This window comes from Pinus tabuliformis, chromosome 3_2, assembly GCF_031772625.1.
Source record: "Pinus tabuliformis cultivar Carrire ecotype Pingquan chromosome 3_2, CPIR1, whole genome shotgun sequence".
In the NCBI taxonomy this organism is placed as follows: domain Eukaryota; kingdom Viridiplantae; phylum Streptophyta; class Pinopsida; order Pinales; family Pinaceae; genus Pinus; species Pinus tabuliformis.
In genome coordinates this window covers 1,232,030,516-1,232,102,604 of record NC_142302.1, presented here as the reverse complement: position 1 = coordinate 1,232,102,604, position 72,089 = coordinate 1,232,030,516, and the positions used below count along the sequence as shown (strand labels likewise).

Here is a 72,089-nt window from a genome sequence, read left to right as displayed (position 1 = left end):
GGAGGATTGGAGACTTTCTTCCTTGACTTCGCCATTTGCGTTCTAAAGATCAACCTTCAAGTTGTTAGGATTTGAATGAAGGTACTGGCTCTGATACCAATTGTTGAAAACAATTGGGTGGGGGGGTGTGAATCAATATTTATTTTTCGACTATTGTTTTGCCAGTTAAAACATTTATATTTAGAACACAAGATGAACAACAAGAATAAATGCTTTTATTAATAGAATATTTGTAGTAAAATAGATACATTATATAAGTGGTTGCAATCAGTTGCCAAGCACCAACTTGGACTTTTGTGAGGCTCCAACCTTTAGAGCTCCAACTCTGTTTCGCCAAGGCAACAATATTGGACTTAGGAGCACCAACCCCTAAGGACTTCAATCCTTTCCAGTTCCTGAGACACCAGTCCCAAAGACACCTATCCTTCCTACTTCTGAGGCATCAACCCCAAGGACTCTAGTCCTTCTTACTTATGAGGCACCAGCCCCATGGACTCCAATCCTTCTTGCTTCTGACGCACCAGCCCCAAGGGTTCTGACCCAATCTTGTCAAGGCACGTTTGATAGTAATGTTCTGCTCTCAGAACTCTTCATTAATGAGTTTTGTTTGTTTATAGCTTCAATGTAGTCTCCATCCTACAACATCAATGGTAGCCAGTCTTCTCATGAAGGAGTCTTTACAATTCTTCATACTTCCCACACAGAGTCTCCAATAGCCTTCATGACCTCTGATAATGTCTCCACACAGCTTTAATGAGTCCACTTTTAGCTGCACTAAGCTCTGCATAAGAACCATATTTCTGTTCAAGCATATGCTCTTATTGTCACAGTGAATGCTTCAGCATGACTGTTTCTCTGTTGGCTACTTCTGCCCTTTCACTATCTCCTGTACTATTGATCGTTTGGCCCTTTTTTTTTTCTATTCTGCTAGACCCTCTCGCTACCTCTATTTCCTCCAACTGTATCAACAACGTTCAACCACACTTTGTTCTCTGTTTTTCCTATTTTATGCATTCCTCATGCCTTTGTCTATTGGTTTCCTCTTTTCGCTGGCTCTTTGGCTTCCTCCTCGGTCTCTGTAGTTTCCTCTGCATCACTTGATCCTTTGGCTTCCCTCCTTGGTCATTGTGGCTTCCTCTGTCTCTTCATGCTCACCAACACTCCTGAGACACGTTGATTCAACGGCGAGGACCGAATAATACACAGAGAACACATATTCCATGTTAAAACTGTAACAACGCTCCTTTTTTCAATCATCATAGACATACACAGGACTTTGCAGTTTAACAGAGAGACTACCAATTAGGGCGGCCCCTGCCTACTGCATCATCAATGCAATTGCAATCAACTTTTGTTCAGGCCTCCTGAACTATCGGGAGCGTTTCTTAATGCATTTTTGCCTTCAAACCCCTTGCAAGGAAAATATTCAAATACACAGGAAATATGACAAAAAACCATTGAAAATGTTAAAGAGCAGACTTCAAATTTATTGCACCCTCATCTATACCTGCATCGAGTCCACAGTGTAATCGCAATCGGGAATCGCAGCATATCGCACCATCCCTTTATAACTTGCAAAGGTCACTTCCGACATGGCGGATGCGATACAGCATTAAGTCAATTGTAATGTTGAATCGGGTCTGCAACATTCATCACAATCGGCGCTTTCCCTTGGCGGAGGTCCGATGCGATATCACTAATCACTATCGGCGATTGCAATGGGCCGCTTAACACTTTGTAACTCCCACTCCCAAAGTTCCGATGTGATATATGTCAGCAATCGCAAATCACAAAGGTTCAGGTCTAGAACTTAACGTAGACCACTCACTTATAGCGATGCGATAATATGTGCTGGACCTGATAAGACTCAACACTTCTGTGCATAAAATTTCAAGTCCGCCTTCCTGAATCCACTAAGTGTTTAGCGTGATTTCTCTATGTAAATGGCATTCAACGATAAACAAGTAAATACACAGGAGTGATGCTATATGGGTTCTACGGACCCGATAGTGTTAAAAATTCTGCCTATAATAATTTCCAATACACCTATGATTTCTGCCTCCGATAGTGTATTTGCAATACAACCAAGTCTTCTGCCTCCGATAGTGTAAATGCATGAATATAACCCTTTTGTGGCATATATTGCTCCTGATAGTGTATTCTTTGGCATTCTTGCTCTGATAGCTCTGTTTGCTTCCTCCGATGGCTCCGATAGCTTTGATTGCTTCCTCCAATGGCTCTGTCTGCTCTTTGCTCCTCCGATAGCTCTGTTTGCTCCATTTGCTCCTCTGTTTGACCTGTTTTCTCCTATGATATGTTCTTCTTTGGCATATAGATATATATATATATATATATATATATATATATATATATATGGCTCCTCTTGCTCCAATGTGGCTCTTCTTGTTCTAATTACCTCCTCTTGATATCTTCAGACCTTGATGGCTTCTGCCTTTTCCGACATGCCTCTCTTGCTCTGATATTCTGCAATATACTTTGATATGCCTCCTTTGTTAACTCCTCTATTAACAAACTCTTGCTTATGGCTTGGCTATCCTGATGGCCTTGGTCCTATCTCTTTATGGATCTGCTCTGCTTCCCCTTGGCTTCATATCATCATCTAGAATATCTAGTATCTAGAATATTTCCATATTGACATCAATGACAACCTAGGTCAACAAAAAGATCTTTGCAATGGGGCTATGTCCAGGAACTTCCTTGGACTTTCATTTTCCTCTGTGAGGAACACTTAGACTTAGGAGTCTATCCAAAATCCATTTTGGATCATGCCTTCCCACTAAAAGAACTTTTGGTCTCCAAAAGACTGATATACTGATCTAAATAGTACCTAAGAGTAACAAAACCCTCTTCTTTCAGCCTCCACACACTTGCCTTGCATAGTGCCCCTGAACCAAATTCTCTGACCACTTTCCTTCTTGGATGGGTTGGTCTTCCTTGGAAGAACTTTCTTCCTCCTTACCTTCCTGCAGAACTTCTGCTGAGATGGTCATAGAAGGTGGTTTGAACTTCTTTGCCTTGATCATTGATACAAGGTGTCTCAAACAAATGTGAAGTTCATCTGCTCCACAAAAATTTTATTTGTACCTATTTGTCAAGCTGTCAACAACAACTGTTAACAACAACAGAAATACATACAACAACTGGATGACCTAAACTCCTACTTCAACAAAAGAAACAAATTTCACCTCTGGTGAACACCTCCATGTCTTACGTCTGCATACAAGTGATGGACTAGATAACAAGCCCACAAAACATGCCTTTAAACAAATGACTCTTTAAGTCAAGCATGTAGAAAAAGACCATTAGGACTCTTTTCAAAAGATGGAACACTTCATCATTATCTCCTTTTGGAGACCAAGTTAACTTCTCCCAAGTCAAAATGGCATCACATGCATGTCAAAGCAATCAACCCAATTCTTTTCAAAGGTACTACCTTTGTCTGCACATCAGAATCATCATGTGAATCATCCTGAGACACATCATTCATGGAATCTTCCTTTCCATGCCTGCCATCTTCTCTGTCCACTTTCTTCAGCTTTGGTGGAAGCATTGTTGAACTCAGTGTCCAACATTTTGCAGCAAAATTTCCTTGCTTATGGTAGTAAGTGCACTGCATGTGCATCCTCTTGACAACATGATTTGCCTTGTCTAATGGACCTTTGGCTTCTTGCTTCTTTTCCTTCAAAAGTTTCTTGTATGTGGCCATTCTCTTCCAACATCTAGAAACATTATGGTTATCCAAACCACAAAAGGAACAAGCAATATTTTTCCCATACATATGTGGAAATTTATCATGCCTTGCACAATCAAAAGGAAAATGTTTAGAACCAGATTTATACCTTTCTCTTTCACCTTTATTGCCTTCATGAGGAGGTGAAGCAAATGAAGAAGTGGCTCCCTTTGGAACACCATCAATCTCTTCAAGGCTGTTAGAGTCTCCCCAACTCTCTGGTTCAAGTGTGTGCTTCTAAACACCTGCATCCTGCAAATGATGTTTCAAGCTATTACATTCCTCCTGAATACAACCTTCACACTCTTGAAGACCTGCAATGCAACTCCTTCTTGGAGCTGTTTTAATGGTCTTCATGGCAGCTTTGGAACTTTCTCCATAAGCTTGTCCATAGCCAAGACCCAAATACTTAGGCCTTTCCTCAATTATTATTGGCTCAACAATACCTTGTGCATGTCTACCCAAGCCTTTTCCTTCATAGCCCATCTTGGACATTAGCTTGGAACCTATGCCTTTGATATGTTTTTCAAAAGAACCAATATAAGCATCCTTAGAGGAATTTGAAGACAAACTGGAATGGTTTACCTCTTCTTCATGCTGATACTTGACTAAGGCTTCTTGGGAAACAAAGAGCTGTGTCTCCAACTCATGCATCCTTCTGAGGTTCATATTTGCAATATGAAGTTGCCTCTCCATTTCCTGCAATTTGTCAGTAAGCAACTGCTTCTCTTCCTTCATGGAATTCAACTGCTCTCTAAGCATGTTGCTCTTTCTTCCATCCTCATACATTTCTCTCACCATATTCATCATGGTGGACAAGTCTTGCTTCATGCCTTCATCAAAGAGTCTTGTGATGAAGAAAGAAGAATTCAAGGACTCACTTGTAGAAGTTGTCATTATGCCAATGAACAAAATAACTTCTAACAAGATTAACAAAGAGCTTATTCAAGCAACATTTTGCAACAAACCTCTTGTGCTTTAAGGATTGCCTTGAGGTCCTTTGGGGTAGAAGAATGCCTTCAACCTTCTTCCTTCTTGTCCTTCCTGGACTGAGCCATCAATAGCTTTCCCTTCACCTCTGAAAACTTAAACAATAGTTAGTCTGTAAGTAAGCATACAATCAACCTCTGACTGTTTAAACACCTTTCAGACAAGCAATATTTGCTCTGTCAATCAAGCATTTCGATATAACCTTCTTTGAAGGTGAGGTTAATCAATCTCAAGCTCTGATACCACCTGATATGAAAATGAGGAACTTAGGCTTCTTGTCTAACTTACAAGAACCTCTCCCACTTCTAAAGCTTATTAATTCCCAAGTCTTTATGATTAACCAATGCGGAATTAAATATGTACTTGAAAATAAGGTGTATGCTTATGTCTATTTTAGAATTGTTTATGTGCTTTTAATATTCTGTTGTTATGCTGATAGAACATATGTATAACAGTAAACAATGCAGCAATAAAACAAAACACACAGAACAACAATTTAATTAGGAGTTCACCCAAAACTCTTGGGCTACGTCTTCGTGAGCTCTAGTTAACTCAACTAGGCTCTCTAGGATTATGGTCTAAGTTCTTTTTACAAGCTCAGGGCTCAGCTCCATTGTTTTACACAGAAACAATGGGTTTAGACACCATTTTATCCCTGGCTCTAAAGCTCTTGGCTTTCTAGCTCTAGCTCTCGCTTTGGCTCTCGACTCTGGCTCTTGGCTTTGGATCATAGCTCTAGCTCTTGTCTCTATCTTTAGCTCTGGCTCTGACTCTGGCTCTTTAGCTCTGGCTTCTTTGGCTCTAGCTTTGGCTTTCTGCAACCTTCAACTCTCTGGCTTTTCACTTGATCTCCAAGTGACCCCAAAGGCTCCCTCGGCTGCTTTGCGCAGTAGCTTTTAGCTCTATCTACTCTCTCGGCTTTGAAACTGCTTTCAACTTTCTTTCTATTGAGCTCTCTACCTCCTTTGAGGTACTTTTCCAGCTTTTTGGCTTCCCTGGCTGTTTCTCTGCATTTCATCATCTCTCTATGCCTCTTCGGCTTCCCTGCATCTTGTCTGTTTAATTGGCCATCTGGCTCTATGGCTATATGGCTTCTAAATGCATTATTGCTTGTAAAAATGCCTACTGCAGTGTGCCATGATGATTAGAAGTGGTTACAGAAGGAATCGGGGCCATTTCATAGGCGAAAACCCAAAAACAGAGAAAATTGCCTTACACAAAAATTTCCGGAAAATACACTATCGGACGTGTATTCTGGATGTGAAACTCCATTCAATTGCCCTTAAAATCCCTCTCGGGTCTGCCAGTCGGCATTATATCACATCGCATTAGTGTATTGGTCGAAATCCCAAATACATGGGAAAACGATGAAAAACCCGTTAAAATCCTTTTTATTGGACTTCAAATATTATCGCATCCACCCTATAAAAACATCGGGTCCACCGTGGGCCATTTTCACAGCTCCACCGTCGATCTACAGGATCTTCGATCCAATAGTCCTCATTCAATTTCAGGTGGCTTAAGGATACAGAGGTTACCCACTCGAAAAGACAGTTTCCCTATTCCTTCGCTAAGCCATGCATCGTTCATTGTGTGGGATCGGGTAGAGCCAGTCCAAAACCATTTTTCGCTTGAGGCCCGCCCGAAATTCAGCTTTATGGAACTCAAAATTTATGCAATCGGGCTTAGAATCCCCTTTGGGTCCATTTTTATCGCTTCAGTGTCTTTCCTTTGTGTTTTGGTTTTTACACCGAAAAGCATTAATACACAGAAAAGTCCTATTTACTAGAACTCAAATTTTATAAACCCGCGCCTATAGAATCCATCGGGTCCAGCTATTGCAAGTCATATGTATATCAGCCCTGCTTCGTTGTACTGCTCCAATGCAATATTGCGATGCGACTTGTTGCAATCGCATATCACAAAGTCCTGGGGTCTTTCCATATGGCATCGCCGATGCCGATTCGCCGATCCAATCATCGGCGATCGGCGTATCGCATGATCACAATCGTCGATTCCATGGTTCCGATATTGTATGTGTCTACCTTCATTCCTATCGATTGGATCGGCGAATCAGAATTTCCTCTGCCTCCGCTTAAATCCGACCTTTGCCTTTTTTCGATGCGATTTCCATTTATAAGGGTTTTTTGCCATTTTTAGGGGATTTTGCCTCTTTTTCTAAAGAGCATAGGGCATCCTCTTTTGGTGATAACTTCTGCATCCTAAGTCCATTTTTGCCCATTCAAGTTGCAGTAGATTCAGAATGAAAAGATCTCTGCAATGAAGCTATGTTTATGAACTTCCTTAGACTTTCATTTTCCTTTGTGAGGAACACTTAGACTTCGGAGTCTATCCAAAATCCATTTTGGATCAGTTTGATACAACTCTGATTATCACAATAGATAACAGTTGGATCCATCCTCTAATCAAACAAACCAACTTGAATTTTCCGCATCCAAATGGCCTCACATGCTACCTGACTTGCAGCCATGTATTCAGGCTCTGCTGAGCTGAGTGCAACTGACCTGTGTTTCCTGTTGTACCAAGAAATTGCAGCTCACCTAAGGTTGAAAACTCCTCCTGATGTGCTCTTTCGATCTAATGGAATCCCTGCCCAGTCTGCATTTGTGAAGCCCTATAGCTTCACTCCCTCTATCCATATGTACCATAATCCATACTGAGATATGCTTCCTTCCAAAACATCTTGGTAGGGTGAACCATAGCTTGACTCAGCTGGTTCACCGCATAGCACAAATCTGGTCATGTCTTCACTAAGTACATCAGTGAACCCACAAGCTGCCAATACACAGTAGCTTCTACTACTTCTCCTGAAGTAGCATCCTCCTTCCTCCAGTTACCTGCTAGAGGAGTTTGCATGGGATTTCACTTCTCCATGTGGAATCTCCTAAGTATATCATTGCCATACTTGCCTTGAGACACAAAAAACTCCCCATCCTTCTACCACACTTCCATGCCAAGGAAGTAGTGCATGAGACCCATGTCTTTCATCTCGAATTCTCTTGTAAGGTCCTCCTTGCAAGACATGATCAAATGATCATCACCTGTCAATATGAGATCATCAACATAAAGAACAATGATCAACTGTTTACCTTTTACCATGATGTGGTACAGGTTCACATCCGCTTCACTCTTTGTGAAGCCCAACCTGGTGATATAGTTGTCGGTCCTGGTGTACCAAGCACGAGATGCTTGCTTCAGCTCATACAACGCTCTCTTGAGTCGACACACATGTGATTCACGATCGAAGTTCTCAAAACCTTTGGTTGCTATATGTACACCTCTTCCTCAATCTTGCCATTGAGGAATGCAGTCTTCACATCCATCTGATGGATCTTCCAACCCATCTGTGTTGATAGTGCTAACATCGATTTGATAGATGAGTACCTTGCTAGAGGAGAAAAAGTCTCATCATAGTCGATCCCCTCGACCTGTGAGAAACCACGAGCAACAAATTTTGCCTTATGTTTCTCCACATTACTATTAGTAGCTTGCTTTGCCTTGTAAAGCCAATGGGAACTCACAACTGACTTGTTCTTCGGTCTTGGAACCACATCCCAAACACTCTTTCGAACAATGGAGTCGTACTCCTCCACCATAGCATCAACCCAAATCAGCTGTTGCATTGCTTCCTCAAAGGAAGATGGCTCGGTCTCAACATGCTCCCCAACAAGGGCCATGTATCCAGTGTACCTATCAGGTGGCCTCCTCTGTCTGTGCTAAGAAGATGGTTCTCCCACATTCTCTCTCACATCTGACAACAATCTGTCAGCTTCTCTTGTGCGCTTCCATCCCTCTCTGGAAGACTCTGTTTGAGTGGATGTCTCCACTCCTAGAACCTCTGCATGTGGCTGCTCCACATTAGTCTAAGGCTCCTCCTCCTTAGGAACCAAAATTTCCTCCACATCCTGTAGTTGGAGCTCCCTCTTAAGGGAAACTCGCATGGCCTTCTGCTCATCAAAATTGAGATCTCTACGAACCACTGTCCTCTGACTGGTAGGCAATTACACCCGCTAGTTGTGAGGTGTGTCTGTGTACCCCACGAGTATTCCCAACTCAGCAGCCGGCTCAAGTTTCTTCCAGGCATCCTTGGTCACATGGAAATATACCGATGAGCCAAAGATCCCGAAGTGACCCACATCCAGTCTCTTCCCAGAGAGAGCTTCCTCTGGTGTCTTCATCCCAAGAATGCGATGCGGGCTTATATTCTGCAAATAGAACACTGTGTTGCATGCCTTGACCCACAAATGAAGTGGTAGGCCTTGGTCATGCAGCATCACCCGTGCTACCCCCACAATCGTTCTGTTCTTCCTCTCGGCCACCCCATTTTGCTATGGGTTATGAGGTGCCATCAACTCCGTTTTAATTCCTTCCACTGCACAGAAGTCCTTAAACTCTTGAGACACATACTCTCCACCATTTTCACTTCTCAAGGGCTTGATCTTCTTTCCTGACTCTTTCTCAACCAAAGCTTTGAACTCACAAAACTTTGTGAAGGTTTGGTCCTTCTTCTGCATGAAATAAATCCAGCATTTACGAGAAAAATCATCAATGAAATTCACATAATACCTTTGTTTCGTGGTGGATGCTGTCAAGAATGGTCCACACACATCAGTATGAACTTGCTCCAAGATTGCTTCAGATTGACTGTCTCGATCATGAAAGGAAGACTTAGTGTACTTTCTCAAGGTACAACCTTTCCATGTGTCCACTTGCTCAAGTTTACCTTTGGGATGTCCAGTAGAGATCTATTGCATTATCTTCAAGGCCCCATGATGCAAGTGGCCCAACTGCCTATGCCATAACTCACCAATGTCTTGGCTTTGCACCAATTCTGCTTTCGAACTCAATGCAGCACAGTCATCTACCTCTAGCTTATAGAGATTCTTCACTCGAATCCCAATCCTCTTGGTCTGACCCATGGTTATGTGTCTTAGGAACGCCTTTCCTTTACTGAAGACAACATCATAGCCTTTGTCCTCCAACATCGCGACCAATACCAAGTTCTTCTTCAGTCCAGGCACATACTTTACATCAGTCAGGGTGAGAGGAGCTCCATGCTCCCTCTGAAAAGCAACCATGCCTTCTCCTGAAACACAATACTTTCCATCATCACCCATCTCTATGCGCATCTTGAGGTCTTTCTCCTCCAAGGTACTAAATAAACTTTTATAGCCGGTCATGTGGAATGAAGCTCCACTGTCCAGATACCAAACACAACCCACCATCGATGAAACCATGCATGCGATGAGGGTAAAATCCAATTTGAACTGAGAGGCTAATGCCTCACCTTCTGATCCTTTTGAGGATCCCTTCTTGGATTTCTTCAATGGGCAATTAGTTGCATAATGGCCCACCTCATGACAATTAAAGCATCTCACTTTAGATTTGTCAATTTTATTCCCTCCATGAGAAGAATTCGATTTGAAATGGGAAGCCTTCCCTTTCCCTTTCCTTGACTTACTTTCTAAGGCTAGATTTTCTTCATCATCATGCTTAGATGAAGAACCATCTCTTGTGCTCCTCCTGATCTCCTCCTGCATCAAATCTGACCACAGTTGTTCCCAATCCAACAGTTTCTCTCTTCCATTCATAGAGTCCTGGTAGCTATTCCAGCTCTTTGGAAGACCGAGGAGAGCAAGGCTCACCATATCATCATCGATAGTCATTATTCCCACACTACCAAGCTCATCTTTGCAGGTGGTGAGCTTGTTTAGATATGTAGAAATAGTGTCGCCCTTCTCCATATTGATTTTCCGAAGCTTATCCTTGAGCACCAGTTTCCTCTGGTCGCTACTGTTTTGATATAGGTCCTTCAATGTCTTCCACATTGAAAACAGAGTCTCCTTCCCATGGAGACTCGAGACAATATGGTCTCGAAATCCCTCCAGAAGAATCCTTCTCGCCTTCGCCACACACTTCTTCCATTCAGCCAATTCTTGTGCATTAGCTACAGGTGGCTTGGGGATTTCTTGATCAATGAAATCCTTCAAACCATTGTCTTCTAATATCTCTTCCATGCGATCCTTCCATGCTATGTAATTTGAGCTACCATCCAGAGCATACTCGAGTCTCAAACCATTGAACACCATTGGTGAACTTTGAGGTGTGATAAGAATTCGATTTTGTACCTGCAACCAAGAACTTCAAACTTCAAATTTCCCTCCTCAATATACTGTTCACAGCTCTGATCACCTTTTCTCTGATACCATGTAGAAATTCTCACTGTAGATTAACCTGATTATGTAATGTAACTAAAGCAAAATACTTAATCTACTTCTACAATCAAACTTGCGGAAGCTTAATTGATTTGAGCAAGATCAAATAGAACACATATAACAGAGAAGAAGAATCAATACACATGAAACACAGAAGAATACTCTGGGGAAAGCCTCAGCTAAAAACCTCGCTATTTGTATTATCATACAAGTGGAAATATCTCAGGATTACACACAGCTTTAGCTCTCACAACTATCCAGCTCTCAGTACAATCCCTCACTACTGCTCATAGACAGAATAGACAACTCATATGCCTTCTCCTCTGTCCTCCAAGCCTCCTATTTCCTTGTGCAGTTTTCCCTGGGTGCTCCAACTGTAACCTTGTGTGACATTGATCTCACACACTGCTCCAACACACTGTAAAACTGTGCAAATCTCAAGGAATGAATTCCTTCTGCATGCAAGAGATTTTCTTATAGGAAAATTCTTGCAACTGATAGTACACTGTCCCTGCCTTTAATCTCAATTGGGTCTTTGTCTGAACTGACATGCATGAGTTATTTATGAGAGAATATTCAGTTATCTGGAGTACACTAGTTTCATGCATGCATGCATTAACTGACTGAACTCACAATTAGTTCCTCAAACTGTTTGGAACTAATTTAACTAGACTTAACTCAGTTAACTGAGCTAACTAATTACAACTCAAATACAACTCATCCTTATCTCCTTAATTAAGGGATAACTTCCTTAATTCAAGGGATAATTGTTGCATGACTTCCCAAGACTTCTAGCTTGAATTTCTCCAACTAATTAACTCAAGATGAATTAATTAATTATTTTTCAAGCAGCTCGTGAGACTAAATTTCAATTTTAATTCAAGGACAAATAAAATTGGAATAATCTTGTTGCCACATTTCAACAACCTTTACCACTTGAAGTTACTCCAGGTGGAAAGCTTGTTCCTGGGGTTTCACCCTACAATTTCAAATTTATAATGATTGTAGAATTATGTTCGATGCCGTACTATTTCAATATGGTGGAATCTTGCGATAATTTACTCTCATAAATTAGGTTCTAAAAAATTTCTGATAACCCCAACTTTTCCTATACTTTCTTTTCTAGATATGAAACTAGCTCAATTGAAATAGCCCCCATGAGAATTGATTTCCCATTTAGAGTCTTCAAAAAAAATTGAAATTCTTCCACACAATCCAAATCTGAAACCTGAAGATCATGAACCCTGTCTGAAAAAATGATGGCCCGTGACTTAGATACGTGGCATATTTCTTTCTGCCTCCATCTATCTGAAGCATGAATTATCCCTAGACGTGAACGTAACAACATCTTAGCCTCAATAAGAAAAGAAAACTCACGAATTCAGACATATATCCTTGGATCCAGATTGCATATATTAATTAGTGATTGACACACGACCACTGATTTGGTGTAAATTTTTTGAAAAGGTGAATTGAAACATACCCCGTCAACAAATCCCACAGGTAAGAGCAAAGGCTCGACGATGATCTTAGAGGGAAAGAATGTTAAATGTGAAACCAAATGAATCCAACACCGCCCGACGTGGACTCTCCTGACATCCATCACCCATGTCGTCTTCCGCCAACAACTCCACCACCCACCAACTTCTAGACACTGACTTTTGCACATGCAGAAAAAATGTTCATATAGCCTTGGATCATCAATAAGTATGTAGTCTTCATTCAAGTTGAGTAATGCAAGTGAGGTAGGGTCTACAATGTAATAGAAGTCTATGATTTTGTTCTCCATTGTTTTTTATTTTATCTCTGTTTGAGATTAATTTTATTCTCTGTTGTGTTCTCTCATTACCATCAACTAGTATCAGAGCCAGTTCCTCACCAAGGTTGATTTCTCACTGACTGCTAGTTTTGGTTGATGTCTCTCATATACAGTGAGTTCTGGTTGATCTTGGAAAATGTCGATTCCTCTCATAGACTACAAGTTCCGGTTCATTTCTCATGCTGTCAGAAGTGGTTCATAGCATAGCAAGGACTCTCTCTAGTCCCTTGTATTCGACAACTTTTTTCCACACCCTATCACTTCTAGTCCCTGCGGCCTCTTTGGACACCCTGTGCATGCCACTATCTTGATTGCAAGGCGTTGAGGCTCAACGATGCACCAACGAGCTCTTCTCTAGAAAAGTTCCACTATCTAGGGGAGACCTTTGCAGGGATGAGGCGACAACCAGTGGAATTGTATGGCATCGTGTTTGTTAGTATGTCTTCTACTAAAAAATATTTATGAAGGTAGCCATTGCAATAAGTAAGTTGAGCTGACATCGATTATGAAAGGAAATTTTTATAATGACTTTATGAAAGTTGTCATTGATTTAAATAAGTTTAATGTTAGCAATGATTATATAAAGGCTTTCTCTCTTAAATTTGAGAATGATGTCCATTCAAATAAGTTGATTAAGTAGGAAACAATCACATAATGGTTTTATCTCTTAAATTTGAGAAGGGGTTTGAACTCATGTATTCTATTTAATTAATTAAGAAGAAGAGGTGGTCATTTGTTATATGATAAATTTTTTTTAAGGAGATGGATTTTTTATTTTAAAATGGTGTAATAATTAAAGTCTTATTTTGTAAGTGGAGTTTCTTTTTATTTTGGGGTGTGAATTTTATTGAGAATGGAGACAAAAAAACTAACTGGCATGGAGAAGTTGAGAGGGGCTAATTTTTCCCTATGGAAATCACAGATGGAGAATATAATGATTTTGAAGGATCAATATTTTCTGATTGAGGGTATTGTAAGGAAACCCTCATTGATGACATATGAAGAATGGAATAAGCTAGATATAAAGGTGATTGCTACAATCCACCAATATCTAGCAAAGAGTGTATTTCAATGTTTCCGGAGAAAAAACGACAAAAGGATTATGGAAGAAATTCCATGATATATATGAGAAGAACACGACATCAAACAAAGTGTTATTGATAAAGAAGCTTTATAATTTGAAGATGAAGGAGGGTGGTTCAGTTGCTGAGCACTTGAATGAATTCAATATTATTACTAATCAACGTGCCTCTGTTAAAATAATTCTAGATGATGAAATTAGAGCTATTTTGTTAATGTGTTCTATGTTAGACAATTGGGAAAAGTTAATTGTAGCTATGAGTACTTCAACACCTGAAAGAAACCTAAAGTTTGATGATTTCAGTAATAGTTTAAGGAATGAGGAGTTGCGACACAAGTCAATTGCAGAAAACCAGGGGGGAGAAGGTCTAGCTCTAGCTAATCATGGTAGGAGAATTGATCGAGGTTGACAAGGGTGCTTAAGATCGAGAGGCTGATCGAAATCAAGGAGGGGAAAGCTCATTTGCTTTTATTTTCATAAACCAAGGCACATGAAGAAAGAATGTCGAGTCTGGAAGAAATTAAAAAAGTACCATAAACTAGCTAGTACAAATCACAAGTCATTCAACAGAAATGAAGGTGAGACTACTGTTGTAGTCATAGATGGTAATGTGTTATTTAATTTTTTAGTAGAGGATGCATTTTTATATACATCTAGCAGTAGATTTGATTGGATCGTTGACTCTAGGGCATCCCACCATGTAACCCCATGTAAACATAGTTTTATTGCATATAATTCTAGTGATTATGGTAGAGTGCATTTGGGGAACAATCATTTTTGTAGTATTGTTGGAGTGGGAGATGTCCAGATCAAGATGAAGGATGGACAAGATATATTATTGAAACAGGTCAGTCATGTACCAGAAATGTGTATGACCTTCATCTCTATGGGATGGCTACATGATGAAGGCTCTTACACGAGATTGAGAAAAGGAGGTTGGAAAATTAGCAAAGGAGCATTGCTCATGGCCAGAGGACCAAAGACAAGGAACATTATATACATTGAAGACAATGATAGGAAGATTAGATTTGGTTGTTGTCACAAAAGAATGAAATTCAACAAATCTGTGGCATAAGTGCTTGGGTGACATGAGCGAGAAGGGCTTAAAAATCCTTCTTGGTAAAAATTTACTGCTAGGTTTGAAATCCTATAATCTTGGCCTTTGTGAGCATTTTATATATGATAGACAAAGAAGGGTTTCATTCCTTAGAGGTGGTCATGACAAAAAGAAAAACAATGTTAGAATTGATACACTCAGATGTGCTTGGGCATGTTAACATTAAGTCATTAGGAGGAGCATCATATTTTGTAACATTTATAGATGATGAATCGAGGAAGGTTTGGGCCTACCCTATGAAATGTAAAAGTGAAGTTGATCCAGGTGGATCTTGGTGGCCACCTACCAAGTCCACCTGGACCCCCACCATTGTTTCTCTCAGCATTTTTAGTCTCCTTAATTGTAGCACAACTTACTATTTTTAGCAGTTTTTTGGGTCCTGAACTTCCGGAGCCGTTTTGAGGCCCTAAATGATGTTTTTTGGGAAATTTGGGGCAACATGGGTCCATGTTTCCTCCCAAAGTGGTAGTGCTCGGATAGATCTTTCTAACGAGCTATTGTATGCGTCAAACGGAGATCGTATGCCAAAGTTATGACCCCGGTAAGTTGATGTACCAATTTACCCAAACGGGGCCCACAGTTTGGCGTTTCATCTTCTAGGGTTAGGTTTTGGAATGTTAAGGGTTTTACATTGTTTCTCAACAATAAATAGGCCTTCGAGCCTCATTGTAAGACAGTTCAGAGGCATGCAGCCGCCACATCTCTTCTCAGAGATAAGCTACCATCGCCATAGCTGGTTTATTTCCATTTCTGTTTGTAAGCATATTTCAGTATTTTTACAGTAATGAAATGAAGTATTATTTTTGCTACATATCTGTCTTTATGGTTATATCTGTAATTTGTTGCATTCCTGTTTAAGTCCGGATCAGTGGTATCAGAGCGGTCTACTTTTTTCTCTGTTTTTCTTTGCATGTCCCCAACGAGGTCAGGATATAAGGAGTTAGGGCTTGAACTGGTTGAACTTTTGCGAGACCAGCCTCGCAAATCCTGACGGCCTCCTATGGCGGATGAGAAGAGAGACGAGGGGGCAGGAGATCCTATCAAAATCTTGCTCGAAGAAGCCCTCGAGCGACAACGGAACGCGATGATGGACAGCTTTGCCCAAATCCTTCAGCGGCTACCCAGAAGCGACGCATCGGCTTCCAGCAGCTACTCTGGAAACGCCACACCCTTTAAGGTACAAGTTAATTTTGAAATCCCCATATTTGAGGGTCAGATAGACGAAGATGCCATAAATAAATGGTTAAATCTGCTGGAGGGTTATTTTTCTGTTCATGAATTTTTGAGATGGGAAAAGATTGTTTTCGCTCTTCTCAAAGCAGCCCCCCACGTCGAGGACTGGTGGGAAACCTACTGCGAGCAAAAGGATGAAAATACCGGCTCACTATTTTTAGCTGCACCCACCTGGAATTCATTCCGGGATGCCATCAAGGAGCAGTACTACCCTGTCGGAAGCTATGAGGATGAATACATAAAATGGACCATGCTGCGGCAGGGAAGGGACCAAGACGTGCCGGATTTCACTAATCTTTTCCATACCCTTTTGCACAAATTTGGGTATCAAGGATATGGAGCATCATTTGATACTAAAATATCGCGGCTGCCTGCACAAGTACATCCAGGAAGAAATACAATTCCTGAACATCTCCTCGCTTGGCACAACGTACCGATATGTCGTCAAGGTCGAGCAGAAGTTTAAACAAAAGAAGCGAGATTTTGGATCTGCGAATCTGAAGCAAGGGAAAGGTGCCCCTAAAACATAGAACAAAGGACAAAGCCAAGGCGGGGCAACCCAAGACAACCCGCCAAAGCTGTAGGCAAAGAACAGTGCCGCGAAGATGAAAAAGGACACGGGAAAATGGTGTGAGTTCCATAAGAGCTCCACTCACAACACTAGTGAGTGTCGGGCCAAGCAGTCACTGGTGGCTGAGCTAAAGGTTCCAGAATCAGATGCATGTTCTGACTCTGAGTCAGAACCCGACAAGGGGAATGACAAAGGGAAGCAGATCATTGACGCGGATCCCAATGCCACTGTTGCTACCGCTAAGATCCAGAAAAATGAACCCGAAGATCCAGAGGAGGAGGAGCGTCTCTTCCACTCCCAGATGTGGGTAAAGGGCTCCCCGCTACAGTTCATTGTCGATAGCGGGAGCCAAAAGAACCTCATTTTGGCAGAGGTCGTGAAGCGGTTGGGTTTATCAACCACAGCACATCCACAACCATACACCATCAGGTGGCTTCACCAAGGACGGGATCTTCGCGTGAGCCAGCAGTGTCGCCTTCCCTACAACATCAAGCCCTTCACGGATGAGGTATTGTGTGACATTGCTCCCCTTGAAGTTTGTGATGTATTATTAGGACAACCATACTTGTGGAAGCAACATGCTATGTATGAATCAAGGCCCTGTGTTGTTATTATTACATTGGGGAATAAGTTGTACAGGTTACCAGAGGTAGCACCGCCTACCGCCATCTCTTTGATTACTGCAAAACAATGTAGTAAGCTCATTTCCAAGGCTGGGAAATTTGTTTTCCTGATGATACGCCCTCAAGGAAAGAAGAAGATGGTGGCCACAGCCTCCAGACAGGACCCCTCCGCACGACAACTACAAATGGATAAGGTTGTGAAGGAGTACGAGGACATCTTCACCTCCCCTGCAGGGGTTCCTCTGCACTGTCAGGTCAAGCACTCCATCGATCTGACCCTAGGTGTGCCGCTACCCAATGGACCAATTTATCGGCGCTCCGTTCTGGAGAACGATGAAATCAAGAGGCAGATTCAGGAGCTGCTACAAAAATGTCACATCCGTCCGAGTTCATCGCCTTGTGGGAGCCTGATCGTGTTGGTACAGAAGAAGGATGGGACTTGGAGACTCTGTATTGACTATCGGGCACTGAACAAGATCACTGTCCGTAATAGGTACCTGATCCTGTGGATTGAGAACCTCTTGGACCAACTAAAGGGGGCAAAATATTTCAGCAAGATCGATCTGAAGTCAGGATATCACCAGGTACCAATCGAACCCTCTGATGTGTGGAAGACTGCCTTCAAAGCCAAGGAGGGCCTCTTCGAATGGTTGGTTATGCCTTTCGGATTGATGAATGCTCCTGCGACCTTCATGAGGCTAATGGATGACATCTTGCGGCCATTCACCAACTCATTTGTAGTGGTATACTTGGATGACATTCTGATCTTCAGCCAGAGTTGGGAAGAGCACCTCCACCACATCCGACAGGTTCTTCAAACACTGCGGCAACACAAGCTATGTGCCAATTTGGAGAAATGCACTTTTGGCATGACCCAGGTTCAGTATCTGGGATACATTATTGATGAACAGGGGGTGCATGTGGATCCGGCCAAGATCCAAGTCATTCGGGATTGGCCATCTCCAACCACTCTGACAGAGCTCCACAGCTTTCTAGGTCTTGCCAACTTCTACCGCAGGTTCATGTTGGGGTTTTCTCATATCACTTGGCCCTTGAGTCAAGTCACCAAGGGAGGAGCAAAAGTGAAATTCTTTTGGTCTGAATCTCAACAGAAGGCATTCATAGAGTTGAAAGATCGCCTCTGCACAGCACCAGTGCTTGCGTTACCAGATTTACAACAACCATTTGAGGTCGAGACAGATGCCTCTGACTATGCTATTGGGGTAGTCCTTACTCAACACGGGCATCCAGTGGCATATCACAGTGAAACACTTTCAGACACAATCCGAAAGTATCCCACTTATGATAAAGAGATGTATTCCATTGTGCAGGCCTGCCGACAATGGAAGCATTACATTTTGGAGAAGGAAACGGTCATCCACATAGACCACCGACCCCTGCAGTTCATACAGACCCAGGGGAAATTGCAGAATGATCACCATCAGAATGATTGCCTCAGTCGACCACCGATCATGGCGTTAACCACCGTGCTCAACTCTTGTGGGCACGAGACTTCTGATTGGCCACTTCTCTACAAAAGCGACCCAGAATTTGGCCACACATACCAGACACTCTTGGGGGGTCGGCATGTTCCAGATTTCCACCTCCAGGATGCTCTGTTATGCCACTTGGGTCACCTTTGTGTTCCTTCAAGCAAGCGTGCCAAGATGATTTGGGAAGCACACTATAGTCGGGCTGCTGGGCATTTCGGGGTCGAGAAAACGGTGGTAGTACTGCAAAAGTATTTCTATTGGCCAAATCTTCGACAGGATGTCGGGAAGTACATCAGATCATGTACTGCTTGTGCCATTGCCAAAACAACCATCAAGAAGCAAGGCCTCTATACCCCGCTGCCTACCCCTAGTCGACCTTGGGAATCCATCTCCATGGATTACATGTCAGGCCTTCCTTCCACTAAGCATGGAAATGATTGTGTTTTTGTGGTCGTCGACAGGTTCTCGAAGATGACCATTATGGTGGCCTGCAAGAAGAATATCACAGCAGAAGCCACTGCTAAACTCTTCTTTGAACGAGTGTGGGTGCACTTTGGGATCCCATAGTCTATCATCTCAGATCGGGACAGTCAGTTCCTCAGTACATTTTGGTCCAATCTCTGGTCAATGCTGGACACTAAACTCACTAAGTCCACAGCCTTCCATCCTCAAACTGATGGCCAGACAGAGTTTGTCAATCGGATGGTTGTACACATTCTGCGCATGTACAACTCAAAGCATCCATGCACATGGGACGAGTCACGAGAGCCTCCCCTATGTTTAGCACAGCTACAACCGAGCTCTTCACAGCTCGACTGGCCACAACCCTTTTTAGGTGGGCTTGGGATTCCAGCCACTATGCCCCATTGATGTGGCCATGCCACTTGCAGCTACTCACACAGATTCGGCTCATGTCCAGTCTGAAACAGATAAGGCAACCAGCTTCATTTAGCACATCCAACATATTCGCCAGTAGGTCCATGACATTCTAGAGAAATCAAATGCCAAGTACAAGCAGCGACATGATCAACATCAGGTGCCACACAAATTTCAGGTGGGCGAAAAAGTCTGGTTGCATTTGCAAAAGGAATGCCTTACTGGAGCCTATCAGAAACTGAGACCACTCCGATATGGTCCTTACACCATTACTAAGGTTGTGGGAGACAATGCATTTGAGCTCATCATTCCCCCATTCCTTGGTTTACACCCAGTGTTCAATGTGGACCGCCTTCGGCCATAATTTCCACCATTGCTAGACACATCCGACATTGCAGAACAGCTCACACCCATAGAATTAAATCCAAATTGCATGGAACAAGCTGCAAATGATTGGATCATGGACACACAGATCAATAACACTCGCCAACAAAATATCCAACTGTATCGAGTTGTCAAAGCAGGCCAACTCCCTTCACCAGGGCAAGTGGCTCACCAGGGACCAGGTTCAACAAAAGTTTCCTCATCTCATGGAGGAACTCAACGCAATGGGGACCATTGCTTCCTAAGGGGGGAGGAATGATCCAGGTGGATCTTGGTCTAGTCCACCTGGACCCCCGCCATTGTTTCTCTCAGCATTTTTAGTTTCCTTAATTGTAGCACAACTTACTATTTTTAGCACTTTTTCGGGTCCTGAACTTCTGGAGCCGTTTTGAGGCCCTAAACGACGTTTTTTGGGAAATCTAGGGCAACATGGGTCCGTGGACCCATGTTGCCTCCCAAAGTGGTAGTGCTCAGATAGATCTTTCTAACGAGCTATTGTACGCGTCAAACGGAGACCGTATGCCAAAGTTATGACCCCGGTAAGTTGATGTACCAATTTACCCAAATGGGGCCCACAGTTTGGCATTTCATCTTCTAGGGTTAGGTTTTGGAATGTTAAGGGTTTTCCATTGTTTCTCAACAATAAATAGGCCTTCGAGCCTCATTGTAAGATAGTTCAGAGGCATGTAGCCGCCACATCTCTTCTCAGAGATAAGCTACCATCGCCCTAGCTGGTTTATTTCCATTTCTGTTTGTAAGCATATTTCAATGTTTTTACAGTAATGAAATGAAGTATTATTTCTGCTGCACATTTGTCTTTATGGTTATATCTGTAATTTGTTGCATTCCTGTTTAAGTCCGGATCAGAAGTGTTTGAAATATTTCAAAAATTCCCTGTTGGTATTGAAAGAGAGACTAACAAACTGCTCAAGTGCCTTAGAACATATAATGGTGGATAATATTGTAATAAGTTTGACATAAAGCATGAGAAAATTGTGACTGGCACTCCTCAACAAAATGGTGTTGTAAAAAGGATGAATCACACCCTTATGGAGAAAGTAAGGAATATGTTGTCAAATTCTGATTTGGAGAAGCATTTTTGGGCAGAAGTAGTAAGGACAACTTGCTATCTTATAAATTGATCTCCTACTACAGCCTTGGATGGTGGAATTCTTGAAGAAGTTTGGACTGGTAAGAAGTTGAATTATTCTCATTTGAAAATATTTGGATGTGAAGCATTTGTACATATTCCCAAAGAAAATAGAACTAAGCTAGATGATAAATCTATGAAATGCATTTTTCTGAGATATGCAGATGAAGAATTTTTTTATCGTCTATGGGATATAGTCAAACATAAAGTTATTATAAGCAGGGATGCTATATTTAATGAGTCAGATATGTTTAAGAGGTCTGTAGGTGAGGTGGAGGTCAAGAAATTTATTGACAGGTTTGAAGATTAGCATGAAAACATCCCACCAATGCAAGAAAATGGATAGAAAATTCAAGAGAAGGAAGGACAACAAGTAGAAAATGATGAACACCAAGAAGAATGAATCTTATAGAAACCTTTATAGGAGATTCAACCTGGTAATGCACCATGATAGTTGATTCGCGGATCTTCTAGGCCTCATAAGACTTCACAAAGGTATCCTCCTTCAAACTATATTGTCTTAACTAATGAACGTGAGCCTAATTTCTTTCAAGAAGCTTGTAAAGTTGAGCACAGTAAATAATGGAAGAAAACAATGGAGGAAGAAATGAACTCTTTGATAGAAAATAAAACTTGGGAATTGGTGAATCTCCTAAAAGGTAGAAAGTCTCTACAAAACAAATGGGTATACATGACTAAACATTAAGGTGATGGAAAGAAGGAGAGGTATAAAGTAAGGTTGGTGGTGAAAGGATTTTCCGAAAAAGAAGGTATTGACTTCACTAAGATTTTATCACCTATTGTCAAAATGTCATCCATTAGAGTGATTCTTGGTCTTGTTGCTACTTTTGATTTAGAATGTGAACAATTAGATGTAAAAGAAACTTTCTTTCATGGTGAATTGGAGGAAGAAATTTATATGGAGTAGCTAGAAGAATTTATAGAAAAAGGCAAAGAAGACCTAGTTTGCAGGCTAAAGAAGATCCATAGGAACCTCGATAATGGTATAATAAATTTGATTCATTCATGTTGGAACATGGTTTTCACAGGTTGGAAGCTGACCATTATGTCTATATCAAGAGGTATGAACAAGGAAATTATATAATATTATTGTTATATGTGCATAACATGTTGATTGTTGGGCATGATAAGAATATGATCAATAGGTTGAAGAAGGATTTGGGCAACAAATTTGTAATCGAAAGGATTTGGGTCCAACAGAACAAATATTGGGCATGAGGATCATGTGTGATAGGAAAAGAAAAGGTTGTGGTTGTCACAAGAAAAATATATCAATAATTTTCTTGATAGTTTAACATGAAGGATGCCAAGACATTTGGTACAACCCTTACAACCCACTTCAAGTTGAGTACTAAGTTATGTCCTAGTGATGACAAGGAGGAGGAAGAAATGAGTAATATTTCTTATGCTTCTGCAGTTGGCAGTTTGATGTATGCCATGGTATGCACAAGACCAGAGATTGCCTATTCACTGGGAGTAGTAAGGAGGTTCCTTTCCAATACAGACAAACAACATTCGAAAGTAGTAAAATCGATTTTGAGGTATCTCAAGGGTACTAGTCATTATTGTTTATGTTTTGGTCATGATGAGACTGTGATTGAATGATTTATAGATGCAAATATGGTTGGAGATATGGACACCAGAAAGTCCACTACAGTTTATTTATATACATTTGTAGGTGTTGCAGTATCTTGGGTATCAATACTAGAAAGAATATTAGCTCTCTCTACAATAGAGGCAGAGTACATAACTGCAACAAAAGCTTGTAAAGAGATGTTATGGATGTAGTGATTCCTAGGAGAGATAGGAATAAAGAAGGACACATATGTGTTATATTGTGATAGTCATAGTGCCATTATCTTGGAGAAAAACCCAACATTTCACTCAAAAACCAAGCACATTGACTTAAGGTACCATTGGATCCGACATGTGTTGGAGGAAGGACAATTATCCTTGGAAAATATCCATACAGATAGGAACCTTGCTAATATGCTCACTATGATTCTACCAAGAAATAAATGTGAGTTATGTAGAGGTAGGTTAGGACTAGATGTGACTTGATTTAGGATTCTTCATTTGGATTCAAGTGGGAGAATGTTAAATGTGAAGCTGTAATAAAGACTTTGACCCCCACTGTCGCCAACCTCCGAACAACCACCACCCATGCTGACACAAACCAAATCCACCTCCCTTGACTTATAGAAATCAATGTGTAGCTCATGAAAAACACATGTAGAGAACTATAGAGATCTGTCATCATCTATATATTTGTAATTTTCCTTAGCCTGCAATGCAAGCAAGACAAGGCCTGCACTGTATTGGAAGTATGTGATTTTTTTCTCCATTGTTGATTGTTTTATCTCTGTCAGAGATCAATTTTATTCTCTGTTGTGTTCTCTGATTACCATCAAATAATGCTACATCAACCCTGTTTCTATAACCCTCCATCATAATTCAAAAATATGAGCTGAAGCTTGATTGTATATGTCGCGATTTGACTTAGGGGCTTCTCACAATTTAATGCCCCTTTCTGTGATGAAGCAAATAAATCTTCAAATCACAAAAACTTACAATGATTTGTATTCTTTTGACTCTAAGAGAGTAAAATGTGTTGGGCTTATCAAAGACCTTGTGGTTTCTCTAGCTCAAATTCTAGCCAGAAGTATTGTGATGGACATAGTAGTTGCAAACATCCCAGCTAAATTTGGAATGCTACTTTCTAGATCTTGGGGAGCTAAGCTGGGAGGAGTATTAAATTTGGATTTTACTTATGCAATAATTCTAGTCTTTAGTGGTGAGGAAAAAAGACTGTACATGAAATTATGAGGGCTAAATATGATAATAATTAGTTAGTTTCTCATTTTTTCCTTTCTTTTGTTTTTTCACCTTTTTCCAAACTCCTTGATTGAGAGTGATCGGTACTATTTCCAATTGGTTTCCTTCCACCTTCGAGGGAGATTCCTTGTCTGAGTCCAAACTCTTAGATGTATGGGCTCACTTTATGCCCCCTACTTCCTTTCGAATTGGTATGACCACATTATGTTGCTCTGCTACTATGATCTTTGTTATTTCTATAGCATTGCTCTTTTCCTTATGCTGATTACCAGGAGGTTGGAGCACCGCTAAGCCAGTGGCCTTATGCTTCTCTTCTCCCTCCGCCATTTGGGATCCTTATTGATTTTGTGTCTTTGGTTGTTGTTGACTCTAATCCATTTCTTCATCTTCATCATTAGAAGAAAAAGAATCTAGAAATTTCCAACCCTCTGGCTTTTGTGATCTCTTCTTTGTCCTCTTTTTCGCTTGAGGGTATGTGTTCTACAGGTGCCTTGTCTGATGGCAAGTTCAGCACTTGAATGCACTGTTTTAAAAGTCTAGCCATTGTGTCCACTTGAAATCTTGACGAGTCAAATGGATTTGATCTAGTAGGCCTTTTCTTTGGTATATCTCCACCCAGATGCAAGAAAATGTAAATATACCTTTGCTCATTCTTTCTAGATCCATATTTAGAAATCTCCCAATGAATTTCCAATGCCTTCTAAAACTTGATGGTGCCAAAAAGGAAGCAGGAGGCTGTGTAACCTTACCTATGTCGACATCTTTGTAACCACCATTATTGTGGCATAAAAAATTGGAAACCATGGGGTAACGAAGAGATCTGCCCTTCCCCAAAGCCATGGTCCTTCATCTATAACACATTCCAGATATTTCTGATTGTCAAATTGTACCATAAAAAATCCCTTCGCACACAGATAGATATCACAATATTTGATCCATTTGAGGTAGATCCATTGATGTATATCTTTAGACTTGGGCTAGAAGCCATTAAATCGACATATAAAAGCTCTATCTTGAAGAACCATGAAAATCCCACTCACTTCTGGTAGTTTTACTGATAGATCTGGTGCTTTATCCGTCTTCTCAACTAGGTAAAGCCCTAGGATTGTCAAATTTGGGTGGGCAGGGGGTTGTTTGTTTTGTGTGTTAACTTTCCCTCTCACTACATCCTTATAAGAAACCATACCTTTACCAGTTGAAGTTATTCCAGGTGGAAGGCTCTTTCCTAAGGCTCCACCCTACAATTTCAAATTTATAATGATTGTAGAATTATACTCAATGTCATACTCTTTCAATTTGATGGAATCTTGCAATAATTTACCCTCATAAATTAGGTTCTAAAATTTTTCTGATAACCCAAACTTTTCCTATACTTTATTTTCTAGATACGAAACTAGCTCCATTGAAGTAGCCCTCATGAGAGATTTCCCATTTAGGGTATTAAAAAAAAAATGAAATTATTCCTCACAATCCAAATTTGAAACCCAAATATCATGAACCCTATCTGAAAAAGTGATGGCCCATTACTTAGATACAGGGTATATTTCTTTCTGCATCCATTTATCTGAAGCATGAATTATCCCCAAATGTGAGTGTAACAACATCCTAGCTTCAATAAGAAAAGAAAACTCACAAATTCAGACATATATCCTTGGATCCAGATTGCATATATTAATTAGTGATTCGCACACGGCCACTGATTCTATGTAAAGTTGTTGAAAAGGTGAATCGAAACATACCCCGTCAACAAATCCCACAGGTAAGAGAAAAGGCTCGATGGCGATCTCTGAGGGAAAGAATGTTAAATGTGAAACCCAATGAATTCAAAAATGCCCGACATTGACTGTCCTGACATCCATCGCCCACGTCGTCTTTTGCCAACAAATCCATTGCCCACCGACTTCTAGACACCACCTTTTGCACATAAATAAAACATGTTCATAGAGCCTTGGATCATCAATATGTATGTAGTCTTTCCTCAAGTTGAGCAATGCAAGTAAGGCAGGGCCTGCAATGTAATAGAAGTTTGTGATTTTGTTCTCCATTGTTGTTTGTTTTATCTTTGTCTGAGATAAATTTTATTCTCTGTTATGTTCTCTGATTACCATCAACTGGTATCAGAGCTAGTTCCTCACCAAGTTTGATTTCTCATCGACTTCTAGTTTTTGTTGATGTCTTAGACAATTCGATACCTCTCATATACTGTGAGTTCTGGTTGATCTTGGAAAATGTCGATTCCTCTCATAGATTGCAAGTTCCGGTTCATTACTCATGCTATCAGAAACGGTTCAGAACATAGCAAGGAATCTCTATAGTCCATTGTATTCGACAACTTTTTTCCATACCCTATCCATTCTAGTCCTTGCGGCCTCTTTGGACACCATGTGCATGACCCTGTCTTGATTGCAAGGCATTGAGGCTCAACGAGGCACCAACGAAGTCTTCTCTGGAAAAGTTCCGCTATCTCGTGGAGACCTTTGCAGGTGTTAGACTCAGTCTTGTCAATCCTCTGTCAGAGTCAAATTCACCAAGGTTCATTTCTCGTCATTTGCAGTCAGCAAATGCCATTTTGGGTCAAAAAGAGTCATTTTAATTCTTGAGTCCAGGGTTTTGTCTCCAGAAGTGTGAAATAACGCTTGCAGGCCAGAGGGAGGTTAAATAAGTCTCTTACTTCAAGAGTTTCATCATCAGTAATGCTCGAAAATGATCCTTCTCCAAAACTATGTTTTGGAGAAGAAATTGACAAAAAAAAAATTGTAATAAATTTGCATTTTAAAGTCTTCCATCATGGAGTACTTCGAATGCAGGCCCTGTTCATCTTGCTAGGTTCAGCAGCTCCTATCTCTGCAAAACAATCCACAGAAGAACCATCATTTCAGCTAAAGAAGGTCAGAGAAGAAAATGAAAGACAGAGTTTGTCAAAATGCCAAAGTTCTACATACTGAACAAAGTGGGTTATTACAAAGCAAAAAATCAAAATTCATGGTTCAATGAGATATTGTCCACTTTTAAATTTCATTTGCACTCAATAAGATATCAAAAGCTTAAGAGAGAAGTCGAGTGTGAAGATTGGAAGAACAAAGCTGTGATATTAAAGCCGTGACTGTGTGAAGATGGCGCGCGGCACACACAAAAGGTGGCGTGGCGCACTGGAGGAGCGCGGCGCACTGGGCGCTTTTACACAGTGCAAATATACACTGGCACGGTGCACTCACCAGGCGCGGCGCACTGGGTATGCTGCGCGACGCACAGGGCAAACAATCAAAATTTTTATCGTTTCTTTGTCAAAATAGTCAAAGCAAGAGAATTCGGACGCAGTTCTGAAGCTTCGATGGCACAATAGATAAATAAATCTCCCAATGCTTCGATGGAAGAAGGATCATATGACTTTCGATGGGTATAACAATGTCATGCAAAGCCTGATCTCGACACTCTATCTTGGCAGCCTGAACTCCACGCAAATGTTGTCTCGGAATCTATGTCTCAATGCTCTATCTCAGCAGATGCTTTGTCTCCTTCGTCTCCTCCAATAATGATAATAATCTCAGGACCAAATCTGGTAGTTGCAATTCACTTCCTGGCTTGAAGAAATGGAAGGAGTCATGATGGACAACAACATTTATCATTCACATTCTTGGTGGTGGGATGGCCACGTAAGTCCAAAACATTCGAGATGGCTTAAGGACAACTTGGCAGATATGGATCTCAAAGTTAAAGACATGATGAAACTTATAGAAGAAGATGCAGACTCCTTTGCCAAACGTGCAGAGATGTACTATAAGAAACGACCAGAACTTATTAGTTTAGAAGAAGAAGTCAAAGAGGTTATCATGCTCAGTGCATCTACAAGCAAGCTTTCCAAGTTAAAAGAACAAGCAGAAGAGTATGCAGCACTCATCATGGAAGAACTAGACCCTGATCATTTGGGATACATTGAGATTCAAAATCTGGAGATGTTGCTGCTGGAGGTTCCAAATGAAAATGCAAAACGTGGGAACACCAGCGTTAATTTGAGCCAAATGATAAGCCAGAAGCTGGCGCCCACCAAGATAAACAATCCAGTTGAAAGGTGGTTGCAGAAAACAAAATTCTTTGTTGAAGACAACTGGCAACGCATCTGGGTTCTTCTGTTATGGCTTTGTATACTTGCAGGGCTATTTACATGGAAATTCATACAATACAGGCACAGAGCAGTATACCATGTGATGGGTTACTGCGTGTGCACGGCTAAGGGAGCTGCAGAGACACTCAAATTTAACATGGCATTGATTTTGCTTCCTGTTTGTAGAAATACCATTACATGGCTCCGCAATAAGACCAAGCTTGGTGTTAGCAGTTCCATTTTATAAACAATCTCAATTTCCACAAGGTAATTGCAGTAGTAATAGCAATAGGAGTGGGGCTTCATGCAGGAGCACATTTAACATGTGATTTTCCCCGTCTTCTCCATGCATCAAATGAGCAATATGTGCCCTTGCAACAGTTCTTTGGACATAACAGGCCTCCCAACTACTGGTGGTTTGTCAAAGGAGTTGAGGGCATTACAGGTGTTATTATGGTGGTCTTCATGGCAATTGCATTCGTTCTGGCCACTCCGTGGTTCAGAAGGAATAAACTTAATCTTCCAAAACCATTGAAAAGGCTTACAGGATTCAATGCTTTCTGGTATTCACACCACTTATTCGTAATCGTCTATGTGCTGTTGATAGTCCATGGTATATATCTGTACCTCAGCCACAAATGGTACAAGAAAATGACATGGATGTACCTTGCAGTTCCAGTGTGGTTATATGGTGGAGAAAGAACTCTGAGAGCTTTCAGATCAGGTTGCAAATCCGTTAAAATCCTCAAGCTCCAGGAGACGATTACTTGAGTGTCCACATCCGAACCTTGGGTGATTGGACAACAAAACTTAAGAGGATATTTTCTAGGGTTTGTGAACCCCCTACTGCCAATAAAAGTGGTCTACTGAGGGCTGACACTACACTGGTAGCTGACAATGGAGTCCCAGTATGCAGATTTCCCAAGCTTTACGTCGATGGACCTTGTGGAGCTCCGGCCCAAAATTACAAAAAATATGACATTCTGTTACTCGTGGGTTTGAGAATTGGGACGAGAATTTTAGCGTGCTCCATATAGCTCCGAATGGTAGTTTTTATGTACAAATCTAGGCATTCAAAAAACAGGACGACATTTCCAAAAAATTGTTATCGAAACTGCTTCTATTTTTGCAATTTTCAACAACACAAAGAGACATGGCGAGGTTCTGATGGCATTCGTGGTGAAATCATCAAAAATCAGACCGCCAATGAAGATTACATGCGATACATGTGGCGTTTGAAACAAGTCTGCCAGATTCATAAACTATTTTCACACCTGATCATGCACAACAGTTATCCGATGCGCCCGATTTGTTAATCGCCAGGTGGATAAATGGAGAGAATATATGGAAATAGGGATTCGAATCCCTCATGACGGTTTTTACTCAACCAGGTGTATTTTTGGCAAACAGAAAGAAAAGGGAGCTGAAACGGTCAAAGCACCGAACGCCTGAATGTAAACGTTGATATCCACCGTGGCAGAAAAAAATATGATTCGATTGCTTATGTTTATCTTCAGTTATGGGATCTACGCTATAGGTGTTGCTTCTTGAAGTTTCAGGCCTTTTATTGTGTCTTATTTAACAATCATATGGAAAGGAGAATCCCCTCGAGCCTTGGGAAATGTAATAATCTCAGATATATAGACCTGTCGATGAATAATTTAATGGGCAGTATACCAAAGAATTTGGGCAGTTATCAAATGCTGGAGGCGGTGATGGGGTAACTACAGCTGGCTCACGATATGGTGACAGTCAAACTCAAAATTGAATAAAGAACAACTACCATGCAGAAAGATAGGTTCGATTGCCTATTTTGGTTTTCAGTTACGATTTCAGAGGCTCTACATTACAGTTTCCGCATTCTAATTGGTCATCAACAAACAAAATGTAACGCTGCTCCTTTTTAGAGCAGTCTTGTCCTATTTTCATGATTTTAGGTGAAACTGCCCCTTATTTTCATCGATTCGCTTTCCCAGGCTCTAAGTCTATTTATTGTATTAAAAAATCATTTGTAAAGAGAGTTCTGAGTTCTGGGAAACGGTGGAGGAATAACTCAGCGTTTGGCTGTACAGATTGACAGAGAAATAATTAAATGGTGCAGCTCTGATTTATAAGATTCTTGTGGTATGAGTTTTGGCATGTGTTTTTCTCTCTGTTTCATATGTATCCTGTGATGTTTTTCATTTCATTCATGATCGTTTCCAGCTGAATACTTTTAAGTGAGAAAGGTAGAATTCAATCATTTCTCTGCCTTGAGGAAGTGTTCAGTCTTTATGTGTTTTCTTCTGCCTGGAAAGGATTCATACATTAATGCCCTTTTTAACTTTCTTACACAGTCTTTTCACCCCATTTAAATTCAATTCGATTGCTAAAACCTCATGCTAATCTCGCCTTATGAAATATCTTGTGCCTTTGGTTAAATCTCTGCTCATGCTGTCCTTGTCCCATGCAACCCAGCAACTTAGTCATTAAATCAAATATCCCTCATTCAAATTCATTTTACTAGCCTAAATCAGTTCCCATTTTAATTCATCTCAGACTCTATTGATCATTTTATTGAGATAGACCCGGAGAGAGCCCTCTCCCATCCTCGTAGGGCTAGCTACGAGGCTAAGCTTGGTTTGATGTTGCCTTGAACCTCGCCTTCATTCAGCCTGAGGCAGATTCGAGCGCTAACATAGTGGCGACTCCGCTGGGGATGAAAAGGGTTTGCTTGAAGATTGTGTTGCCCCAGTACATATCTCAAGTTCAGAGCTGATTGTTGATGGTGAACAACGATCAGACATAAGAAGACGACTGAAATCATTCACCTGGTGACTCCATTCACTGAAGAATCCAGCAATCAATCCTTCATGGTGACTCCACTGCAGAGAGATCAGTAGCGGTAAGATTTTCAAGATGGATCGGATTGCAAGAAGATACGCTCCCATGAGCCGAGATCACATCCCAGGTTTTCCAAATAAAATTCCCAAGGTAGATTGGTCAAAGAATTTGCCTGTGTTCAAAAATGTGGAAGGTAATGATGCTGCTCTTCATCTGGTGAAATTTCACATTCACGTGCATAAATTAAAGATCGATTTTCCTGAAGACTGTTTGATGAAAATGTTTATGGCTACTCTGGAAGACGAAGCCCGATCTTGGTATGAAAGTTTGCCACCTGCTTCCATTTATTGTCTAAAGGATTTTCATTCAATATTCTTTGAGAAGTATAAAGAATCTTATCCATCATTAAATTTAGTTCAGGATTGTTGCAAGCACGCTTATGGTTTTATTGAGAGTCTTGAAAAATACTATGAGGATGATAATTTTATGGACGAAGAAATCATGGAAGCATTGTATGAAAATCTGTTTCAGCAGTCTACAGAACTCTTAGAGGAAACTTTGCAGCAGGATCAGAATCAGCAGGTTAAAGATTTCCATATGACTGAAAATGATGAAAAAAGAAGTCCTATTTCAGATCTGGTTGAAATAAATGAGGATACGTAGGAAAATGATGTTCCAATCTCTGAAAATGATGATGATAAACCAGATCGAGAGACGGATTGTGATGAGGAAAAACAGGTTGTTCTGGATCCCATAGAAGAGAATTGCATTGTTGAGGCTGCCTCAAATGAAGAAGACAGAGTTACAGGCCTAACTGCCCCCATCTCATCAGAGCACAACCTTCCTACCAAGGTAATCCAGTCAATTCATGAACAACAAGAGGATATCTTTGTTCAAGTAGGTGAAAAGGTTTCTCTGGATGAATTTATGATAGATGATAGAGATGTCATGCTTGAGTTTCAAGAATCATCTGAAGTTGCTTTTCTCATGATTGATGAATGTGATGAATGTAATGAGAATCTGGCTGTCATATCATGCCAAGATGATCAGAAATATATTCAGACTATAGCCGACCAGACCATTATGGATTCCATTTCAGATTCTTCTTCATATGTTTCATGTTTTGAAATGTTCTTTGAAGAGGAAATCTACTCATCTACTTGTTCAGAATTTTTTGAAGACCAGGAACGTGCTCTTATTTATGAAGAAAAATCAGAAGCAAGAGAAAAAGACATCTCATTTTCTCAGCAGGAGGTGGCAATGGAAAATCTTCATGTTTTTCAAGATCCTCTGGCAAGTTTGTTGCAGCCAGCAGTGAAGGTGATTATTGTAGTGTTCAGTGATGAAGGAGATCATGGTAAATTAGCTTTTTGGAGACCCAGTTACAAGCATCTACTGTTGACCAGAAGATTTGATAGGAAGAATCAGTCAAGAAGCCATCTTCTTGATTGGTTGCATTGGCATTTTGATATAGTTTGAGGATATATTGTCTTGTAAGAAACACAGGTGGCCATGTACTGCCACCCAGCTTTAAGTTTTAAGTCCAGGTCTTTGCCATTTTGAGTTAGTTTGTTAGAGTCAAGTTTTTCAGTCATTTCAATTTGCATTGAGTCAGTTTCAGTCAAGTTTCAGTCAATAAATTGAGTCATATTGGTTTGTCGGAATAATGGACTCCATAGCCCAATGGATGAAGGCACTGTCTAGCTCTCCCAGAGATCTGATGTTCTTGGCACCTCCACGGAGCGGCAGCTACCATCCCAATTGGAGCCAATGTTAGACTCAGTCTTGCCAATCCTTTGTCAGAGTCAAATTCACCAAGGTTCATTTCTCGTCATTTGCAGTCATCAAATGCCATTTTGGGTCAAAAAGAGTCATTTTAATTCTTGAGTCCAGGGTTTTGTCTCCAGAAGTGTGAAATAATTCTTGCAGGCCAGAGGGAGGTTAAATAAGTCTCTTACTTCAAGAGTTTCATCATCAATAATGCTCGAAAATGATCCTTCTCCAAAACTCTGTTTTGGAGAAGAAATCGACAAATTTGTTTTTGTAATAAATTTAAATTTTAAAGTCTTCCATCATGGAGTACTTCGAATCCAGGCCCTGGTCATCTTGCTAGGTTCAGCAGCTCCTATCTCTGCAAAACAATCCACATAAGAACCATCATTTCAGCTAAAGAAGGTCAGAGAAGAAAATTAAGGACAGAGTTTGTCAAAATGCCAAAGTTCTACATACTGAACAAAGTGGGTTATTACAAAGCAAAAAATCAAAATTCATGGTTCAATGAGAGATTGTCCACTTTTAAATTTCATTTTCACTCAATAAGATATCAAAAGCTTAAGAAATAAGTCGAGTGTGAAGATTGGAAGAACAAAGCTGTGATATTAAAGTTGTGACTGTGCGAAGATGGCGCGCGGCGCACACGACAGGTGGCGCGGCGCATTGGAGGAGCACGGCGCACTGGGCGCTTTTACACAGTGCAAATATACACTGGTGCGGTGCACTCACCAGGCGCGGCGCACTGGGTATGCTGCGCGATGCATAGGGCAAACAATCAAAATTTTTATCGTTTCTCTGTAAAAATAGTCAAAGCAAGAGAATTCGGACGTAGTTCTAAAGCTTCGATGGCACAATAGATAAATAAATCTCCCATGCTTCAATGGAGGAAGGATCCTACGACTTTCGATGGGTATAACAGTGTCATGCAAAGCCTGATCTCGACGCTCTGTCTTGGCAGCCTGAACTCCACGCAAATGTTGTCTCGGCATCTATGTCTCAATGCTCTATCTCAGCAGATGCTCTGTCTCCTCCGTCTCCTCCAATAATGATAATAATCTCAGGAGCAAATCTGGTAGTTGCAATTCACTTCCTGGCTTGAAGAAATGGAAGGAGTCATGATGGACAGCAACATTAATCATTCACATTCTTGGTGGTGGGATGGCCACGTAAGTCCAAAACATTCGAGATGGCTTAAGGACAACTTGGCAGATATGGATCTCAAAGTTAAAGACATGATGAAACTTATAGAAGAAGATGCAGACTCCTTTGCCAAACGTGCAAAGATGTACTATAAGAAACAACCGGAACTTATTAGTTTAGAAGAAGAAGTCAAAGAGGTTATCATGCTCAGTGCATCTACAAGCAAGATTTCCAAGTTAAAAGAACAAGCAGAAGAGTATGCAGCACTCATCATGGACGAACTAGACCTTGATCATTTGGGATACATTGAGATTCAAAATCTAGAGATGTTGCTGCTGGAGGTTCCAAATGAAAATGCAAAATTTGGGAACACCAGCGTTAATTTGAGCCAAATGATAAGTCAGAAGCTAGCGCTCACCAAGATAAACAATCCAGTTGAAAGGTGGTTGCAGAAAACAAAATTCTTTGTTGAAGACAACTGGCAACGCATCTGGGTTCTTCTGCTATGGCTTTGTATACTTGCAGGGATATTTACATGGAAATTCATATAATACAGGCATAGAGCAGTATAACATGTGATGGGTTACTGCATGTGCACAACTAAGGGAGCTGCAGAGACACTCAAATTTAACATGGCATTGATTTTGCTTCCTGTTTGTAGAAATACCATTACATGGCTCCGCAATAAGACCAAGCTTGGTGTTAGCAGTTCCATTTGACGACAATCTCAATTTCCACAAGGTAATTGCAGTAGCAATAGCAATAGGAGTGGGGCTTCATGTAGGAGCACATTTAACATGTGATTTTCCCCGTCTTCTCCATGCATCAAATGAGCAATATGTGCCCTTGAAACAGTTCTTTGGACATAACAGGCCTCCCAACTACTGGTGGTTTGTCAAAGGCGTTGAGGGTGTTACAGGTGTTATTATGGTGGTCTTCATGGCAATTTCATTCGTTATGGCCACTCCGTGGTTCAAAAGGAATAAACTTAATCTTCCAAAACCATTGAAAAGGCTTACAGGATTCAATTCTTTCTGGTATTCACACCACTTATTCGTAATCGTCTATGTGCTGTTGATAGTCCATGGTATATATCTGTACCTCAGCCACAACTGGTACAAGAAAACGACATGGATGTACCTTGCGGTTCCAGTGTGGTTATATGGTTGAGAAAGAACTCTGAGTGCTTTCAGATCAGGTTGCAAATCCGTTAAAATCCTCAAGCTCCAGGAGACGATTACTTGAGTGCCCACATCCGAACCTTGGGTGATTGGACAACAGAACTTAAGAGGATATTTTATAGGGTTTGTGAACCCCCTACTGCCAATAAAAATGGTCTACTGAGGGCTGACACTACACTGGTAGCTGACAATGGAGTCCCAGTATGCAGATTTCCCAAGCTTTACATCGATGGACCTTATGGAGCTCCGGCCCAAAATTACAACAAATATGACATTCTGTTACTCGTGGGTTTGAGAATTGGGATGAGAATTTTAGGGTGCTCCATATAGCTCCGAATGGCAGTTTTTATGTACAAATCCAGGCATTCAAAAAACAGGACGACATTTCCAAAAAATTGTTATCGAAACTGCTTCTATTTTTGCAATTTTCAACAACACAAAGAGACATGGCGAGGTTCTGATGGCATTCGTGGTGAAATCATCAGAAATCAGACCGCCAATGAAGATTACATGCGATACATGTGGCGTTTGAAACAAGTCCGCCAGATTCATAAACTATTTTCACACCTGATCATGCACAATAGTTATCCGATGCGCCCGATTTGTTAATCGCCAGGTGGATAAATGGAGAGAATATATGGAAATAGGGATTCGAATCCCTCATGACGGTTTTTACTCAACCAAGTGTATTTTTGGCAAATAGAGAGAAAAGGGAGCTGAAATGGTCAAAGCACCGAATGCCTGAATGTAAACGTTGATATCCACCGTGGCAGAAAAAAAATATGATTCGATTGCTTATGTTTATCTTCAGTTATGGGATCTACGCTACAGGTGTTGCTTCTTGAAGTTTCAGGCCTTTTATTGTTTCTTATTTAGCAATCATCTGGAAAGGAGAATCCCCTCGAGCCTTGGGAAATGTAATAATCTCAGATATATAGACCTGTCGATGAATAATTTAATGGGCAGTATACCAAAGAATTTGGGCAGTTATCAAATGCTGGAGGCGGTGATGGGGTAACTATAGCTGGCTCACGATATGGTGACAGTCAAACTCAAAATTGAATAAAGAAAAACTATCATGTAGAAAGATAGGTTCGATTGCCCATTTTGGTTTTTAGTTACGATTTCAGAGGCTCTACATTACAGTTTTCGCATTCTAATTGGTCATCAACAAACAAAATGTAACGCTGCTCCTTTTTAGAGCAGTCTTTTCCTATTTTCATGATTTTAGGTGAAACTGCCCCTTATTTTCATCGATTCGCTTTCCCAGGCTCTAAGTCTATTTATTGTATTAAAAAATCTTTTGTATAGATAGTTCTGAGTTCTGGGAAATGGTGGAGGAATAACTCAGCGTTTGGCTGTACAGATTGACAGAGAAATAATTAAATGGTGTATCTCTGATTTATAAGATTCTTGTGGTATGAGTTATGGCATGTGTTTTTCTCTCTGTTTCATATGTATCCTGTGATGTTTTGCATTTCATTCATGATCATTTCCAGCGGAATACTTTTAAGTGAGAAAGGTAGAATTCAGTCATTGCTCTGCCTTGAGGAAGTGTTCCGTCTTTATGTGTTTTCTTCTGCCTAGAAAGGATTCATACATTAATGCCCTTTTCAGCTTTCTTAAACAGTCTTTTCACCCCATTTAAATTCAATTCGATTGCTAAAACCTCATGCTAATCTCGCCTTATGAAATATCTTGTGCCTTTGGTTAAATCTCTGCTCATGCTATCCTTGTCCCATGCAGCCCAGCAACTTAGTCATTAAATCAAATATCCCTCATTCAAATTCATTTTACTAGCCTAAATCAGTTCCCATTTTAAGTCATCTCGGACTCTATTGATCATTTTATCGAGATAGACCCGGAGAGAGCCCTCTCTTGTCCTCGTAGGGCTAGCTATGAGGCTGAGCTTGGTTTGATGTTGCCATGAACCTCGCCTTCATTCAGCCTGAGGCAGATTCGAGCGCTAACAGCAGGGATGAGGTGATGACCAGTGGAATTGTATGACATCATGTCTGTTAGTATGTCTTCCATTGAGAAATATTTATGAAGGTAGCCATTGAAATAAGTAAGTTGAGCTGACATCGATTATGAAAGGAAATTTTTATAATGACTTTATGAAAGTAGTCATTGATTTAAATAAGTTTAATGTTGGCAATGATTATATAAAGGCTTTCTCTCTTAAATTTGAGAATGAGGTCCATTCAAATAAGTTGATTAAGTTGGAAACAATTATATAATGGTTTTATCTCTTAAATTTGAGAATGGGTTTAAAGTCATGTATTCTATTTAATTAATTAATTAATTAAGAAGAAGAAGTGCTCCATTGTTACATGACAATTTTTTGTAAAGGAGATGGATTTTTTATTTTTAAATGGTGTAATAATTAAAGTATTATTTTGTAAGTGGAGTTTTTTTGTTTTTGCGGTGTGAATTTTATTGAGAATGGAGACAACAACATTAACTGGCATGGATAAGTTAAGCGGGGCTAATTTTTCCCTATGGAAATCACAGATGGAGAATACACTGATTTTAAAGGATCAATATTTTATGATTGAGGGTATTGTAAAGAAACCCTCATCGATGACAGATGAAGAATGGAATAAGCTATATAGAAATGTGATTTCTACAATCCACCAATATCTAGAAAAGAATGTGTATTTCAATGTTTCAAGAGAAAAGATGACAAAAGGATTATGGAAGAAGCTCCATGATATATATGATAAGAATACGACATCAAACAAAGTGTTCTTGATGAAGAAGCTTTATAATTTCAAGATGAAGGAGGGCGCTTCAGTTGTTGAGCACTTGAATGAATTCAATATTATTACTAGTCAGCTTGCCTCTGTTAAAATAATTCTAGATGATGAAATTGGAGGTATTTTTTTAATGTGTTCTATATTAGACAATTGGGAAAATTTAATTGTAGCTATGAGTACTTCAACACCTATAGGAAACCTGAAGTTTGATGATTTCAACATTAGTTTAAGGAATGAGGAGCTGCAACACAAGTCAATTGTGGAAAACTAGGGGGGAGAAGTTCTAGCTCTAGCCGACCATGGTAGGAGAATTGATCGAGGTTGAAAAGGGTGTTCAAGATTGAGAGGCTGATCGAAATCAAGGAGGGGAAAGCTCATTTGATTTCATTTTGGTAAACTAGGGCATGAAGAAAGAATGTCGAGTCTGGAAGAAAGGAAAAAAGGAGGAGCATCGTGTGTATGAGTATGTTGTGAATAAACTTGTGGAATGAAGAGTTAATGGTATTTGTTGTTTGAACTATTGTTCACAAAGTAATTCTATACTCTAATTTTTAAAGCCTTTGGTTTGAGAGTGAGATTATTCGAATTTGGGACGAATGGTGTGAATATAAAAGAGGTTTATGGTGTTATTTATTTGTCTGAGTCTTGATTTCAAGATACTCTTCTTACATTATTATGAAAACTTTTTTTAATCTCTTTTTGCACCTTCTTTCCCCAGTTTTGATCCTCTTATCCTCCAGGCCCATGAAAATTTACATGATTACTCACCCTTTTTCTCATTTATGTGACATATTCCACTGTCATGTTATTTTTCCATGTTTCGCTGAATAATACGATACTATATTCCTTTTTGTGGCTAACTGAGGTGAGCATTGGAGGAGTATTTGGAAGCTCTTCTCTTTTTCAGGTGTGGCTCATGGGAACAAGGTTATGGAGTAAACAGGCAGCGTTGATTGGTTTCAGAGAAGGTTAGAGTAGTTCGCTGTTACACCCTGTATGATGTTACAGGTTGTTGTTACACACTGAATGTTGTTACAGGCTATTGTTACACCACGTGCTAATGCAGAGGACCGTTGTTACACCAAGGGTGTTTTCGCCAGTGATTGTCATTACATCCTGAACCGTTATTCACTTGTAGGATGTTGTTGCACCGAAGCTGGAAAGTTGTGGGTACTATTCCACATAACAGCTGTCGGGTGTTATGAATTGTTTATTTAAGAAGCAACAGACCCAAGTGGTTCCAATATTAACCAATGTATCTGAGAAGCATTTGTATTTAGAAATAGGCTGTAACTACTTTGATTTTATGATCAACATGAGAATCGTGAGATTCTCATGACTCATCTATTTCTAATTTCGGGCATGTAATAATTATAAAAGAAACTCAGTTTCCTATGTACAAGGAAGGCATATAGAAAAGAATTGTTACTCTGCTCTTGTAACTCTGAATTATTTTTAATATTAAAATCACTACAATGATGTTGTTACTGCTCTTCATCTGATTCGTTAACTAATCTCGTGTTGTTTCTGCGCCCCTGCTAAGGAAGTCTTGATGGTGTTGGACCCGCCAACATGTCAAGGGGATCTCTCTGGTAAGAAGTCCCAATTAGCCCTCAGACCGTTTGGTGTAGAAGTCCCAACATTGGGTCATAAGGTAATGCCTTGACATGATGTCACACAGAGGCAAGTAAGATAACTCTGTTAGTAGCAAGGGTGTTGTCTGTTATGAAACCAGCTCACAAAAAGATAGAAACGATAGATCAATGACTTCAAAATCAGCCTCTTCAAGGGGAAAACCTCCTTTACATTACACAAATGAAAAAAATTTGGATGATACAAATGAAAAAACCTCCTTTCTATATATAGGTGTCTAAGGGGTCACAATATAATCAAAGTCGACATAACAATAATAATATAAGGGCACAACAATAACAATAGTGGGCTTTTATGGGGCACAATAATAACAATAAGGGATACATTGACAATAGTAATGGGGGAATCACTAGTATTATAAGGACCTAACATGCCCCTCTCCTTCAAAAAAGTGTTGTCCTCAAAACTTGAGTAGTTTTGGATGCTTCTGTATAGAATTCTCATCCTCCCATGTGGAATCTTCAGTGGGTAAGTTCTTCCACTTGACGAGATACTCTGAAATTGATCGTTTTCGTAGTTGTCGAGTTCTTGTTTCTGTGACTGCTTCAGGTTCCAATATGATTTTTCCTTCCTCGTCAAGTTCTGGCAATATTTTTTAAACTGGGAACTTGTCACCTATAACCTTCTTTAAGCATGAAACATGGAAAACTCGTTGCACTCGGGAAGCTGCAGGAAGCTCCAATTTGTATGCCATAGTACCAATATTTTGCAACAACTTGTATGGACCATAATACTTTAGTGATAATTTATTATCATTCTTAACTTGCTTGAGGGAAATTTATCTATATGGTTGTAGCCGTAGGAAAACCTAGTCACCTACATCAAAACTTCTTTCGTTGTGACGTTGATTTGCCTGTTGTTTCATTCTATTCTGCGCCAAATTGAGGTTATCCTTTAAGAGTTGGAGAACTTCTTGTTGATGCTCAATGTGATCTTCCACTACTTGAACCTTACAATTTTCTCTTAAATATGACGTGATGGATGGTGGATGATATCCATAAAGTGCCATAAATGGGGTCATTTTTGCTACAGTATGGAAGGAAGTGTTATACCACCATTCAGCCAGAGGAAACCATTTCACCTATTGTGTTTGTTTATCAGAGACAAAGAAACAAATATATACTTCCAAACATTTGTTTACTATCTCAATTTGCCCATCAAATTGAGGATGATATGATGAGATATGAGCTAACTGAGTACTAAGACAAGAAAATAATTATGTCCAAAAATTTCCAGTGAAAATGGGATCTTTGTCGCTTACAATAATCTTTGCGTTTCCATGTAGATTTTGAATTGTTTCAATAAATGCAGTAGAAATTGTACTGGATTTAAATGGATGAGATAATGCACAAAAGTGTGCATGCTTGGTAAGTCTGTCAACTACCACCATGATGACACTTTTTCCTTCAGACTTGGGTAAACCTATGATAAAATCCATTGAAACCTCCTCCCAACGTTGGCTTGGAATGGATAAAGGCTATAATAGACCTAGGGTCTTAATTGTTTCAACTTCATTTTTTTGGCAAAGCAAACATTCCGCCACAAACTTTTGAATATCCAATTTAAGGCCATCCCAAAAAAATCCTTCTTAACCCTGTGGTAAGTTTTTAAAAACCCTGAGTGCCCTCCTAAGGGAGAAGTGTGCAATTCCATAAGAATATCTTGTTTGAGTTGGGAATTCTTACCTAAGTATAAACGATCTTTGTACCATAACGAATCATTTTTCCAGCTAAATGTATCAGATGCATTAGGATCTTTTTTTAACTTTTGAATGAGTTCCCGCACTTCTTTTTCATTTTTCCATACATCCCTTGCTTCTTTTATCCAATCTGGTTGGATAATAGAAATGGTGCAAAGCAATGCTTCCATGTCCTCATCCTTTCTTGAGAGTGAATCTGCCACAACATTTTGCTTCCCTTTTTTGTAGATGATTTCAAATTCATAACCCAACATCTTTGTGACCCATTTTTGCTGCTCTTTTGAAGATAATCTTTGTTCTAAATAGTATTTAAGACTATCATGGTCCGTTTTTACCTTGAAGTGTCTTCCCATTAGGTAGGGTCATCATTTCTTAAGTGCATGTAGTATTGCCAACATTTCCTTCTCATAAATAGCTTTGTGTAAATACTTTCCTTTGATTAGATGACTTTCAAAAGTAATGGGTCTTTCTTCTTGCATTAAAAAAGCACCAATTCCATTTCCTGAGGCATCATATTCCACAATAAAGGTTTTTGTGAAGTCTGGCATAGCTAAGACTGGTTCTTGGCACATTGCCTCTTTAAGATGTTCACAGGCCTTTGTTTCTTCTGGAGTCCATGAAAATGCATCTTTCTTCAATAATGTTGTTAGAGGTGTTGCTATTCTCCCATAATTCTTAACAAACTTGCGATAATACCCTATCAACTTGAGAAATCCTTGTAGATGCTTTATGGATGTGGGGATTTTCCATTCCTTAATGGCTTTAATTTTTCTAGGGTCAACCTTAACACCTTCATGAGATACAATATGACCCAGATATTCCACCTCTTGTACTCCAAAGAAAGATTTGAAGGTTTTTGCATATAATTATTTCTCCTCTAATAGCTTGAGCATGCAATCACCATGTTGAACATGATCCTTCCAAGATTTTTTATAGATTAGTATATCATCAAAAAATACTAACACAAATTTTCTAAGGAAGGGTTTGAAAATGGAATTCATCAAACCTTGAAATGTAGGTGCATTGATAAGGCCAAAAGGCATGCCCAAAAATTTATAATGACCCACATGAGTTCTAAATGTTGTTTTTAAAATGTCTTCAGTCTTCATTCTGATTTGATGATATCTTGAACGAAGATCCAACTTGGTGAAGTAAACTGATCCATGCAATTCATCCAATAATTCATCAATGACATGAATGGGAAATTTATCTTTAATAGTGAGCTTGTTGAGCTCCCTATAATCTGGACACATGCACCATGACCCATCCTTCTTATGCACCAATACTATTGGAGCAAAGAAAGAACTTTGACTAGGTTGAATTATACCAGCCTCTAGCATTTATGCAACCATACGTTCAATTTCACTCTTTTGGGCATAGGGATATCGGTAAGGCCTGGTGTTTGGAGGAACACTTCCTAGAATCAAATGAATAGCATGATCATGACCACAAATAGGTGGGAGTCATTTGGGAGTCTCAAATACCTTGGAATGATTGTCCAAGACTTTTTGGAGATCTGGAGAAATAGATGATTTTGATGTGGGAACCTCTAGCGAACATAATTATGCAATTATGCCTTGTTTTTCTTTCCTTAGAAGCTTTGTCATTCCGTTAGAGCTGATTATATTTCCCAGTTTTCCTATGATACCCCTTAATTCAACTTCCTTTCCTTCCAAAGAAAATTTCATGAAAATTTCTTGAAAATTAAAAGATATTGTACCCAAGTATTATAGCCATTGGACACCTAGTACAATATTAGCACCACCTATTGGAATGGAAAGCATTGGGTTATTCAATAAATATTCTCCCATGAATAGCTTGATATTATGGCACTTTCTAGAGCAATTTATGGTTCGTCCACTTGCAACCATCACTTGACACTCTAGTGTTGGATGTAGGAAGCAAGTCAATTCCTTGGCTATCTTACAATGAATAAAATTATGGGTACTTCCGGAATCAATCAAAACTATTACCTTTTTCTCATTGATATGTCCTTCTATCTTGATAGTTTGAGGAGTGGTAATTCCGGCCAATGCATTACAATATATGGTCGGATTCATTTCTTCTTTCTCTAGGGTTTTTTCTTGGTGTATATCCTCTTCTTTTGACACTTCTTGTTCCTTTTCTCCCTCCTCTTCACAATCTATGTAAAATAATATCTTCTCAGCACACTTATGACCTTTAGTGTATTTGCTATCACAACTGTAACGAAGCCCTTTTTCTCTTTTTTATTCCAATCATTGTGGTGTCAACCTTGTAGGTTGTGGAAGGTTAGGGGCAACAACAATTCCATCTTTATAGTTGTGAGTGGTAGGCTTCCTTGTTGCCATAATTTTTCTTTCCATTTTTCTTGCTAATCAGAATGCCTTCTCCAATCAATCAAGTTCCCAAAGGTGAACCTCATGTTGGATGTTATCCTTTAAAATCCCTATGAACACATCTCAATGTGCTCCATCATTGATCCCTTTTGTTTGAGATTTATCAATTGGCTAAAAAAAGTGTTGCTTTTTGTATCCTCATAATGTGCTATCATTTCTTCCATAAAAATTTCCCAAGTGACAATTTTTTTACGAGAGCAAAGCCATTGATACCATACAAATTGATTTGGTTCCAAATATAAAGTTGCAATGCGTACCTTTTGTGTGTTTTGCACATTATGGAGATCAAAATATTGCTCCATATGTAGTATCCATGTTACGGGATCCTTGCCATCAAACTTCCTCATATAGATATTTGGAACATGGTGGGTCTTCAATCCACTGTTAGAGTCTATGAAATCAGGACTAACAATTATTTTGTTCTCATCATGAGTTTTCTCTACTACCTTTTCACCATTAGGAAGCCTTTCTTGTAGCAACTTTGTCAAAACTTCTTTCAAACCTTCCACACCTTTCTTCAAATATTCAATGTTGTCATTCTTTGAATCATGATTAACATTTATTTTGTTCTCATTATGAGTTTGCTCTATTACTTTTTCACCATTAAAAAGCCTTTCTTGTAGCAACTTTTTCAAACCTTCCTTCCAACCTTCCATGTCCTTCTTCCAATCTTCAATGTTGTCTTTCATACCATCCATCTTAGCTTCCACACCTTCCATTCCTTTCTTTAAACCATCCATCTTAGCTTCTGTTACTTTATGTGAGAGCCAAATTTGTTGCACTTGGTCTCGTAATTTTGATATGTCATGTTGCATTTCTTCCTCTTCTTCATGAGTCATGCTAGAGATTTTAGGTTCTACTAGGTGTTTCCATTTTCTTTCTTCAGGGCATCAATTAATGATAATTATTCTTCACTATGCCCTTTGATTACTTGAAACTAATTTTCAAACCAAACTTATGCAAAAGTTAAACAAAACTACACATCTTTTTTCACTTTGTAGGAGCTTGATATTGAATCTAATGTATCTCTAGAGTTTCGGATCTCTAAGGTCTAAAATTGTGAACTGTGGTAACCCTCTGAGTCCTCTTTCCAATGCCACCATTCTGATCCAAATTGGATTCTCCAAGAAAGTGTTATGCACAATCTCCGAAGATAACCTGATTATACACTTTTCCAGTAGAGAGAACTTGTACAAAGTACCACATGTCACTGTTTCAACCTTTGTACCTTCAAACGATGCAAGGAAAACTACAGTCCGTCTTCTTTCTGTAAATTCTTATGAAATTTCAATCTGATACTCAAATAGAAAGTTATGATGATTTTACCAAGGTCACCTGTTTGGGATGTAATCCGAGAGCCTGCAAAAACCCTAATTCCTTGGATCATATCTCCGAAAATACAGTGAGACAAGATCTGCAATTCAGACCTGAGGATCATTGATATTTCATCTCAAATGGGTTTTTATTTTGGCTTCTGAAACATCGCATAAAAAAAGTTATAGCGAAACTACCATGATGTCCTAATTTGGAGCAGCGAAACCCTAGAATCCAAACCTCTGATACCAAATCTTATGAAACTAGCTCACAAAAAGATATAAAATATAGATCAACGACTTCAAAATCAGCCTCTTTGAGGGGGAAGCCTCCTTTACATTACAAAAATGAACAATTCTTGGAAGATACAAATGACAAATCCTCCTTTCTATATATAGGAGTCTAAGGGGTCACAATATAATCAAAGCCAACATAACAATAATAATATAAGGGCACAACAATTAAAATAGTGGGCTTCTATGGGGCACAATAATAACAATATGGGGACAATAAGGGCACAATAATAACAATAAGGGATGCAATGACAATAGTAACGGAGGAATCACTAGTATTATAGGGACCTAACATTGTCAATCATGAGTGGAGTTGAATGCACTTGTTTCACCTGCAAAATATTCCAGAATTTTCCTTAGCCACAAATTTTCCTTTGTTGCTTCCGCTGCTACCACATATTCTTCCTTTATTTTTGGAATCTTCTGGAACTGATTATTTGCATGACCTCCAACAGATAGCTCCTAATATAAGACTCATAACATAACCTAAAGTAGATACCCCAGTTTCTTTATATACATCGAAGTCTGAATCAGAGTATCCAATCAAGTTGCAGTCGCCCACCTATGTATACTTGAGTCCAAAGCCTTGATTTCCCTTCAATTACTTTAGAAATATTTTTGCAGTAGACCAATGTCCCTCACAAGGCTTATGTATAAAATATGATAGGATTCCAACAACAAAAGAAATGTATGGTCTAGTAGTAGTCAAGTAGTTGAGACTTCCTACAAGTTGTCTATACTTTGTTACATCCCCAAATTATTTTCCTTCAATGGATGTGAGCTTTAAGTTCTATTCCATTGGAGTAGTCAAAGGTTTGCACTCAATCATGTCAAACCTGTTTAACAGATCACCAATGTACTTCTTCTGAGAGAGGAATATAAACTTTAGATTTTGAGTTACTTCAATACGAAGATAGTTGTGAACATAGCCCAATTCAGTAAACCTTTCCTCAATTCCTTCTTTATGGATGCAATGTAGCTCCCATTTTTCCCTTTCATCAAAAAATCATCTACATACACCACAAGACATACAACTATTTTGCCAACTTTCTTGACAAAACAAGTTGCATCATCAAGATCATAATGTTTGAAGTTGAGTTTTAGAAGATGCTTAGTTAACTTTTCATACCAGGCTCACGGTGCTTACTTGAGGCCATACAAGGATTTCACAAGCTTGTATACCTTGTGTTCTTTTCCCTTCAAAACAAATCCTTCTGGTTGGGATATAAAAACATTCTCTTTCATATCTCCATTCAAGAAAGCAATTTTTACATCCATTTGATGGACTTTCCAACCATTCTAAGCTTCCAGGGCAAATATTGTCTTGATGGTAGCCCATTTTTTCTGTGGGGGAAAAGGTCTCATCATAGTCCATCCCTTCTTTCTGTGAAAAACCCTTTCCCACAAGCCTAGATTTTTGCTTGTCAAGTCAGCCATCAGCTTTATACTTATTCTTGCAGACCCACTTGAAGCCAATTGGTTTGATTCTCAATGGAGGATCAACCAACTTCCAAGTTCCATTCTTTATCAAGGCATCATATTCTTTCTGCATTGCTTCTTTCCATTGATCATGAGAAGTTGCTTCTTTGAAGGAAGTTGGTTCAAAATTTGTAGACAAATTCAGTTCACAATCATAAGAAACATCCATATCAATAGGTGAATCAGAATCGTTTACATCACCTCCATTTTGTCTAGTTGAATTTCTTGTTCCTATCTTTCCAAAGTCATTAGGATTAAAACTTTCAAGTGTCTTTGTTAGCCATTTTGGAGGAACTTTCTGAGATGGCCCAGGCTGCTCAGTTGGCTGAGTTGGGACTGAATCAACATTGCGTCTCCCAATTCTATCAATCACATCACTCAAATTGTCATCTTTGACTCGAGCTTCATGTGGAGCAGAGAGTGCTTCAAAAGAAGATTCCACATATCGATCCAGTATAGGAATTCCCCCCTTCAAGATGTGGAATATGATTATCAAATTCTTAAAATGACTTTGCATGTCTGAATCTATCCAAGTGATCAAGCTGCCACTCAACAACATTGTCAGCCTTGGATGATTCAATAAAGATCACATCTCTAGACACAAAAAACTTCTTATTAACTTCATCATAGAGACTGTGTGCCTTGGAGGTATTTGAATACCCAAAGAATATACACTTATGACTCCTTGTGCCAAGTTTGTTTCTTCGTTCCTTTGGTATCAAGGCATAACAGGGGGAACCAAAGGCCCTGAGATGCCTTATTGAAGGAATGTGGCCATACCACATTTCATAAGGAGTCTTGTTTCTAATAGAATTAGATGGACATCTATTCTTTACATATACAACACATAGAACTACATCATCCCAAAACATCAATTTTACATTATTGAAAAACATCAAGAAACTTACCATATTTAAGATTGTCCTATTCATTCTTTCAACTACTCCATTATGTTGGGGATTATAAGGAACATTTGTTTGATGTTTGATCCCATGCTGACAAATATAGTTTTCAAATTCATTTGAAGTGTATTCTTTTCCATTATCAGTGCGAACAGAGCCAATATGAGATTTTGCATCATTTTCAATCCATGCATTAAAGTTCTTGAATGTTTGAAAACCATCATATGTTTTCTTCAATAAATAAACCCAATAGATCCTAGTGTAGTCAACAATAAATTTCATCATATATTTATTTCCATTTGCAGAAGGAATAGGCATTGGGCCACATAAATATGAATGGATGTGTTCAAGTTTTTTATGTGCTCTGGAATGTGAATCATGAAAACAATTGTTTGCTATGATTTCCTAGAATACAAGCATCACATTGCATAAGTTTCCTGGGAATTGTAGGCAAACCAGTGACACCACTTTTCTTCAACATATGAAGGTTGTCATAATTCAAGTGTCCAAGTCTAGCATGCCATAAAAGACTTGATGGAAAATTACCTTCATCATAACGAGAATTGTATGAGAAGTTTTGTCTACAAGAATAGGTACCTTGCAGCTTCAGAAGTCTTTCTTCTTCTATCCTCGTCATGACAAGTGAGCGATCTAATGCTTTTTTAACCTCAACCTTGCCATCAAATATATGAATGGAGTGTCCTTGCTGGCAGATGTGGACCAAAGGCAACAATTTTATCCTCAGTTCTAGGTGATATAAAACATCTTGTAGAAGAAAATTTGGAAGACCAGGCAGTTTGAGCCTGATGGTGCCAAGCCCTGATGGCTTGAGTTTTGATTTTTCTGAAAAGTATACTACTCCATCAACATTGTCAATAATTTCTTCAAATAAATATCTTCTAAAAGTCACGTGGAAAGTTTCTCCTGAATCAAACAACCAATCAATTTTTGAAGAAGCAAGTGAATCATTAAACAAGTCTTCAGTTACTCCAATATTACAATGTGCCACAACATAGTGAGAAGATTCAGGTGCTTTACCTTTTTCTTTGTCATGGATTTTACCTTTGGCTTCAATTCTTTCCTGCCCAATTATGTCCCAAGGCAACTTACATGTGGATGCATCATGTCCATCTCTATTCTAGTGTATCCAATGAAGAAGAACAAACTTTTCTCCTTGAAACTCGCTGCCCCACCTACCTCTAAGATTTCTTCTTCCTCTACCTCTTTAGCCACATCTTCCTCTAGAACAATCATGAGCATGATTATTCTCTTGATATGAAAGACACACAACTTCTTCAGAATACTGAGGAGTTGTCTTCTTCCCAAAATCCTTCTCTCTCTCAGCAAACTTTTTCTCAATGGAGTCAAAGGTAATCTCCTTGAGGTTTCCACTTGCTTGGAATGACTCAAGATAATTTGAATAGGTGCGATATAGTGCCTTGACATAAGCTATGAGAGGAATATCTATTTGAACACCAGTGGTTTTGATATAATGCATAATAGATCTTACTTCTGATTCTAAATCAAGAGGGTCATCATTTTTCAATTCAAGGCTGAACAATTTAATCATCAATTGTACAATTTCAAGTTCATAGTGTGAGTAATAGAGTTCCTTCAACTTCTGTAAGGCTTCAAAAGAATTTAAAAATGGTGAAATATGGTGACTCACCTCATCATTTACATATGTTGCAATCAACGCATAGGCCTTGGTGTTCCTTTTTTCCCAAATGACAATCTCCTTATTTGAGGTGGGCTTTTCAGGTTCATTATCTCCTTATCCTACACAAACTCCTTTCCACAACTCATTGAAAATGAGAGTGTGTTTTATCTTCCACGACCATTCAGGATAGTTCTCTTTTTTAGAGAGAAATACTCCAACAATAGATGTTAATGAATGCATTTAAAAATGTACTCTGCTGCCAATATATATAAAAAATTGCACTTCTGGTGGTAAAAATATACAGTTTTGGTGGCAAAACAAAATGCACTTATGGTGTAAAAAAAAATGCACTCTGATATTTGAGGACAAATGTATTATATGGGGGAGGGTTATATGGGGAAGGGAATATATGGGGAAGAGAGATGATGGTGCAGGGTTTATATGGGGAGAGGGGTCAACGTATGATCGAAGGAAGGAGAAATCGGTGGGAACCGAATTGTATTAACACACATCTATTAGCAAAATCACATCACAGTTAAAAAAAATTGGGAGCGGATTTAATTGATGGTATATGCATTAATGATAGGAATAGAGACTGCATAGCCAACAAAAAATTGTTGTATGTCACGGAAGTGGTTTATGAAATTGTATATTGGGGAGTGATATTACAAAGATGGTTTGGAGGAAATCGAGGCGTGAGGACTGGGGAGTCAATGTGTTTGTAGCGTCGAGTATGGAACCATGTTTAACGTAGGAAGCAATGGGATTGGGAGTGTGCAATGTAACTAGGTGTGATTTATATCATAAAAAATTCTTGTATCAAATATAAATATAATATGGAGGTGGATTATGGACCATGGGAGGAGTTTGAGCGATGGAAGAGTATGGGAAATCTAAAACACATCGTAAAGTATTGTATGAGAGTTGTGAACTGGTGGTAGGGAGGAGCGCGGTGTGTAGTGGAACTGTAGCATTGTATGGTACTGTAGGTGTTGGATTTGTGGGCCCTGACCCAGGTTCAGTGTTAGCTAGCTAAACAAATCCCTACACTACTAGCCATTTCGGCATCAACCCACGGAGCACAGACCAAAGTCTCACCCAAAGTAGTATGGGTGGATGCTGGAACCAAGTTTCTGCACCCTGAGATGGTCATGATGTCAGTTTATACCCTCTGTTCCTTCTTTCACGCAGGTCACTAAGCTTTAGGGCTCTGTCAGTCTAGCCCTTTATTCCACCCTTCAGTACCTCCACAAAGGTGTACGATAGACCTTCGTGCAGCCTTACCCCGGGGTCTAGGTACTTCTGCATTGCTATGACAACATATTATATAGGTTCCCAAGTTATCTTAAGTGATTTACTTATCTTACTAAAAATCACAGTTAGTGCCAATCAAACTGATATTCTTACTTGTATTCAATTAACTAATATAATCACATATATTCGTGCATCACATAAACATTGTAAATTAAACCCAAAATGCAATATAACCAGAAGCATTAACTGCAGATAAATACATAGAATTTGCAGAATACTTCTCTTTATTGATATCTTCAAGTTGATATAGACTTTATCCGCCCTGCACACACAGCTGCAGGGGTCTGCGCACTCACCTATGGACTTCCACCCTAGGCCTCTACACACTCAGTTGCAGAGCCTCTACCTACGCTAAGACCCGAAACACTTAGACTTTTACACCAAGACTCTTCACTTTATTCTTCGTTGTCTTCTAAAAACTACTTAGAGCTTACTTACTTAGCTCCTTTTATACAATCCCATGGTCCATGACCATGGGTAGATCTTTATAGCTGACTTTACACTTTACAAAATCATGGCGGACAACCCTTTATGACTCTTGACACCTTCACGCTCCGCGACCCCAAAATACAGAGACTTTACTACTTTATTACAAAAAAGACCCAAAACATGGGCTTTTAGACCCAAAAATGTGCTTGGGGGAACCCGTTCCCAACAGGCCCCCAACATAAACATCGTGACTCGCCCTTGAGTCACTCTGCAGGTGTGAAGATCTTAGCGCGATGACCTCCTAGCTCAACCTATATGACTGCAACCTCAGCAGTGTAATGTGCAGCTGCCTGCTTTGCTTCTTCAACCAACTGCTCGGTCGCTGGTCCTGAACTGTCAGCCTAAAGCTTCTACTAAGTTTCTTGCAGATTCACAAGCTTACCTTCAATAGAGGCCATGACCACATAAGCCTCGTCCAACCAGGGTTTCAAGTGCACCTTTAGCATGCCTCCTTGTGTTGCGCGACATCTACCTGTTCTTTCAACTGCTTGGCCTCCTACATCTTCACCAGTCTTTGTGTGAGAGCAATGGTGTTGTACCTTTTACTTCATCGTAGTGCTGTTGCAGTTCTCATGCTTCTGTCTTGAGCCATTGTACATTAGGGTCCTCCTGTAGGCTCGTGAGGACCTCAAATGACTGTTCAAAATATTGTGTGCAGTTTGCTACTGCACTATCCACAGCCGCTATCACCTCTATGACAATGGTTGCATGCTTCTCCTTTACTTCTAGTGGAGTTGAAGGCTGGGCCTTCAACTATAAATCTGCAATCTATAGGCTCAGCTCCAGCTGAACCCTAGCCAACTCTATGTGAGTGTCGCGCACCCCTGTAGAAAGCTTGCAAACATCCACCTCGACCAGTTCTTCCTCAAGAATGGTCAACTCTGGGACCATTCGGCATGCCTCCTCCTCGACCTGAACTATGCGCTTGTTTCAGTCGGTTACCTCGGTCATGGCAGAAATGCCAGTATCACTATAGGGCCATATGTTCATTATTAATCCTCTGCTCGTTGATCACCTGTAATGTGTGGTGTTCATGGGTCCTCAGCTCCCTGATTACTTCATCCTGTAGTAGGTGAAGCGCCTTGCCAGGGAGCATTGCCAGGTTCAACCCCACTCCCCTGAGGGCGCTGATAGTGGGCCTGTCAGCTTCATTCTTTGTGGTCAGTGCTCCATCTGGCAACACTATTGTGTTGGAGACCTTTTCATGCAGCATCTCGACAGCTTCTGAAGTGGTGATAGCGAGGCTGGTGGACACTGTGACAACCTGTGATGTGCAGGTCTGCAACTCCTACAGACCTTTCTGGAGGCCCCCAAGAGTACCTACTGCTGCTGCTCGAACTGCTCTAGTGCCATCGTGGTGACATCCCACAACGTGTCTCCAATGTCATGCAAATCACCCTCTGTGAGGGTGATTGTGTCCAGCGACGCCTTAGTGGCCTTGGATTTCTTCCTCGACCCTCCTTTCTCTTGTTCCCTTGGACGCTTGATGTGGGTAGACGTCGCCTGCGGGTCCGTGCTGTGCTTCTTTTCTTGCTCGTTTGTTTCTTCCTCTGTGTTGGGCAAAGGCGACCTCGCGCCTTTATCAGAGCCCCTCTTTGTTCCACTTGTCTGTTGGGCAGCATCGCGCTCCACCTAGGCCTTGTCAGTGGCCTCCTTCTTCCTCTTCTTGGCCAGCTGTGCCATCTTGAGCTTGGCCTCCTCCTTTTTTCACTGCGCAGCGAACTTGTTTGCCCACACTGCCAAGTCTGAGGTAGTGCGCCACTTTTCTGGCCAGTGATCAATGATTCCATCAATGGCATTGTCCATACCATGTCTGCGCAGGGTCCTTCCACGCCCTAATCAACACATGGTGAAAATCTGACTTGAACTTTTTGTACCCCTACAGGTTGGCAAACACAGTAGGTGACAGCTACTGTTTGCGATTGATAGCCATGCGAATGTTCATCTCCATCAAGATCCAAAAGATCTTACTATCTTTGATGCACTGAGCATCCTTGGTCGCCCACAGCAAAGCGTACATCGCTGCTTCTGGCAAGTCTGGCATGACCGAGGGGAATTGACTATCTTCCGGCAGCTCCCTAGCTACCAATACAATAGACAGCAAGAGCCACGCATAATGGAAAGTCTTGCTAAGCTCCTATGCCTCACGAAAGTTCGCAAGGAACTCACCACAGAGATAGTGTGCCCAATTGAACTGGACTCCTTCGGTGCATTGGGCTACAAGAGAAATGATTGGTGCAGATGCTTCATCTGTGCGACACTTCCTCATAACCTTTCCTGCCAAAATATGTGTGGCTACCTTGACTGCAGGGTCACTGATATTGGATATAGCATAGCCTTGCGACTTCTTCACGAGCTTGAATTTCTCCTTCATGGCCTCCGCGAGGCCCAGCTCGCCACCTTTTCCGCGTGATCCTATGGATCAATCTGTCAGTGATGGGTATTGGCTCGTCCAGCCACAGACACCCATTGTATACCAAGCATAGAAGTTGCTTGATGACCAATATTGTAATGGGGGTGCAGTTGTAGTGCGGCACCCATAGCAGGTTGAGCAGACCTGCCTTGTCTAGTCCCCTGAGCCACTTTCGTGGTTCCAATGCAATAATCCCAGTGGTTGTGTCGATAATGCGGTGCATTAGCTGCTTTGTCACTAAGTGTGGGAACTTATCAAGGTCAGCTAAGTCCCAATCTTCCAGTTTTAACAACGGAACCCGCCCTAAGCACAGTGCTTCAAAGACAATCTCATCCGGTAGTAGAGGGGTTTGCAAGGGGACCTTGCTCTCATTAATTTATTTTGGCACCTTGTTCTTTCCCTTGCACGGAGGGACGTACTTGGGAAATTTAGTGATAGGGTCGGCACCCTGGACTTCAACTTCCTCCACGTCTATCCCCAAGTCCTCATCATCCATCGGGATGTCCTCAATTTCTTCCTCCTCTAGCTCCAAATTGATGGCTTTGCCCTTTTCGTATGCAGTGGGCTTGTCCTTTAGTGGGTTTCTTCTCAACAATGCGTGCACCAGTATTGCAAGCTGCTTGCCCTTTTTTTCCTTCGCACTCTCCTTGGTTGGGGTCGGCTTCGGTCTAGGTGTCCATGGTGATTTGGGAACTTCAACTAATACCTCGGCAACCTCTGGAGCAGCTTCCTCTGCCTCCCTAACAACTTCTGGCACAGCCCCCTCGACTGTCACTGCTTCAGTGTCCATAGCTTCTGCGGGTGTCGACATGACGCTATTCAATAGTTCTTGTGTCTCCTTTGGTAATTTCTCAAATGCTGAACTTGCTATTAGAGCTTCAAAGAATTCACGGTTCATGTGCGCCTGAGAGCTCAACAACTCAGTTCTCAAAATGCCAAGTGTTTTTTGTTGGGCAACCACTTGTAATTTATAGGGCATTTTGAATTCAAATCCGATCGTTCCCCCCACATTCGGTTCATTAATGCCATATTGGTGGCAGATTTACAAGGATCTTACCCATAAAGTTTGTCTTAAATGATGGTTGCTCGCTCCATTTAGTCACATTTCTACCATCAAATTATGAACAGTGACTTTAACGGTCACTTTCTCGCTGACCTGTGCGATTTCTCCCTGGGTAATGCAGCTTCCTTCGCGTTGTCGCAAACCCTATGAAATTTCCTCGCTCCGCACAATCCTCCAATCGTGCAGTTCCCCAACCTGGGCAGTGTAGTTTATAGTCCCCTGCCTCCTTTCAGCTGCGTAGAGTGCTAAGACTATGCTACCCTCATATAGCCACCTGGCCATATCACCGGGGTATGGCTTCAATTAGCTTTTGTTCACCTTTCCTGGGAAGGGATCTCCATTCAATTTAACCAAATGCACTGCTCCACTATTGGTAATCTCCTTAATGACATAAGGCCCTAACCAGTGCATTCTGAATTTCCCTAGAAATTTTTCAAACTTGTTGTCATATAACAAAACCAGATCATTTACCTTAAAGGTGCACAACTTAATGTATCGATCATGCCATGATTTTTTGTGCTGCTTTTGGAATTGTTGGTGAAATCCAGCTAGAAATCTCTCTTCCTCAAGCTCAGCCAGCTACGCGAGCCTCTCTTCCAAGGCTCCGCGATCCATCATACCCGTGAACACCGCTATGCATAGACTAGGCACAATGTATTTCATGGGAATCACTGCTTCAACGCCATATACCAGCCTAAAGGGTGTCTGTCCAGTCAACGTTTTGCATGTGATCTGATAGGCCCATAGAACTACGGGTATGCGTAGGTCCCAATCACTTTGCTGAGCATTGCAAACCTTGGTAAATGCATTCTCCAACACCTTATTGAATGCTTCCACCATCCCGTTAGCATGTGGGTGATAAGGCGTGCTTTTCTGGTGATATACCTGAAATTCCTCTGTCAGTGCGCTGATTGTTTCATTTAGAAACTATGTGCCATGATCACTCATCAAAATATTTGGACACCCAAATCATGTCAGTACATACTCAAAGAGGAACTTCACAGCAGTAGTGCCTATGCAGTCCTTCATAGGCTATGCCTCTGCCCATCGAGTCAAATACTCAGTCGCAGTGATAATGTACCATGCTCTCGTCTTCTTCCCTTGGGGCTGAATGGGTCCCACAAAATCTATCGTCCATTTCTCAAAAGGTTGCAACATCATCTGTGGGTTGAGAGGCAGCTCATCTCTCCGTAGTGGCCTGCTAGTCCTTTGACACACATCACACGCCTTGCAGTAAGCTTTCAAATCCTGATGGAGCGTTGGCCACCACAACCCTACGCATAGAATCTTTTGCGTGGTCGCTCTTCCTGCATAATGGCTTCCCGCGGCACCCCCATGAGCACCCGTGAGGATACTACTCCTTTCAAACTCTGGTACATATTGTCGTAATAATTCATCAGATGTCATTTTGTATAAATTACCGACAATGATAGAAAAGTCCACTGCGTGTACCACTAATTCCTTCTTCTGCTCGACGATGTAGCCTTTCGGGGCAGTTCCTATTGTTAGGAAGTGTATCATGTCTTCAAAGTGACCATCTACGATGCGCACTGCAAATAGTTGTGCATCAGGCAATCCTTCCTCCAAATTAGTGGGCTCTTCCCCTATTTTGTTGTGCTATAGATGGTCTGGTCCCTCGTTCAGTCGTCCAGGCTTCACAATAACCTCAAAATCATATTCCTGGAACAATAACAACCACCTACAGATTCTCCCCCGAACATAGGCTTATTGACCAGGTATTTCAGCGTGGAATGATCCATATACATCTTAAAATGTCCACCTAGAAAATATTGTCTAAACTTCTGGAGTGCATATACCATGGCTAACCCTTTGCGCTCAGTGGTGGAATAGTTCTTCTCAGCCTTGGATAACCTCCTGCTTGCGAATGTTATAGGATGGTCCAATTCTCCTCCACTAGCCTGTGTCAGTACTTCTCCCAACGCTATACATGTCGCATCTACATGTACATGAAACCCCTTCTTCCAATCTGGGAAGACTAAAATTGGTGCGGTGACCATTTTCTCTTTCAATACATCCAAGCTTTTCTTACAGTCCTCATTCCAACAAAACGTGACATCCTTTTTCAACAACTTCTCCATAGGCGCGGTGATCTGGGCATAGCCCTTGATAAACTTCCTGTAATACCTAGTATGTCCTAAGGTTGCGCGCAACTGTTTTATGCTCCTTGGCACCTCTAGGTTAAGTATCACTGCGATCTTCACAAGATGTACCATCAGTCCCTGTCGACAAACCACATGACCCAGCAGAGTCCCAAAAGGAACACAAAATAGGAATTTCTTCAGATTGAGCGTAATCTAGTACCTTTGATAAGTATATAGCATCAGGTGCAAACTTGCCACATGGCGTTTCACCAACCCAAACATAGTCCAGTCATCAAAGTACACCTCCATAAACTTATGAATTAATTCTTTGAATGTAGCAATGACTACACGCGAAAAAAATCGTAGGTGCATTCTTCAATCCGAAAGGCATGATAGTGTACTAAAACTTCCCCATTCAGTCGCGAAGGTCCTCTTGCTTCTATCCTCTGACACAATTTTGATCTGATGGTACCCAGAGAACCCATCAATGAAGGCATATGCTTCCTGGCCACCTAAATTATCTAATACCTCATTAGTGAACGGAGTCGGGAAGTGATCATGTACGCAAGCGTCATTTAGCTTCCTGAGATCTACGCATATCCTTATTTCATCCTTTTTCTTCTTTTCCTGTACCACCATTGGGCTTACCCAATCAGATTCTTCTATGGGCTCGATGATGCTTGCTGTGAGCATCTTGTATAGCTCTAAGCGGACCTTATTCTTGTACTTTGAATTGAGACGGTAAGGTCTTTGCTTAACTGGCTTCACATCAGGCTTTAATGTGACTTCATAACACCCAGGTCTCCTATTATCCCCTTTAGCTCCGTAAACTTGGTAGGGAACAAATCCTGGTGTTGGAGAGGTAAATCCCCTCTGCGGACAGAGGCGATCCCACTAGCCCAAAATGGGTCTAGCAAAAATCAATTCACGCTACCATGCAAGTTCCTAGTTGCAAACTGAAAGTGGATTATGAGAACCAACCTGGAGTCCAACGCTAGTGTCGTAGAAGAGTTGATACTCCCGTTCCCTTGCTCCGGCAGGTCACGATCCTCACGATCTCCGTGAATGGATACCTGCACATGCAAAGAACGAAGCGAATACAAGCATAAAATCCACTAAATACAACTATATATCAGTCAGATAAGATATAGATCAAGCATTATCATAATGAACAATAAGATCGGAACCATAATGATAGTCGTTTATTAATGAATAATCAACAGAGAAAGATACAACCAAAGTTCTGACATTGAACCTCTCCTCTGGCTGGGCGAGCAGCTATACATGTCTTGCAATAGACCTTCTCTCTCTCAGACTTCTGGCAGCATAACCTCCCTATGCTCCAAGACTCTTACTATCACTCAAAACAAGTGTTATCACAACTAGCATTACTCCAAAACTAGCTTGTCAAATGCATGAGGACAGACTTTTATAGATGGAGAAGGGGAGGAAGATACACTGCATCAGGACACCCATTATGGATTGGCATTATCTCCAAAAAGCCGCTGTGGATAGATGTAAAGGATAGATGATGACTCTCGACATCTAGAAGATGAGCTTTATCCTCAAAAGACTTCATGACTTGAAGGGAAAAAACATCTGGGCGCGCGTTTGTTAAAAATCTTTTCCAAACTTGGTTGGCGCGGGTGTTACTCTAAGACAGAGCGCCAATGGTCGCACCCTCTTTTGAGGATCTCATTCCTTGGCGTGGGTAGTACATTGTGGACCCGCGCTAATGGAAAAAGGGCACTTTTCAGGGATATTTTGCAGGAGGTGTCTTCAGGGCACATGAAGTCCATACTTAGGGGAACATAATGCAAGTGGTTTTAAGTTATGTCACTGCTCACAGGTCCCGGAATGAGTCCTCCAAAGTACGAAAAAGGGGTAACAGGGACGGTGACAAATTACTGTGTAACAGATGCCCCCTAAAGCATGAGGCCCAAGAGAGAGAGAGGGGTGAAATGCTTTACAAAAACACATGTAGCTGCCGCCAAGATTCTGCATCGAGAGATAAAACTGATAGCTCAAGTACATGATATATGTGGCATGGTCGCAGCCATCCATAAGAGAGTACATAATAATCTAGATCCATAGTATGGTTGCAGCCATCTGGTTAGGATCAATGAATTGACTCAGGTATGGTCGCAGCCATCCAGTGAATGAGTCATGTAACAAGAATCACGCCTGGATTACAACAGACAAAATCCAGGGTCTTGCGCTCCATCTCGACCCAAACAAAAGTACAAGTTCAAGCATGCGAATATATGAGCTGAACACGCATGAACATCGTCTGATTACCAATCAATATTGAAAACTGTTAACAGACACGAGAGGTACCACCAATAATGACAATGGCCCTCAAGGTACTATAGGTACAATCTACGGCGTGTGAATTAGTGATCTGGCGTCGAACACCCGTAGAATCATTCGATCGGAGGCCAATGATGAAAACCTCACGTCGAACACGAAGAACCTGCCATTGAGGCATGCAGGCTCCAAGGCACCGAAAGGGAGTCTCTAGATCAGCTTCCTGGATAATGAGCTGAAGTCGACAGGAAGTGACCTTGATCGAAGGTGGCCATGATGTTTCCCACATCATCGACACGAGACAGAGAGATAATGTTGTGAATCAGGATTATGTGAGCTATCAGAGGGAGGTTGTTTCTTTGCAGAGGTCAACTTCTCTTGAACATATCGACGGCACGACAGTGGAATTGGCAGTATTTGACATCAATGGATCAGAGGTCATGGTGACGAGGCAATGAGCAGATGAAAGGTCAAACAGGATTACCCAAATCCACGGAGGTAAGTGGAAAATGAGATGAGATATCCCCACCCAGACACGAAAGCAGACAAGTGCCATGTTCAAGAGCGACATACTGCCGACACGACAATAATTATGGTTCCTTTTTTTCCCCGCCATTTCTGGCGAGTACCCCAATTATTTTTAACAAGCTTGATGGGGATAGCATATGCTTGTGGTGCGTCATTTCGACAAAATCTGATGTCATCAGGTTTTAACGAGTCTGACAAAGGAAGAACTCGGCGTCTTTTCATGTTTAGAGAGTTTGAAAAGACAGCAGAAAAGGAAACTCCAGGGGTGTCCTTTTTCGTAAAGTTGTGTCTCGCGAGCCCGAAAAAGTATAAAACAATGCTTGAAAGAACCGCCCGACCATTACGATCGAGGAGTACTTTTCATAAATAGTGATTTCGACCTGAAAAAGTAAAAAATCGATCAAAACCACGTCGTTTCGTAACCATTAACGAGTCTGAAACGAAAAAAACCCGGTAATCTTTTTATGTTTTAACGGTCGACAAAAAGAACTTAAAACGACCGCCCCTTATTAACGTTTAACGAGTCAAGAGGAGTAACTCGACAATCTTTTCGTCTTTAAATGGTCAGAAAAGAGCTAAAAGCGGACCTCAAAGTAACCTTTTCACATGTTTTACCAAGCTTGAAAAAGTAGAAAAAAGGAGCTCGTTTCGTCGCTTGAGTTGCACCAACCCCTGTCATCATATCAAAAACAGTGTAAAACCCATTTTGACATAAATATATTCAAAAATACCCAAAAAATAATATTTTTAATGTATTTTTAGGTCAAAAATGCTATAAAATAGTGAAATGGTAAAAAACAAATTTACTTTTTACTTTTCACCTTGTGAGTTTACCATTGGAGGGTTTTGGGTGCAAACTTCAACCGCTGATCGTGATCAATCCAGGAAAGCAATCGAGCCGCCGTCTGGAGCAGGTAAGAGGTCTTGTCCTTAGCTTCATTTTCATTCCATTTTTTCAGCTTTTCATCCACAGACGGATCCCCTGCAAGGGGATTTGCAAAATTTAGGGTTGCGCCATTGGCGCGGGTTTCCCACTCGGGATCGCGCCAATGGGATTATTTTCCCAAAGGGGGCGCGACATTGGCGCGACTGTTTTGAAAACAGTCGCGCCAACCGCGCGACCTAATTTTCCCATGGATTTCACCGTTGATTTTGCAAATTTCCTTGGATTATGATTTCACCAGTGATCTAATGATGGTATTTTCGACTTTATGGTTGCAGGGATTCGTCAAAATGGTTGTAGAATGGAGAGAAAGAGAGCATGATGCTATAGATGCTCTGGCACTAGAGGATGAAGCCTGCATGGATGCTTTGAGGGACTACGGCTTAAAGAAGTTTTTCCTCACCTCCTATTTGCGTGCACAACCGGAGCTACTACAATTCATCGTGGATGCTTGGGACATAGAGGATCAGGTATTCCGCTTGAAAGATCAGACATTGGAGCTAGATGTTTCCGATGTCTATTTTATCACTGGGTTATCGCGGAGAGGTGCACGACCCATCTTAACCGAAAGTAGGCCTTCCGGGGAAAAGATGGGGGAGGTGATGGAACGGGTTTGTCCTGGGGCACAGTTTGGATCAAACAGTGCCAAGGTAGATATTGTCACAATTCCAGACCTAGTGCTACGAGTGATACTATTCACTATCACACGGACGGCTGGGGTACAGGCGCCCCATGAGGCCAGCAAGAATCATTTACTGCTGGCAACCGAGTGTCTCCACCCTACTCTGTTTGACTGGGCCACAGCTGTGACTACAAACATCAAGAGGCAGCTTACGAAGTGTAAGCGTGGGGGTAACAAACAGTTCGGGTATGGATCCATTGTAGTATCCTTCTTCTTGGAGCGACTGCCGATTTTCCGGATTCAGGGAGGTATAGTGGCAGATCCAGTGCCACGAGAACCGAGGTTGACTCGATGGGTAGCACTCATGCCCAGAGGAGGAGGGGGCCAACAGATGGCCTGGAGGCCCGCGTTCTTCATATGGCTTCGTCACCAGATGATCGTTATAGAGGACTGGCCCTATGCGGGCACCGATTTTACTGGAGACCCAAATCTCCCATTGCCTGTGGGAGAGGACTGGGATGAGGAGCTTGGTAAGAACTCTTTGTGTTTTTGATGTTTTTTATGTATTTAAGTTTTTTTGTAATACATGCCTGTCTTTGACAACAGCTATATATATGTATGCAGATGTTGGTGCAGAGCGACCAGCTGATCTGTCTCACATAGCACGGAGGGTACAACCCGCAGCCGACCCTCAGGTAGAGGGTGGTGTGGGTGATGAGCTAGTACAGAACCTTGAGGCACTCACTCGAGGGATTCCAGACTATGCCAGGTTGGCGGATGTGCCCTTCGTGTACCAGAGGCACACAGTGGGAGTACCAACTCGCGTCCATCGTCTGCTGAGACGTTTGGTGCGAGCGGTGACATGCTATCATGAGCATCACCGTGATTAGACGCCTAGGTTTCATTTTTGCATATTTTTGAGAGACATGTTGTCTGCGGCCATATGAGATTCGGACATGTATTATTTTTTTGGATTATGTAATGCGCGCGGCGCAAACATTATGACACATACGTATATATATACATATGCCTATGGTTTATTATTGTGTTTTAATGTTCTTGCTTGTATAATGTTTTGATTACAAATTACGCAAATGTCTATCTAATACATGATTAGCCAATGCATCAGATAATGTGTTTAATTGTCGTGGAATATGCTGATATGTGATAAAATCAAAGTTCCTTTCTAACAATCTCACACGTAAATACAACCTTAGAATGCGATGGTCTCTGACGGAATATTGCCCGTTGAGCTGGTGGACGACAAGTTGAGAGTCCAGGTTCACTACCAATGCACGAATGCCGAGATTAATTGCTTCAGCAAGTAGCTCGATTACAGCACAATATTCGGCGACATTGTTAGTGGTACGACCCAAACACACACCTTGAAAATCTATCAGCTCGCCATGAGGATCATAGATCACCCACACCGCAGAGGACAAGTTGCGAGTACTGCGGCAGGCACCATCAGCAAAACCAACATAAGGTGCATCAGACATCTGCACAAGAAGCGAAAGACACAATAAGTGGCAGTTACACCTTAAAAACTGACACACATACACACAACACACTTGCTAGAGTACATGTATGTACAAAATAAAATGTACAAGCATCACGCATAGTACTTTTTCAAATACAGTCCATTTCGGGGCTTCCCAAGAGGGTTCCCTTCATAATCAATTAGCTCGTAGGCCCCTTTTTGCAAAGCTTTCTTGACAATGTAAGGGCCTAGCCACATAGGCTCGAGCTTTCCTGCTCCTAGCTTATCTTTTGCCTGATCGTATAGCAGGACTAAATCTCCCTCAACAAAAGAACGTGGATGTATAGTCTGATCGAAGTGAGTCTTGACTCGCTTCTTTTGTGTTTCGATGGCCAAAGAGGCCAAGCGACGGGTCTCATCTAGCCGTTCCAAGTAAATAAGGCGTTCTTCTAACGGAGTAGTGTTGGGAAGTAGCTCGACAACCAACTTTAATGAAGGGATTTCACATTCGATTGGAAGGGTAGCCTCTAGTCCATAAACGAGTTGAAATGGAGTAAAACCAGTGGCATCCTTCACGGAGGTTCGGTAGGCCCACAAGGCAGGGAACAACATCAAATGCCAGTTAGACTTATGCATGCCAACGGTACATTGAAGCATTGTAACCAAAATCTTATTGATAGCTTCAACTTGGCCATTGGACTGAGGGTAGTATGGAGTTGAACTATCGTGCTGCAAGCCTAGCTGGGTTGTTAATTCCGACATCATATGATTACGGAAATGCTTCCCGTGATCAGTGACGATGGCTTGAGGGACGCCGAATCACGAGATAACATGGTTGAATAAAAATTGCGCCGCTGTGTGACCGTCTTCAGTTAATGTAGGCATCGCCTCGGCCCATTTAGTAAAGTAATCGACGGCAACGATAATAAACCCATGCCCCCCGGCCGAGCGAGGGTTACAGGTCATATAATCAATGCCCCATTTTGTAAAAGGGCCGACGGTGACAACAGGGTGCAATGGAGCGGGAGGCGCTCGCATCTTCCGCTGGTATATCTGGCACTCATGACAAGAGCGGACAGCAAGAATGCAATCCTTGAAGATAGAGGGCCAAAAGTAGCCAGCACGGAGGATTTTTTGGGCAGTAGCATATCCGGACATGTGACCACCATAGGCACCAGAGTGGCAGTCATTCAAGACACGCTCAACTTCCTCAAGAGTTAAACATCAGCGGAGAACAGAGTCGGCGCCGAGGCGATAGAGTGTGTCGCCAATGATATGGTAGGGTTGAGATTGATGACGAATCCTTCGCCGAGCGTCTTTGGACACGCCAGGGCGAAAGGAGGACGTTTGCAGATATATAATGATATCGCCGTACTAGGGATCGAGGGTGCTAATGAGAAATAGAGTCTCATCCGGAATGTGATCCTCTACGTGAGAGGTCGGGGAGGAAGATGGCAAAGGGCAAAGTAACTCAGCAAATACAAGGGATTTCTTGGACTTGGCAGTAGTAAATTCCAAGTCAAACTCTTGGAGGATAATAATCCACTTTGAGTACTTGCCCCCCAGCAACTGGCGTGACAAAATATACGTCATGGGGTTGCAATCAGAAATCACAGTAGTAGTGCGTAGCAGAATGTAATGACGGAAACGTTGGACAACACAAACGACGGCCAAAGCCAACTTCTCGACATAAGCATATCGAGTTTCCGTGTCTAAAAGGTTGCGGCTGAGATAATAGATAACATGCTCGGTGTCATCATCGTTAGTTTGAACAAGAACCATGCCGATAGTGGTGTCGGCGGCAGCCAAATACCGGGTGTAATCACGATAATAATTCGGAGGACGGAGCAATGGAGCAGAAACAAGGAGACCCTTGAGACGCTCAAAAGATTCCTGAGCAATGGTATCCCAATGAAAAGGGACATCGCGCTTTAGTAATCGTGTGAAACCTTTGGCCACCTCGGCATAGTTTGGAACGAAACGTCATAGAAAATTTGCTTTACCCTGCAAGCTTTGCAATTGCTGTAAAGAAGCAGGGGGAGGAAGATTCACTATAGCCTCGACCTTAAGGGGATCCAAACGGATGCCCTCTCAGGAGATGACAAACCCAAGAAGTCGACCGGATTTAACGCAGAAGACACATTTGTGAGGATTAAGCCTAATTCGGTAGTATCGACAACAAAGAAAGATCTCGCGAAGGTGAGTAGGGTGGTCCTGACGTTTGGCTGAATGAGCTGGAAGATCATCCAGGTATGGTTGTACAATGTGTCGAATGTCATGAAACGCATAGGACATTGCACGTTGGAAGGTAGCACAGGCATTTTTGAGACCGAAAGGGAGCTTCTTATAGGCAAATGTGCCCCATGGACAGATAAAGGCAGTCTTGTGTTGATCAGCGGGAGCAATATTGATCTGGTTATATCCAGAAAAACCGTCCATAAAAGAGTACATTTCACTTCCGGCACACTCGTCAATAATTTGATCAATGAATGGTGTGGGAAAATTATCTTTAGGACAGGCCCGATTTATATCACAATAATCAACACAAACACGGATTGTACCCTGTTTTTTATTCACAGGTACGATATTGGAAACCCAATCTGTGAGCGGTATAGGATAAATAAAACCGGCTTTAAGAAGCTTCTCGACTTCGGCCTTAATAGCTGCAGCCTTTCAGGGGTGTACAGGGCATAAACGTTGACGAACAGGCTTAGCACCTGGGTACGTGATTATCTCATGCACCACTATGGTAGGGTCAATTCCAGGCATTTATTCATAGGACCATGCAAAGACGTCACGAAATTCGCGAAAAAGACTGGAATAAAGTTGAATCTCCTCCGGAGTACAGGTGACTCCAATATGAAGATGCTTGACAACCCTGGTTTCACAGAGATGTCGATGGGCTGGGTTTGTGTAATGTTTGCCATATTCCCTTCAGAAGACACCTGATAAATCTGAATAGGTGTTTGTAATGGGAGATAAGGAGCAAACAGCTCAAGGCAAGTGAGAATATCCTGAGGGGCAGGGAGAAACGAGGAACGATGGTGAGAATCATGCCAAGGAAGTTCCTCGAGAGACATAGTCTCAATAATGGCTTCGTCGGAAGGGAATGTTTCTTTTAAAGGATCCGAAGAAGTCTCACCTACAAGCCCTGAGGATGGAGCGAATGAGTGGAGAACCTTGCTCAAAGGAGCAAGTTCAGAAGAGGAAGCCGATGCAGCAAAATTATTCAACATAGTTGAGTTCGGCAGGACTCAACGGCATCTGGTCGCCCCAAGAATCTACTTGGTCGGTGGGAGGGAGGATCCACGGATCAAAACAAGTAATAATCATATTGATGGAAGCGACGTTAGGAGGTGGTAGCGGAAAAACACCCATAAGGGCGGGATCTTTGAAAAGTCTGGCTCCCAGACTTTCGGATAATTTCGAGGTATGCTCCACAAAAGGGATGTTGCCTTCAGAAGAGGAAGCAAAGAATGATAGCTGGTCTACGATAACAATCTTCCCTTGATGAGGGAAACGAATGATACGAAACAAAGATGAAGCTACCGCTTTCATCGCGTATATCCAGCTACGTCCGAGAAGGAGGTTGTAGGTAAGAGTAGCATCAACAACTTCAACTTCCATTTCGACCGTCTTCCCTTCCAAAGAGATGGGCAAAACGTTGGAGTATACCATAAGGACGGGATGCTCTTCCATCAAAAGCTTCCAAGGTTGTGGGAGACTGGCTCAGCGTTGGAGATCCAATAGCTTTCCAGCAGGCAACAGACATGATGCAAGTAGAAGCACCTTCATCAATGACTGTACAATGAATCGTTTTGGAATCAATAATAACCTATATGAGGAATGCGATTTGGGGAGGCAGTCTCTGCGTATGGCGTTCTAAGTCAAAAGTAATTAAATCTGAGTCGGCTGGGTCTATGCCACCGATAGCGGATAGCAAGGACTTCCTCTGAGAAGGGCAGCTCTGGAGAACTTCTAAAGCGGACATAGCCGACGGAGTCTGAGCTAAGTCCTCAACGATATTGTAGTGCTGTGCAGCACGAGCATTTGGGTTGTAAGAAGATTTCCGGAGTACTCCTTTTGGAGGGGGTCGAAGAGGCGTCTCAGTAGTAGGTCTCTCGATGTGGAGTGGGCCTGAACTGAACGGAGGAGCACTGGAGGGGACCTCAGGCTCTTTCCTGGCAGATGGCGGATAATCTTTTGTTCGAGTACTGATATTGACAGGTATCGTTCCAGCCATAAACACTTGAGAACCGAAGGAAGAGGGAGGTTGAGAAGGGTCAGCCACCATTTGAGTTTTTTGAGTTTGTTGTGAGGGAAAGGGTTCTTTGAGCACCGCAGGAGTCCCGAGAGCGCCTTTCAACAAACGACTAAATTCGGACCGCCTAGGGCAGTCTTTGGTATAGTGATCTTCATCACAGATAAGACAAGGATACTTGGGTTTGCGCTTGGCACCGTCCTCGGGCGGAGGTTTAGGGGAGTCTTGTTTAGGTTGATCTGGTTTATTCTTCGCTTTCCCTTTCTTCTTTCCTTTTGAGGCTTTGTCTACCGTGGTGGACTGGACGACATTGACCTCGAAGTAATATTCAAAGTGGGTGTTACCTGAGAAGTGTGTTCATTCGAAGCAGGTGATTTTTGCTTCCCAGGGTTCGCGGAATTTTTCTTCGAGGACGAATTAACAGAACCAATAATACTGTCAATAGTTGGTGTTGGTGGGGCTTTGGATGTCCCTGGTCTCGGGGCGTCAGGCAAATAATCATACAATGTACCTGACTGTGAATAAACCAAGTCAAGGTACTGAGCGTGCGCGATAGCTTGCTCTTCAGTGACACACACCCCCATGGCAATGTCCCGAGCTATTGGAGGAACGAACGAAGTCGTAAACCAATCAGTAAGGAGTTGGTCGGGAATCCAAAATTTTATCATGCGTCTACGCCGTCTCCATTCATGAATATGATCAGAGATATGCGTAGCCGTTGTCTGTCTTAAGGATGTGAGGAGGTGTGTACCCATTTCATATCGAATGGGTAACTGAAAATGAGTGAGAAATGCCATAGCCAACGAGTTGAAATCCTGAAAGGATCCGCGATTAAGCTCAATATACCACTTAGCGGCAGAGCCAGTGAGAGTCCTTTGAAAAAGGCGAAGCCGAATTGAATCATCAAGCCATGAATTGGATGAACACCATAGGTGATAAGTCATGACATGAGCTTGTGGATCTTCATTAGCTTTACCATCGAATTTTGGACAGTCACCAAGAATTTTCGTTGGAACCGGAGGCCAATATGGATTATGGAGAATAGGATCATTGGTCAATTTGGACACATCCGGTAATTCTAAAGTCGCTAAGAAAGGTAACTGAGGATTGAAGGACATCTGGGGCTGCTGGTGGGATGGAGCACCAGGGTTCCAACCAACTGGCGGTTGCCCCCAAGGGCTTGGTCTGGACGGATTTGGCCCCATAGGGTTTTGTCCGTAAGGATTTGGGTTCTGCCCCCCAGCGTTCCATGGATTACCAAACGGTCCTGCAGGAGCACCATATGGTTGCGGATAATTCTGATAAGGATTCGCTTGTAGTTGTTGATAATTTTGATATGGGGTAAACAAAGGTTGCCCTTGAGGTTGTTGGTAACCATATGGGGGCTGGACTCCAAACTGAGTTTGAGAAACAGGCTGAGTTTGATAGGCTTGTTGGGATTGAACTCCAGCTTGCATTTGAAAACCGGATGGGGTCTGGGGTCTAGCTTGGGGCAAAAAGCCGGGTTGAGCAGTGCCAGAAGGATGTCCTGTAGGTTAGGCTATCTGGCCGGAAGGATGACCTTGTTGATATTGAGGTTGGCCTCCCTGCCCAGAAGGTTGTACCTGCTGGGAATGGAGTTGTTGTTGCACAAGCGAAGGTTGTCCTAAAGGACCAGATGGCTGAGTGGGCTGGGCAGTTGGTTGGCCTGATTGGATTTGAGGCTGACCGACTTGCCCAGAAGGTTGACTATACTGGACGGTAGGCTGACCATGTGGTTGAGCAACTTGTCTAGATATTGGACTATACTGGACATTGGATTGGTTTGGGTTAACATATGATTGACCAATTTGTCCAATAGGATAACCTTGCTGGATACCAGGTTGGGCTTGTTGAACAGAAGATTGACCTGAGTTACCAAAAGGTTGAACATAAGAGGGGAAAAACGGACCACCAGAGGCAAAAGGGTTTCCCTGGAAGGATTGCCCTTGTTGGTCTTGATGAGGTGGTCTTGGAGATTGTGCAGACGATACTTGACCACCATGAAAAGAGGTGGAGCCCCAATCAATTGACAACGGAACTGAAATCTCAACAATCGGTTGAGACGACAAATATCGATCGTATGGCCCCTCTGCTGGGACGTTTGACGTAGGATCAAAGACTCCGAATAAAGAAGCCGAAGGACGACTAAAAATAGGAGTCGAAAAGCTACACATACCGTTGGAGCGGTTGTGATTGAGGTAACAGACGTACTGCGACTTTGTGGAGTAAAAGGCTCCGTGGTGGGAAAAGCAAGTTGTGACCAAATAGAACCCGTGAAAGGAGTTCCAGAGGGCATAGTATCCCTTAATGCTTTATAGCCTGGTGGTAGGTTCCCAGTAGTAGGAGTGCTAATGACAAGTGTAGGTTCCGTTGCAGTGGGAATTTCACTGCTCGTCGCAACGGGTTCTTCAGTCGAAGTAGGGGAAACGTCCTCCATGTCGGAGGAAAAAGGTGGGACTGAAACACGAGGAGAAGTGTATTCCCAAAAAGGGACACCGTCCTCAGAAGGTTCCCAAATAGGGTTCCAATGAAACTCGTAAGTCTCGTCGCCTGGAGCACGAGAACTAATCGGTTGTATACTCGGAACAACAGGAAGAATTCCACTCACAACCGGTATCTCGGAAGAAGACGAAATTGGTAATTCCGCCAGGATGAAACTTCACCAAAATCCTAGGGAATCTAACGAGACAAAACCCTAGTCAAACTAACGCAAACAAAATCTAACCGGGTAAATGTGTATCGTGGCCGAATAAATTTTAAGACGCAAAGACACAACTTGACCTTTTCATGTTTTAAGAGTCGAGAAAAGGACAAAAACATGACTCTAGTCTCCTTCGAATGTTTAATGAGCACGAAGTGACAAGACGCTCACTGGCACCTTTTCTTTTAAGGAGTCCGAAAAGGATCAAAAGTGACTACTCTGGAGACTCTAGGCAAAGGGTTTACCAAACAATCCGTAAAACTGCTTATACACCTTGGCAATCAGATGAAAACCAAGGACTTCCCGTACGGCAGTCAATCTTCCCGAATGCTGTGTTTAGTGCATTACGGCTTGTAAGGCGGCAGACACGGCTTCCTGTGGATAAAGGATGATAACCTAGTGGGGTCTCCCTTATATACGCGATGGTACATGGGAGCTCAGTCCGTGCTAGACCACTATCGAGTCACAAGAGGAGGAATCACCCAACCATAATGTGAAACAACAGTGACTAGGTTTAACGACGCCGGAACACGTCTCTAGCCTAGACCTCTAGAATGTATGCGTTAGGTTCCAATGCGTTGTTAGATTCATTCGGTTTATTTTACAGTTGATCTTCAATTAGGTTTCAGTTTTTAGGTCCTACTGTATGTGATCTCTCAGAATTTCCTAAATGCAAACTATATGCCAAAATATATCATTCCGTTCAATGAATGCTAACTACAGAAGAGTTGAGATTTTCAAACAAACAAAATGATCACCAAACAATCAACAAAGATCCTAATGCAGCTAATAGCAATAAATGAAACTTTTTTTCCTTTTCTCTTTTAAAAGTGACTAATTGCCAATAACAATAAATGCTAACTAATATAATGCAAAAAGATCATTTGTTTTTTCCTTTTAAAATGGCATAATGCACTTAAACAAATCTCGAGAGATGTTAACAAGCATAAACAGGCAAATTTCACTCAATGCAAATAGAACCAAGTCTGAAACACCAAGATAAACTGTCAAAACAAGGAGAATCACAAAGACCTCAATGAACCATGTGATCTAAGCTCAAACGAAGTCAAGCAAAATCCAAACGAGCTAGAGGTGAATTGCTCGAAGCACAGAATAATAAGTTTTGACAACCACTAGACAAGTGTAGAAAACAACCAAAAAGTTGACTGGACAATCAAAGAACCAAAAACTCCCACGGAAGGCTCGATATACAAAGCCACTAGATGCTCTAGGGCTGGGATATAAAATCGATGGAAATAAGCAAACACCCGAAGGATAAAGGTAAAAAAACCAGTCAAACAGATTTCTGACACACTACAGTAGCTGAAAAGGATGTAAAAAGACAGAAATCTAAGTTTAAAAAGCTTCCAACAAACACACTGGCAAAGTTCACAGGACTGGCGCGACTGTCAGCCTGTAACTAGCACTATTAAGGAATTAGCGCGAGTTGCTTTTGTGCAACATGCGCCAACTGGCGCGACTGTCAGGAAGAAAAACGCGCTAATAAAGTTTGCTGGCCTAAAAAAAATAAATCAAGCAATCCAGGGTTTGGTCGACAGTATTCAGACAAATCAAACAGCAAGAAACAGCTTTAAAACTAACCCAGAAAGCTTATTTACGCAAGCAAGCAAAGAAAACCAAAATGCAAGACAAACTCCAAGCTGTTCGGTTCGTAAACCAAACCGGAGATTGACTGAAGTGGCGTTGATCTACTTCGCTAATGCAAAGCAATAGCGTTTCAAAGGCTGCCTGGCCGTGCTTCAGACTCCGTCCAAGGTTTATGAATCAAACAACAAATAGCTTCTCCCCAGTGGAGTCGCCAAATTTTTGGAGAGGTAAATCCCCTCTGCGGATAGAGGCGATCCCACTAGCCCAAAATGGGTCTAGCAACAATCAATTCATGCTACCATGCAAGTTCCTAGTTGCAAACTGAAAGTGGATTATGAGAACCAACCTGGAGTCCAACGCTAGTGTCGTAGAAGAGTTGATACTCCCATTCCCTTGCTCCGGCAGGTCACGATCCTCACAATCTCCACGAATGGATACCTGCACATGCAAAGAACGAAGCGAATACAAGCATAAAATCCACTAAATACAACTATATATCAGTCAGACAAGATATAGATCAAGCATTATCATAATGAACAATAAGATCAGAACCATAATGATAGTCGTTTATTAATGAATAATCAACAGAGAAAGATACAACCAAAGTTCTGACGTTGAACCTCTCCTATGGCTGGGCGAGCAGCTATACATGTCTTGCAATAGACCTTCTCTCTCTCAGACTTCCGGCAGCATAACCTCCCTATGCTCCAAGACTCTTACTATCACTCAAAACAAGCGTTATCACAACTAGCATTACTCCAAAACTAGCTTGTCAAATGCATGAGGACAGACTTTTATAGATGGAGAAGGGGAGGAAGATACAATGCATCAGGACACCCATTATGGATTGGCATTATCTCCAAAAAGCCGCTGTGGATAGATGTAAAGGATAGATGATGAC

At 41.3% G+C, this 72,089-nt stretch overlaps 2 pseudogenes; both read left to right on the top strand.

Annotated features, from left to right (window-relative positions):
- Positions 1-27,878: 27,878 nt before the first annotated feature.
- On the top strand, positions 27,879-29,319 carry LOC149185197 (respiratory burst oxidase homolog protein B pseudogene; annotated as a pseudogene).
- Positions 29,320-33,981: 4,662 nt separating this feature from the next.
- Positions 33,982-35,529, top strand: LOC149185196 (respiratory burst oxidase homolog protein B pseudogene; annotated as a pseudogene).
- The last annotated feature ends 36,560 nt before the right edge of the window (positions 35,530-72,089 follow it).